The 71,263-nt window shown below is 43.3% G+C and overlaps 6 protein-coding genes across 9 annotated transcripts in view; 3 read left to right on the top strand and 3 right to left on the bottom strand.

The window, feature by feature from the left end:
* Window positions 1-2,527, bottom strand: part of LOC311019989 (uncharacterized protein) — a 16,915-nt gene extending 14,388 nt beyond the window's left edge. For all 4 annotated transcript variants that reach the window (XM_084019685.1, XM_084019687.1, XM_084019686.1 and 1 more), the window contains exons 1-5: window positions 2,415-2,527; window positions 2,174-2,336; window positions 1,755-1,943; window positions 1,504-1,678; window positions 577-716 (exon numbers count right to left, since the gene is read on the bottom strand). In XM_084019685.1, the coding sequence (XP_083875811.1) occupies window positions 577-716; window positions 1,504-1,678; window positions 1,755-1,943; window positions 2,174-2,336; window positions 2,415-2,512 (765 nt within the window). In that variant the 5' untranslated portion in view covers window positions 2,513-2,527. The remainder of the gene's footprint in view (window positions 1-576; window positions 717-1,503; window positions 1,679-1,754; window positions 1,944-2,173; window positions 2,337-2,414) is intronic.
* Window positions 2,528-8,280: 5,753 nt separating this feature from the next.
* Window positions 8,281-9,755, top strand: LOC311019761 (uncharacterized protein). Its single transcript, XM_084019332.1, has 2 exons — window positions 8,281-8,392; window positions 8,480-9,755. Exon 2 carries the CDS (start codon window positions 8,759-8,761, stop codon window positions 9,527-9,529), a length of 771 nt encoding a protein of 256 aa, XP_083875458.1. The 5' UTR covers window positions 8,281-8,392; window positions 8,480-8,758; the 3' UTR covers window positions 9,530-9,755.
* Window positions 9,756-10,144: 389 nt separating this feature from the next.
* On the bottom strand, window positions 10,145-12,975 carry LOC311019760 (zona pellucida-like domain-containing protein 1; the record flags this gene model as incomplete). The annotated part of the gene is made up of 9 exons (XM_084019331.1): window positions 10,145-10,316; window positions 10,416-10,542; window positions 11,019-11,190; window positions 11,283-11,366; window positions 11,486-11,583; window positions 11,662-11,734; window positions 12,072-12,262; window positions 12,400-12,626; window positions 12,882-12,975. The coding sequence occupies 9 exons, from the start codon at window positions 12,973-12,975 to the stop codon at window positions 10,165-10,167; spliced, it is 1,218 nt and encodes a 405-aa protein (XP_083875457.1). The 3' UTR covers window positions 10,145-10,164.
* Window positions 12,976-17,359: 4,384 nt separating this feature from the next.
* On the top strand, window positions 17,360-22,615 carry laynb (layilin b). Its single transcript, XM_084019679.1, has 7 exons — window positions 17,360-17,558; window positions 18,615-18,921; window positions 19,160-19,317; window positions 19,657-19,701; window positions 20,208-20,285; window positions 20,409-20,526; window positions 20,823-22,615. The coding sequence occupies exons 1-7, from the start codon at window positions 17,486-17,488 to the stop codon at window positions 21,136-21,138; spliced, it is 1,095 nt and encodes a 364-aa protein (XP_083875805.1). The 5' UTR covers window positions 17,360-17,485; the 3' UTR covers window positions 21,139-22,615.
* A 751-nt stretch (window positions 22,616-23,366) lies between these two features.
* Window positions 23,367-61,504, top strand: sik2b (salt-inducible kinase 2b). Its single transcript, XM_084019183.1, has 15 exons — window positions 23,367-23,925; window positions 26,949-27,065; window positions 30,473-30,536; window positions 40,522-40,683; window positions 49,063-49,187; window positions 49,477-49,600; window positions 52,216-52,442; window positions 53,230-53,382; window positions 53,802-53,960; window positions 55,460-55,691; window positions 55,785-56,078; window positions 58,317-58,474; window positions 59,261-59,374; window positions 59,488-59,573; window positions 60,170-61,504. Exons 1-15 carry the CDS (start codon window positions 23,788-23,790, stop codon window positions 60,804-60,806), a joined length of 2,790 nt encoding a protein of 929 aa, XP_083875309.1. The 5' UTR covers window positions 23,367-23,787; the 3' UTR covers window positions 60,807-61,504.
* An 8,218-nt stretch (window positions 61,505-69,722) lies between these two features.
* Window positions 69,723-71,263, bottom strand: part of ppp2r1bb (protein phosphatase 2, regulatory subunit A, beta b) — a 12,938-nt gene continuing 11,397 nt past the window's right edge. The window contains exon 15 of the mRNA XM_084019060.1: window positions 69,723-71,263. This exon is cut by the window's right edge and continues 29 nt beyond it. The gene's annotated coding sequence lies outside the window, so the exon portion shown is untranslated.

The following is a 71,263-nucleotide window of genomic DNA, read 5'->3' as shown; positions in this document are numbered from 1 at the left end:
CAAACAACATTCCAGTGGCACGCCCGATCTGTTTCAATACAGTTAGACTTCACGTCTGAAGTGAGTTATTGGAGGAACCAGTGCTTGTGCAAAATCTGCCTGCAGCACCTCTAGAACCTGTATTGTGTATAAAAGGTGCTCGACTTGGCCAAAGCAATGGTCCAGCACCTAACATCTCTTTAAACAAGCAGTTGTTCTTACCCTTAAATGTTTCTACAAATTAAACAGATGAGATATAACATGTTAGCACACAGACTCGAGAGTGGTCTCATCTTAATCACAGCAAGAAAGCAAATGAGTTTGTTTGTATATCAGCAGAGATTATCAATTATCTTACAATATTATTCATGAAAATGACATGAAAGAGTATGATGTATAGGAATTACTGCCTAAGGTCTCCTACTCTATCAACTATTCAAATCCTTTTCTCAAAACAATAATGTGTCATATAGGCTATTAAACAGTTCCAAAGGGAATACTTTCTGGTGGAAAAACCTCAGAGAAAAGAACCACATGTATCAAAATGTGAGTATAAGTCAATCCCTTCATTTTGGGTTTAAAATCTGAGCTACGAGCCTCGGTGGTGAGCTGTCCCAGCCGTGTGGTGACAGACAGACTCTGTTTGAGCAGGAGGCTGTAGAAGGTGTTGCTGCTGAATGCCTCCAGATCCACCTGGTGTTCGTAATCCCAGAACTCCTCCGAGGTGTCTGCACAGACTGTGGAGGGTGAGACACAGAGAGATCAGCAGAATATGAAAAAAAAAGCACCCGTCAAAGAGAACTAAGAGCGGGCATAATGTGCTGCCTGTCGCAGATGAATGAGCTTGAAACACGTCGCCCACCTGTCTGCACGTTGTCTAATGCTCATTTTGACGCTTTTATATGCACATCGGAAGCTTTAATAAATCATTTCACTCTTTACAAGCAAGCATCTTCCACTATTTTAGCCAATTCATTTCATAAAAAACTGGCATAAGAGAGGAAATAATACATGTTCTTTTGTTAAATAATAGCCTATGCCTTCTGTATACATTATTGAACAGTCAAATGATAAATCTTTTATAGTGGCAATTCCATGATATGCTATTATATTGTAACTTGAGGGGATTTCCCAAGTTCGGTTATATATGAACTGTTGATTTCTGCAGTTGGTCACTGATGATGAGGATTTCACAAATGTGACAAAAGCCTTTTCAACAGTAATTACTTGGGTGGGAGCAACGCCCAGGGGTCAGTGTTACATAACAAGCCACAAGGGTCTTCAAAGGTCAACACAGTGTGTGTGTGTGTGTGTGTGTGCGTGTGTGTGTGTGTGTGTGTGTGTGTGGGTGCACTGCATGCACTGCATTCATTGATGTCTTGCAGATCACGTTGGAATGCACATTATGTAACAGGATTTCAAATTAATGAGCTGAGAGGTTACGTGTGTGTGTGTGTGTGTGTGTGTGTGTGTGTGTGTGTGTGTGTGTGTGTGTGTGTGTGTGTCTGTGCAACACTATTGCACCTGGCTGAATGGAGTCTTGTGTCCTCCTTGCTTGGTGGTTTCGGTGAAGCTTCCTCAGCGAGATCACCCTTGAACCTTTCGACGAGTAGTCGTCCATGCAGTAGGCCAACTGTGACAATCGATACCGCGCTCTGATTGGCTGCTTCTCGGGCCATCCATATTCACGGAACAGGATCTAAATTTGGACGGATGGATGTGAATAAGTGACACTTTGATCGTGTGCCGGCGTGCGTTTATGTATGTGCACTAACCAGCAGTGTGACACACAAACAGAGGATGACCACAGCTCCAAACAGCAGGCCTCCGGTCACCAGCCAATCCGGCCTCAGCAGCAGGCTGCGCCTCCGACTGATTCCCAGCCGGGTCACGTGACGGGGGATGGTGGGGAAGAAGGGGCCGGGCTCATAACACTGGCCGCCTGGAGGCATCACCCGCACATACTGGGTGGAGAAGCAGAACGTGAGGGAGTATTCAACAGTATGTTCAGGTGTTGATTTCACAATTATGTAAGAATTTGCTTCACATTTAATAAAGCTAAAGGTTATGTTTGCGATTCTATTAGTGGATGGACTTAAGCAACAGTGCAGACCTCTTTTGTGTCTTTCACCTCATGGGTATAGTGGTGACTTGATACATACTTCTGCACTTATATCATTTTAAATGTAGTTACCAAGTGTCTGTACTGATGGTTGCTCGGTGTGAAAACATATACTCCAGGCTGGCTAAAGACCACCGCAAAGAAGCTGGGAGGGGTCCATGACAGAGTCAGCTCTTCCTTCAGCTGTCTGAATGCCCCCCAGTCAAAGTCACTGTTTGTGTTGTACAAGTTGTCACTGAAAGATATGAAGTAAAGATATCGGGGTAAAAGATAAAAAGTCACACTAACTGTGTATGCTTAGCATGTGACTTACAGATCATACTGAGGATAGAGGCGTGTGTCCACAGTGAACAATATGATGTCGCCCAGCTGGAGACACGTTGTGGGGTTCAGAACTCCAGTCACACTCATTTCTCTCACTTCCTCCTCGACATCACTGTTGTTTCCCTTCATGCTCCTCGGATTCATTTCTCTTCCTCCAAGACCGACATTTTCAACTTTGGTGACCTCTGATGAAACGTCAGAATCTCCTTCTAAAGCATTTTTTTTTTTAAATCACAACGTAGGAATTTCATCATTCATCATTGTGTTTTAATGATATGTTGCAACAAACCAGCTGAGCGGTGTGCGTCCCGCCATGTGGTGACAGGAAACAGTTGCTGAAGTTCCTTCGGGAGGCCGTCGACGAGGCCGAGGAAGCCTGCCTCTGCAGACAGACGACGAACGGAGAGACAGTGTGGCTGACATGTGGAGAGAGAGAGGCCAGACAAAAAGGCCACTTCATGTGTCTCTACCTGTTGTCTGAACAATGGAGACGGCACGTGAGGAGTTGGGATGGCTGTTGCACAGGTGAGGCCCCTGTTTGAAAAGCGTCTCCAGCACGCTGCCTGAGACTCCCGTCACCTGGACGCACACACAATGAGTGTTCGCCATTAATAGGTCCCTGCAATACAAGAGCTGCTTGTCCTACCCTTTCACAATAAAGACAACATTGTATGCTGTAACTCAAACCGTTCATTATGTTTATTCAATGGAAATACTGCATAGATATCATGAGTAGGAATAACACTTCTTGGATATAGTAGGTTTTCATTTAATATGTGTGTTCATATAAATCTGCAGCTGCCTTTATACACCTGATTGCCGTAGCTCCACACCAGCTCCATGTCTCCGTTGGACTGGCAGTGGAGCTTGAGCTCAGCAGCCGGCCTTCTCCCACACGGGCCCCCACACGCAGCTCTTCCAGGAGGCTCTCTGCAAACACACAGCCCCAGCTCTCCATCGTATCCCCGGTAATCCTCCGCAGATTGACACACCTGCAGGAAAGTAACCAACGCAAAGATAGGATCAGCTAAAGGTTTTTTACGTGAACTCTAATCCTTTTTTTCTTTTTTTTTTTTAAACAAAGCAGAGATTGTTTAGTTTTTTCTCTGCTTAAATCAGCTTTTTTCTGAGTGTTTTCATTTAAAATCATACAAAAAACTGGCAGCATTCTAAACGTAGGCTCGCTTCGTGTGTAACTAGGTGTAAGGTCATTTGTACTAAAGTCTGCCTTGGCGCGCGGTGACCAAAATAAACAGTGAATGGGGAGAAGAGTGGAGGCTTTGCTTAGCGACAGTCATCGAAAGCAGATGGTTAAATATTAAGTGGCGTGAATACAAGCCTCTAGATAAACTATTGTCAGGTTCATGGAAGAAAGGGCAAAGACATCCAGGTTGTACTCATTAGCCTTGTCTATGTGTTTTATCAGTGTGTTCTGTAAACAGATCACAGTCTACAGTCAAAATCCTCACGCATCACTCTGGATATCAAGATATTTGGGATTTCCTTGTGTCATTGTTTGACAGTGCCCTTGGCTCTACTTTAGCACATCCCTGTGTGATATAATTGCATGAGGTCTAACCTGCAGGCTGCAGTGAAGCGACCACTGATGCGTGTCCAGACAGTCTCCGTGCTGCGTACGAGTTCTTCCATCTCTGCAGACATCGTACAGTTTGTGCACACACGCATCTCCTTTGTTGGTCGGTTGATAGCCGATGGTGCAGCGACACTGCCCATCATTGCTCTGCAGAAAAGGCAGCAGGTTTCAAACATTGTGTTGTATGACGCCAGTTCAGTTTGGTCAGTTTGTTACCTAAATGCTGGTCATTCATTAAATGACAATCAAAGCAAATCTATTCGTCTCCCCCTCCTTCCTTCATTCATTCCACATCAGTTCTCACTAACACTCATGAATCGGTCAGAGAATATAAATCTCTCATGAAGAGCTGATGAGTGCTCAGCACCCATGCAAAGTGCGACAGACTGGGAAACAAGACTCCACTGCAGAGGAACTTGATCTCGAGCTCATTCAGCTTGAAGCTGCAGATTGTTCAGTCTAAAGTTTCCACTCTGTGAGGAAACTGTTCTCATATTAGTTTGCACAATGTATCCCAGAATGCAAGAGTGACACAATCGAGAAAAAACATAGCCTTAGGGTTCCTCTGCATGTTTAGAGAATAAAGGAGGAGTTCACAGGATACAGATGCACGTGGGTGGCTGGCACAGTGGGAGGCGCTGATGCTGGTATAGAAATGGGAACATAAACACATGAGGGGAACACACACACATTCTGGGTTGATCCTACTATCATTCATCACTTTTGGTCACCTGGAAACTCTGCCCCTCTCCCAGGCAGACACAGATTTCCTGACCAGAGAGAGGCTGCTGAGCCACAGGGCCACATGGCAGCGGGGCAGACAGGCCTGGTTGAGGACAGTAGTGGTGAGGGGGGCACTTTAGACAGCTGGCTATGGACGGAGCACCAGCAGTCGGCCCATAGGTTCCCTTGGGACAGGGCACTGGAGTGAAGTTCCCCAAAGGGCAGTAAAAACCTATCCAACCAATCATAAATACAAGGAAGTACACAGGTTATCAGCAAAATCCATGTTGTCACTTTCACCAAAACCACAGAGAGAAATCATCTGAAGAAGCTCGCCTCTTTTGTGAGGAGATGATTTATCTCTGAATATATTTGTTATTTTCTTATACAGACTGCTGTGAAACATTGATCCAAATTTTGTGTCAGAATATCGTATTTTTAGGGATGGTGGATGGTTTATGGATCCTGCCCTCCGTTAGGGTCTGGCAACACCACTTCATCCACATCACAATCAATGTCTGGTCCCCTTTGTACTCCTTTGTGTGTAAGGGTTTCATGTGCATGTATATTTAGCATTTTGAATAGAAGCATTTTCCCCGTGATTGCAAGAGACATTTCGATCCAGAAATTGGATAAACTGAATTCTAACACAATTTAAAATCAACAGATGTTTGTTTGTTTGGTTGTTTGTTGCCAGTTTCAGGTATATTTTTGCTTTTTGAAAACAAGTATTTTCCCAGTGATTGCAAGAGATTTTTTTTTTTTTGGCACGTTTTGATGCTATCCAAAAAAAATCAAAGTGCACTTTAAGTGTCTAAACATATGCAGATAAATCATATAAAACAATGTTTATCTGATAGTATGCATTTCATATCAGGCCATTTTTTGCCCTGTCATCAGAACATCATTGTGTGCCGTGAGGACTGCGTACCTGGTTGGCAAGGTGGCCTCTCCTGGAACTGTTGACTCCATTTGTTTCCATGAACCGTAGTAATCAGCACAGCACTCAGCCAACACGCCAACCTGAACCCTTTGCATCTGCATGTCCTTATCATGGTTAATATATCCACCTGCTGATGCAAATATCTGGTCAACAATTACCCCAGCTCTTCCACACTCAAGGAGACATCATTCATCATCCAGGATCTGTAAAAAGTCTCTTGGTTGCCTTCTTTGTTTTGGTCATAGCCAAGAAAGTAGTTCCCTCGATAAAAACTCTCCTGTCTGCTGTCGTTCTGCACACCTGACCCGATCTGTCTGCTGCGAGGTACGTAGTGGGCCAGTTAGTCTGCATAACTTTCAATGGCCTGCTGAATGATGTATGAGCCTGTGAGCTAAGGTGACAGTGACAGTGGAAAGTCGCGGTGGAGAACAGAGAGTACGGCTGCCTGGTGCTGCCGGGTCACATTACCATATTTGTTCTTCTCAATCCTACCATGAAACTGATTAAAGATTTGGCTTCCAAGGTACGTCGACTCAGCTTTGCTTTAGAGGAGGTTACAGAGCAGCATGTGCATCACAGCAGCTGCCGAATTCACACGGAAACTCACATATCGAGCTCAGATATCTGCTCGGATAGTACCTGACTTTATGTCAGGCGGCTGCAACTTTGAACTTCTGTTCACATGCTGAATATTATTACAGTTGTTTATTTGTATTTTCCTTGTTGATAATAAGAATGCGGTCAAAGACTGCGTGGCCCGCAACTGACGGGTCATTAATAGCAATATATGTTTTATCTGTAAGCTCACATAAAATGCATTTAATGGGGGCGGGACTAGATAAGCCTCGGCTTCTCCCGCTTTCCCTTTCGGCCATGTGTACATGCCCGAAATAAACAAATAAATAAATGTATTTATGTAAATTACCTGCATATGCTACGAACAAAGAGAAAGTTGTTTTTAGTTTGTAGATGGGCGCCTTTTATTTGTCACTTTTGAGTTTGAGTTTTTTTTAGGCGAGTTTATTCACATACATACATACATATACATGATTCGTGGACATTTGGGACAAGAAGTGTCCATGCATGTGAACTGGTCCCCAAAAGAAGCTACCTAAAGCCTATGCTAGGGGGCCTGCAAACAATTTGTCTGATGGTAATAATCTCAGCACACCTGTGTAATAACCAAAGTAAGACGCTTGGATCAAGCTGAAACCCAGCCCAAGCTATGAAATAACATGTATTGAACCTTCCAGAACATTTTTGCTAATGTTTGCAAGTGCATCCATGTATGTGTGTAACAAGGCCTTTTGTGGGCAAATACAGTATGTTAATGTTGCAAACTGTTGTTAACCAGTGCTGTTTTTATGTACAGTAACCAAAGTCTTACTCTACTCTGTTATTGTATTGAAATAAATGTTGGACTTTGGAAAAGTGGAATAATCTGCATATTTCATCATGGTAGCCATGGACTATGATCCTGCAGTGACGCCTCATAACTTACCTAACTGAGCAGGATTCAACTTTCACCCACATATTCATGTCACTGGAGCAAAAAGCATCCACATTGCAAACGCTCCACAAGTTAATAAGATCACAGATGCATTTTATATGTGTTAATAATGCAGAGAAATGCAGAAATGTCCAAATGTGCAGTGTAAATAAATAGAATCTGACTTGTAAATAAACTAAATTCAGTGTTTTTTGGTAAAAAAGAACACAGAAAAAAACATTTAGTATAATGATCAGTGTTTACTTGTGCTGTTTTGATCCACTCTGTTCTGACTTGTGGCCCAAATTTATTTGTAAACTGCCCAGAAATTGGATGAACTGAATTCTTACACAATTTAAAATCAACAAACAAATAAAAAGGACACAGATGTTGCCTAATACTTACAAAGTCACGGCAGATGGGTCAAACATGCGTGACCCAGTAAATATTCATAAAATTCCTGGCAAAGTGGGTCTTTGACGTAAAAAACCAGAACACCAGTCACATTTCTTATCTGTCTGTGGATACAAACTTGAACTCGTCGAACCTTTCAAGATTTCTCCAAGAAGTTTCTGCCTCATTTTTTTACTTTTACTTTTTTTTTTTTTACTCTTTAAGGCGCCATTGAGTTGGACACTTTCTTTCTTGATCGTTATAATGAAAGGGTTCTTATCTTATTGCAGTATTTTATGGAGTTATTCTGCCCTACTTCTTATCCTTCTCCTTTTGACACACAATCAAGTGACACATCCTTATTGACATGAAATAATCCCCTTAAATCAATACTGCAAGAATGCTGCTAAGTTTTATGAAAGTTGAGCCGTGGCCTCACTCTGTTTGTGTGTGTGTGTGTGTGTGTGTGTGTGTGTGTGTGTGTGTGTGTGTGTGTGTGTGTGTATGTTGTGTCCTGTCATCATTGTGACCCTCCACGTGTTGACTGTTGACACAGGCAGCTATTCTGATAACAGACCTTTATAAGTCAGATGAGAGGAGAAGTCACTCTGCAGACGCTTGATCCTCAGGTAAAGACTGCCACTTTTTTCACATATTTCTGTCTTAGACAAGGAAATGCATTCATTTGGATATGTTTCGTATTCATTAGTCTGTTTGTTGCACTGTGAAATTCATATATATTTATTTCCCTTTGTCCATCCACAGAAAGAAAAAAAATGCATCTAAAAGTTGTGATCTTCCTCCTGTCCTTCTTGACAACGACAGGTATACATTGCTCCTTAAATGCTGTTTAATATCCATCATATTGCATTTCTATTACTTTAATTTCATGCATGTTTTCTTTCTCGGTAGCATACCCACTCCACCGCAGCAGCAGGGAGGCAACCTGGACTGATTCAAACGCCAACCAGGCTCACGAGAAGACAGAACTCCCAAAGGATGAGTAAGTTGACAAAGTACTGTGAACTCGTTCAAGACCACAAACTAATGTGCATCCACACACTCAAGTCAAGGTGAAACACTTTGTAATGCTTTTGTCTCTCTTTGTTCAGTCAAATCTACAAAAGCCACATAGACAGCAGTGACCTTTACGACCCAGACGGCCGCAGCAAGAACCCCGTGGCAGAAGAGATGCAACGCAAGCTCAACATGGAGTCGGAGCGTCTGCGAACCCGTCTGCGCCAAGAGCTGGCCGAGCTGCGGGAGAGGTTGTCCCCGTCTCCGGCCCACCTCAGCTCCAGCCTGGCCAGCATGAGGGAGCGCCTGGCCCCCCTCACCCAGCAGCTCCAGAGCTCCCTCAGCAGCAACACCCAAGATCTGTGTGGCCAGCTGAGCCTTTATCTGCAGGGCCTGGAGACGCCGGAGGCTCAGGCGGAGGCCAGTCCGGCTCTGTACCAGGAAGCCTTCAACTTAATGAGCCAAACCTTAGAGCACAGCGGCTCCAAGATGGCCGACCTCATCAGTGACTTCCACACTAAAACCGTCGAGGTGATCGAACACCTGAAAGAGATCGGAGCGAGTAAGCAAGAGGCAGCCGGTTCAGAGCACTGGCAGGAACTTAGCTCCAGGCTGGGACAGGAAGTGAGTTCACTGAGGATGGAGGCGCAGAACAGGGCGGGGGCTCTCAAAGCAGAGCTCACTGCTCTGCTAGAAAGTGGGTGGCCTGGGAAGGCTGAAGTGACGGCCAGTATGGAGCGGTTCTGCCAGAATGCAGCCCTGCAGAGCCAAGTGTTTCAGACCCGGATGGAGAGGCTGTTTCAGGGGCTGGAAGAGGAGGTCCAGGGACCCTCCAGCCTGTCTCCTGATCCGTCCTCCTCATCCATACAGCCAGCTGGCTATTTGCAGGAGGATTTCTCTGTTAAATTCTCCGCTCTTATCCAAGACATTCTGCACTCAGTGTAGCGACGGAGACGACTGTATATTTCTACCAAAAACTACCAATTAACTGCTGACATGGTCCCATTGACTTGTATTCTTGTCCACAAAGTTAGTTTTGTGTTTGCTTTTGTACCAGCAAAGTAAGTAGCCTGTAAATATTTATGAGTGTACTGTATGTGTTTCATTCTGGTGGTGAATGGGTGTAAATGTCAGTTTTATGTTGCATGTAACATCAACCACAGAATGCAGCACCAACCTGATGTAAAACTTTATTTTAATATGTACAAAAGATCTGATTTATATAAAGCAGATTATAATGTGCTCAAAATATATATTGTATCTATGTATATAAATGTTTTAAGCAATGAGCTCCTGTACATGATGCCCCAAAAACAGTGGGCAGACTTTGCAAGCCGTTAAAGCAAATGTATAAAATATTAACACGGCTCTGTTCTTTAATGGCTTAAGTTGTTTTCAATGATAAATGATTGCTGAATAAAGATACAGCAAATATACACAGAAGGCTTTACAAGAAAGCATACCTGACATGAACATTTCATTAATATTGACAAATCACAACATTATCAGATGAGATGTTCTTATAATAAACATACAGTTACAGTTTGATATGAGGCGACGACTATTTGCCAGGTGATCCGTCAGTGAGGTAATCCTCCCACCCAATAAAACTTCTTCAAGGCGAACCAGCCGCCCAGAACCAGCATAACAGCAGCAGCCGAGCCGAACACCACCCCCACCGCCAGCCCCGTCATGTCCACGTCCTCCCTCTTTGATGGTGCAACGTCACTACCTGACGCACGCAGGGGAGATTCATTGAGATTGTTATTTTGGGTTGTCGTTACATCTTCCAAGGTATTAAAATGTATTTCTGTCATCCGAATATACTCACTGTAGGCAGCTGCAAATGGCCTGTCTTTAGCAGCAGCAGTATAAAGAGGTCCAACTGAAAGAGTGGCAGATTCACTGCTTTCTTCCCCAAAGGGAGTCACAGATCTTTTTCTTCTGTTATTACAGGCCTGAAACACAGCACACATCCCGCTTTAGTTTGATAGACATTAAAGGATGGAAAACTATGGCTTCTTTATTTACATTTTTTTAAATAATATAATTTGTTTTATTTCATGATAAAATTGACAATGGTGCCAAACATGAACCACAATGTTGCTGGTTCAAATCTGTCAACACCTTTAATCCAATCGTTTCCCATCCTTCTCCTGACATTTTCTAAAATAAAAGTGCCTCAAAATACTGTTATGTTATCAGGAGCAACTGTTAAATGTTTCGGGTTTATTACGTTTTTGAATGTCACTTAGTGTCTGCTCAACATGTGGATAGAAAATCTAATTCTAATCCTGTTTAAACAGATAAGTAATTCATCATTCAAACCTCTGCCCCTCGAATCACTCTCATGGGGTGAATTTGAAAGTTTCCGAGCATGACTTTGTCTAATGCCCTTAAAGCAGAGTGATTTGTTCTTGACTTCTCGACTTACAGACAGCAGCTCTTGACATTTGCTGGGCTCACAGAGTCTCAGTATGCAGTGCAGATAGATGCTGGACTTTGCCTGCTCGCGGTGCTGAACAAAGCGGAAGGCCTCAAAGTTAAACCCGGCAACATTGGAGAGGCCATTGCTTGTAACGGTTGCCCTTTGGTCCACTGAACAGCTAGAGAGCAGAATATAGATTTAGTTTATAGCTTATATTAAAAGAAAGTTTTGCTATTTTAGAAGCTATACTAATGAGGTGTGTGTCCATACCCAGCGAAGAAGTTGTGCTGCTCACTGTGTGACCCATTGTAAGCAGTAGGGGTACCAAAGCAGTGATCCAGCAGCACATGGAAACTGCAAAGAGGACAGTGGACTAATGAGTTGTTGCTACATGAAAACACTCTTCTCACATTTATTTCAGTATTTGCTTTTCAATAAGGTAATTCCACTCATCCAAATGTGCTTTGACTTACTTTCCCGTGAGGTTAACAGCCTTGACCTCCACGTAGATCCTGGTTCGGAGGGCAAGTCCTGTTGAAGGTACCACTAAGGGGAAGCCGGAGGTGGAGTCCTGGGGAAATAAGACATCTGAGTAAAATAAGCCAAGAAAAATGGCTCTATAGTATTGTATGTCTGAATGTCCACTCACATTAAAAACACTCATTTTCAGCGTATCAATGAAGGTTCCATTATTATCGCTGGTCGCCACGGAAACTGAGGAGCTAAAAATGAATGGAAAAGAACATTAGAGACATAATGCTGTCGGGTACAGTGACGTCAGGTAGTCAAGGCAGCCCCATTACAAGCTATGATGGGCCACGTGATCAAATACAGACATCAGCACACATATTACCCAACAATCAATGCACATTCAATTGAATATTTTTTTACAAAGTTTATAGTTTATATGGTAGAATATGGATATAATTTTGTTATTGCTGCTATATACGGCATATACATAGTAAATGGCACCATATCTATGTTGATTTTTTGAACGCAGGTGTAATTTCAAGGTGGCTTGTACAGTGAGATGGACAGCTACTGGTCAGTCATACTCACGCCATAATCTGTGTGTTGTTGACCAGGTACTCCAGCGGGTAGCGGCAGGAGAAGTGATAGTAGAGGTCCGTGGAGTAGCTGATCACCCCCTGTTCGGATCTGGGTGTGTCAATGTACCCGGTGATGATGACCGACTGGATGCTTGAGAAGCTGCTGAATGGACCCGTGGGGTCTGGGGTCTCGTCGACAATCTGAACAACACAACAACAAACACGGTTACACAACCTTCCTCTATACTGCCACACAACCCTAAATGTAGTGTTGTGTATCTGTTGCAGTAGAATCACTGGAAGCAATATTCAACATCCTCTACTCAACACCTTCTGACCTGCAGAGACTGGCGGCAGGAGTTATCCTGACTGTGGTTGACAGGAAGCTGGTAACGGATGATGGGAGGGTACACGCTGGTGTCGAGAGAGCCCTGGCACTCCGAGGTGTTGTGGTTCCCGTTCAGAGCCAGGTCTGTGGTGTTGAAGCCTGCCCACTGAGCCGTGCACAGGTTGATCTCCAGGGTGATTGTACTGGTGCCACAGACGACTGTCATGTCTGAATTGTCTAAGGGAGAAGAGGAACCAAGGAGGAGGTTTTAATATTATGGGATTTTTTTCCCTCCCATTGGAATCAGGGGGGAAATTAAAATGAGATGCCAGTTGCTGTGGCAGAGATGGAGATGAGAAATGGTCCATTGCGGTGTGAAAAAGTAATCTTCTCAATTTGTATCTGTCACCAAATACCATCTGCTCTGACTTTTAGCAGAATATTCATATAAAACAAAATTATCCGGCTCAGTGAAAGTAATAGTGGACCTACCAGGGATTCTCTCATACTCAGACGAGCAGTTGTAGAGACACTGAGCTGGCTGCAGGAGCACCACCAGCAGAGGGAGACAGAGATAGAGAGTCATGCTGTCCAGAGGAGGCTCAGTCAGTTTGATAAATCCTTTAGCTGAAGACTTAAAAAACACAACAACAATATAAACAACAATGATAAAAACACAAATTGGTGAAAGTACAGTTTTATATAATCTTGTGTATGCATTTATATTGCAAATGCTGTTTTTCCCAATTGAAACTATATATATTGTCCCTAAAATGTTGCAATTTACAAATCAATGAATTTCAAATATAGACCTGAGACAGCCTTACCTTGGCTGGTACCTGTGCAGGTGTCACAGGAGTAGTAATGTGGTGTGACTTTTATAGTATTCAACAGCCTCAAGACACCTAAAACCACAGAGGTGTGACTCTCAAGCCCTCCTTGCAACTAATTATAGACCCTTATGCACACACACACACACACACACCTTCTGCATGTTTCTACTGTGACTATACACGTGTAGGCGGCAGTAGCTCCTGGCAGGGTTCGCTGTCAGATCTAAACCCAGCAGATTAATCTGTCAGCGGGATGTGACACAAATCCCTCGGGTTAACGACTGCTGTTTCAGGTTTCCCTCCATCAAAAATGATCATTGAAGTTGAAAGTTATTGTTGTCTTTTGGGTGTGCTGAGGCAAACGAGGTTTAAACTGGGATGCTATGTACATATATATATTGCTAAACAGATTTGTTGTACTTGCAAATCATACTTATTGGCCATGATCATATTTTCACATACTAAAGAAACCTGCAGGTTCTTTAACACCACACTAGTTGAATGCTGATTACATAAATTGTATATGCAAATTCTGATTATACTCTATTGAAATCTTCTTTAATTAATGACTGTGATAGTGCATTACAAATAAGTTACAGGTCTTCTTATTCACAACTCTCAAAGGAATAAGTGAATTTTCCAAAATCCTAGAGGTTCTCTGCCTGGAATTAAGGATTCATTTGAGAATGCTTGAAAGGTGATCATGCTTGCCGTAAGCAGTGAAGTCCTCAGCCAACCAGGATTAACCTTTGATAATTTCCCTTGCATGTCATAACTCTCCTCCATTGTCTCCATAGACTTGCATCACACGTAGTTTCTATAGCTAAAGGCACAACTGCTGCTGCTCAACTGAGAAGCCCCATTGTTCCTCAGAAATATAGAATGAAAAGGCATCAGTGTTTTTGCTGAAGTGCCCATGGTAAGAAAAGACATTTGTTACACTATCCATGGACGTGTCACTCTGAGTCTGAGGAGTTTACCTCTGGACACCTGTTTGGAAACATCTCGCCGGCCATTCTTCTGCGCTCTAATCACATTCTCCATTTCATCTCCCTGTAATCCCTCTGGCTGCAGGGTCAGAGATCATGTCTGGATGGAGATGTCTGGAACACAATGTTCACCTGTCCATATGTTGACGGGTCTAGATTAACAATGTCTGTGTGACTTCTAATCGAATTTGAAAGTTAGACAGAAGGATTAAGTGGTCCTTTATGGGCTGAGAAAATGTCCCTACTTCAGAAAATACAAGCAAGATACATTTTTGGTTTTATTTTTTATTTTTTTAATTTATTATGGAAATTAACCACGAAGCGACCTTTATCTTTAGGGAGGCTAAAATTAGACACACCAGACTGCAGCGATTGTGATAAGCATCCATCTCTACTGGTTCCTTTCACCAAAAGCGAGAATGGTTGCTGACATATAATCGCATTACAATACAATGAACAGACGTCCCGGGGCAGGACACAGATTGAGTTGTGGGAGAAAGAGGATACGCTGGGAAGCTTGTCAGGACACAGTATGTACAGTAAATGAGATCATTAGACTCGCTAATGTGTGTGTGTGTCAACATTACACATTGGCAACTAACTCAGTAAATATGTTACATTTTATGTAACACATTTATGTTATATTTTTTGTCTAAGCGTACATCGTTCACTTGTGTTGCAATAATAAGCAAAACACATTTATACACTAATATATTATATTCATATTCTGAAAGCACATAAATATGAATCAGTTGGGATGGTGGAGGAAGCATCCAAACAGCACTCTAAAATACCTGAATTTAAAATAGTGTCAAATAGCTAAATGTAATCTTCTAAATAAAAGTATTATAAGTTAAATGTACTTAAAGTATTTTAAAAGGTATACTCATAATGCAGAGCAATATTCACTGCAACTAGGGAATATTAAATTAGGGAATATGATTATATTATACAGTATGACAATATGAGGTTGATAATACTGATGCATGAATGTATAACCAGCATTTTACAGTTGTTGTAGCTACTTTATAATGTTGCAGTCGAGTGATTTTCAAACTCGTCCGTCCAGAGATGAGATGATTTATATGAGTCATTTATACGCTAATAATACATTTTTGTGAAATACTGAACCAATGAACAGCTACATGAATGACACCACCTCAGAAGTTTAGAAGGGAAATATCTATTTGGTGGGAAAAGGTGAAACAAGACAAGGCTGATTATTTACAGTGAAGACGATTGTGAGCTTCTAGTTAAATCTCTAACATTGTCTGGTATTTTAAAAGCTTATCATTTGTGTTTTTAATATAAAATCGGAAAAGTAACGAGTAACTTCAGCTGTCAGATGAGTGTAGTGTGGTGAAAGGAACAATATTTCCATTACCCAAATGTGCACACGAGTAAAGTACTTGAGTACATGTACCTTAATTACTTGAAATCACTGGTCTCATGGGGAAAAAACAACAGATTTTCGTCAAAAGCGGAACATTTCATCAGTAGTTTGGTGTCATCTGCTGGCCGATATCAGACAGGACTCGGATGCCTTGTTGTTCTCTTGCCTCGTGACTCATCGGCGGTGAGGCGTGCAAGCACAGAGACACGACTTCCTCCAGAACGTCACAACAGTGACGGCCATTGTTTATTTAGTTCTCAGAAAAACCTCATCCATCCATTCATTCCAGTAAACAAAAGAAAAAAATGTCTTGGGAATTTACAAAAAAGAAAAAGTGCAGTGCAGCTAATAAGTGGATGCACATGGCATGTGGTGACTTCAAAGGCCATAACATATGAGTCATATAACATTCATACTCATGAAACCATTCAGCAACAGGAATATTGTTACATTATTTTTAGAGACTACAGCCTCGTCCCATGAAACATAGGATAAAGGGGATCGCTCTGAATAACTGCTTTAATTAGCTGTGACCTCTTACACAATAGTGGGCAGATAGCAGCATGTGGGCCGAATCTGTCCCTGTGACAAAACAGTTTGCCAATAAATATAGTCTAACATCTAATATGAGCCCCACAGCGCAGGGAAGCATGCATACACCTTTATTCTGCCTCATGTGCTGAAACAAAGTCCAATAAACTCACAACACGAATAACACAAGACATTAACTGGAACGAGTGAACCTCAAAATCAAGACAGACTTATTCCCAGACTCTCATCTGAACATCTGGATCTCACACATATGAAAACAAACAGCTGACGACAACAACAACTTTCATTAAACCATAAGGGAGGCAGGCCACTATTTAACCTTTTAGCCTCTCACGTCACTGTGATGATTTCGTTGGATTAAACCACGTGAGATGTTTTATTTTTATCGTGTAAATAATCTGCTCCAGACTTTCACAATCACTCACATTCTGGAAATGAAACTGCAATGCCTGGAAACCAAAGCAATGAACAGGAAGTATGTTTCTCCAAAAAAATAAAAAATCCTTTCCTCTTCCTCCTCTGTGTTTTCCTGTTCCAATCTCTCCCTTTTTTTTATCTCTTTACTCTGCCCCTATTTTTGTTATTGCTCACTTTCTGTCCTAGCTGTGTCTCGTGGTGTTTTCACAGTGAGTCAGTTTCCTTTAAAACACTTTGCCTACACTTGCTTTTTGGGGAGATGTTTTTCTTAATTAGCGGCCACATCAGACAGACTCTGAATCACATGACGTGAGCCCAGCGTGTTTACCAGCCATACTGAAGGAGTGGTTAGGTTAAGTGTCATTTAAGTTCTCACTTCTCTGTGTGTGTGTGTGTGTGTGTGTGTGTGTGTGTGTGTGTGTGTGTGTGTGTGTGTGTGTGTGTGTGTGTGTGTGTGTGAGAGAGAGAGATAGCTACTCTTTCTTTATTTGAACATAGGGAGCATGATGCATAGTGTCTGCACAAAGAACTCCATTCATCCCATGATAATGACATTACTATATGTGCAATGGGATTTTGCCAATTTGGCAAAAAGAAGCCACGGGCCGCACGAATGCACACATGCATATGTCAGTGGTTTGAGTTAACATCCAGAGTGAAAGAACCACTGGAAAGCAACAACTTTCTCTTTTGCAAAGCAAAAAAATCTTGGACTATCTCACTCTGGATGTTTTTTTCCTCTCCCCCTCAACCAGACGCCATATACACGCCTCCTCCAGTCGACCCACTTTCTGCCTGGACAGACTACTCCGCTGGCTCTAGTTTATCACAGGAGTCGGACAAACTCCCTTATACTTTCATTTATTATTATTATTTACTCATCGCGCGACACACTCGAGTGAACATGTAGAAATGGATTTCATGAAGCTGTTTGGCACCGTTATCGCCGTGTTGTTCCACCCCGGATCCGCGTCTAAAATCAATGGTAAGAGTTTACTTCGGAGGAACAACTCCCTTTTTAAATTCAGTGGCGTCGCATCGACTTGTTTGTTTGACATAAATATAAAAAGTGTGCATGCGATGCTGAACGAGGCTGCGCAGTTAAGTGTGATGCACGTTTTGTTTTCCTGTTAGTGGATTGAACGGCCGTAAAGAAACCTGAAGCGCGGTGTAATAAATAGGCTGCGGGCGCACCGCTGCACGTGACGGCGGAGAAAACCAACGTCCACGGGGTGTTTGCGATTTAGACGCAGTCCGCATAGTTTCTAACCCTTTAGCGCTATAGTGATATTATATGTATTTATTTAGGGGGCCACAGTTGCTTCAAAAGTGCCTTTACTAGCGATGGGACGATATAAGATTGTATCGTTTATCGGGATAATTAAAAAAAAGCAATAAAAATCTCCATTATCGGGATAATCGTGAATCAGGATTCACGAGTGAATTAAGAAAAGCTTTCTCACTTGCTATCATAGAGGGAAAATGGCACCTGTTAGGCCTTCAGTAATTTACACTCACACAATGTTGCTATTTTAATTTATATTTTCATTATTTTTTACTAGTCCTTAACGATCAATATAAATATCTGTGATGCAATAAAAATATGTAAGATAAAGTAATATCAGTATTAAGTATATTTTAATGATTAGCCAGGATCATCTTGACATGAAATGTTGAATTGTCCCATATGTTTGACAATCAAGATGCGCTGTTTAAAGCCAGAATTGTGCTACCTCAGCAAACCACTGCATTTGAGACATGCTCAGACGTTCACGGTGCACCACAGCATCAAAACACTTTGGAATGTCTAGAAATAAACAAACATCTTTTTTTGAAGACCTTAAAAATATAGGTTTTACACTGTAATTTCTCGACCATATGGTTTACCCTACGCAGGAAAGTGTGGGTAGATGTTGGCAAAAAAATAATAATCTGGTTCCTAATTTGTCCGGTACACTGTAGGTTGTTTATAATCTTCCTTCCACGTGGGCGCCACAGAAACACATCTTGTTATCTCCCTCATGCTCCCTGTAATGTCCAGGCCAAAGGATCTGTCGGCGTGGGACGGAGCGCCCATGCTACAAGGTGTCCTACATCCAGGACAGCAGGCGGAGGCTGACCTTTGAGGATGCCAGGCAGGCCTGCAGGTTGGATGGGGGCGACTTGCTGAGCATCGAAACAGAAAGCGAGCAGCGACTGATGGAGAGGTTCATACAGCAGATGCAAGCTGGAGATGGAGACTTCTGGATCGGGCTCCGCCGCAGCCCACAGCGCTACAGGGCAGGGACCACAAACCCAGGTTGCCCTTCGCAGTACTACTGGCTGGATGGAAGCAAGGCCAAGTTCAGGTCTTTCTCATTTTTGCTCCTTTCCCTCCATATGTGTGACTGTTTCGGCTGCGTCTGTGAGGGATCTCAAGAGACACACCGCACACAAAAAAAAGGCTGTAGTCAGTTGTGCCTTATTGGATTAGGTTGTACGTGTGTGGGAGTGATGGAATGTCTGCAGTCATTGTGCTTGTAATAATGTAATTCGTCCCATCTCAATGCAGTATGAGTCTAAACGCGTGCATCTTATTTGCTTTAGGAACTGGCACTGGGACGAGCCATCATGTGGTGTTGAAATGTGTGCGGTTCTGTACCACCAGCCCTCTGCACCACCCGACGAAGAAGGTCATTTCCTGTTCCAGTGGAACGACGATAACTGCAACTCCAAGAACAACTTTCTCTGCAAATACCCAGAAGGTGAGCCAGCAGATCACAGACGCTCTGCTGTTACACCGTAGACATTTGGGACTCTTCTGAATTTTATCTTCCAAAAACTAAAATGGGTCTACCGCTGACAACCGCTGGCACTAAACAAGTAATATGAAGTTTTAATGTTGGTTGCCGGATTACTGTAATGCTCTGCTCTCCGCTTCCCTTTTTCTACTGATTCTTCCTGTTTATCTTTACTTTTCTTTCTATTTCGAATATGAAACCCTTCTTGACTGCAAGACTTAATGTACTTTGTTTTTTATGATTTAATTACATTTTGTCAAGGATTCAATGACTGAATAAACTCACTTTTTTCTGTCTTTGCAGAAAAAAGACCAGTATTTACTGAGCAAGGGAACCCAGCACATGCAGGTATGTTTCTCTGGGTTTAGATAACAAGTGACCGCAAATGTGTTGGATCAAGAAAGTCACTGTCTCTTTTGTGTAAATGAAGACGTCTAGTGGGACCAAGTGAAATAAAGGGGACATATTCTGCTAATTTTCAGGTTTATACTTGCGTTTTGGGTTTCTACTAGAACGTGTGTAGATACTGTCCGTCTGAATATATCTATATTCTCTCTCCGACTCAAACGCTCCATTTTAGCTCCTGCCTCTTATAACGTGGAGCTGAAACAGCACTTTGATTAATCTTTGATTTGATCGTTGAAAAGATTAGCCCACGTCCTGCAGCTCTGTGCTGAAGGGCCACAGATTGAATGATGGATGAATGTCATGATCATTTTGGTTGAAATTGGTTAGTAGCTGATTTTTCCCCCAGGAAGAATGAACATTGGATTGTGGTATAATGGACATTTTGGAGAAGTTGTCATTTATTTCCTGCTCAACAGATGATGTTAATTTGTTTTCTGATGCTCCAGTTCCATCTCTGAGGCCAAACCTGTTCTCAACTACAGAAAGTGATGAGAGGGTAAAAATAGGACTGCCTGAGCCATCAGGTAGGAAAACTTCTATATTACTCTTATAGTTAAAGCTCTTGCTTAACTAATGTTCTAAATAGTAACCAAATCAGTCAATCATCTTAAAATAATTTACGCCAAGTAATATTCTTTCCTTTGCAGTATCTCTCTCAGACAGCACCCTGTATGTCTCCTACATCCTTTATGCAACTATTCCTGCGTTGCTGCTGCTGCTGTTTGCAGCTGCTGGCTTCTTCTGCTACAAACATCAAGCTAAGAGGTAAAACATTCTGCATGAAAGAAACAAAATTAGATGTTGATTGATATTGATTTTTTGCCAAACTGTATTTATTAGATGTTAATACTGTATATCTGTGTGCATTTATTGAATATTTATTGATTTATATGGCACATAAATGCAGCTCTTCTTTTGGCCCCTGTGAGCACACAATTCCTATACAACCCTTTTTGTGTCTTTGTGCAAACCGTGTAGGGAAATGTGTTTTCTTACTTTGATAGAGCAGCATGCTGTGATGATCACATTGTGCCGTTCAATGTCTTCTCCATCATATCCAGGAGGAAGACAAAAGCAGAAAGCTACCCCAGCAGATCCAAACCGTGGACGTCAACAGCGGTTTCACCTGCTGCCGTACAAGGACCATATGCCTTTAGTGACATTACCAAACTGCCTCACACGGCTCTGGACAGCAGCGTGCCGGCAGACATCATGACAAAGTACTCCTGCGTTCCTTCCCAGGACTCCCAGGGTAACGATTATGAGAACGTGTCATGCGCAGAAAGGGAGATTGGCTTTGTGACCAACGACATCTACGAGACCTGCAGAGCTCAGAGCCGCCAGACTGGTTGGGTGGAGAATGAGATTTATGGATAACAGTGTTGATGCTTCTCTGAGTGTCCTTCACCCTCTGATGCAGCAAGACAGAGGAACAAGATGTTCTCCATCTGCAGGGTTACTAAACGTGTGTGTGTGTGTGTGTGTGTATCTCCAGTGTTGCATCCAGTATCCAAAGCTGTAAGTCGGATAAAAGCTTAAAGCAGGGTTTGTCCTGTGAGTCCAAATTTAGGGCCCAAACTTCCCCCAAATAGAGAGTTTTTAATATTGTTGGTGAATTTCTGAATCACAGGATACTCTTCAAGAGGAATAGATCGGGTTGTATAAAAACTATAATATATTTAAAATCCCTTTAATAAATGTTATTATATAAGATATTATTATATAGACTAAGAGACTGCAGCCCTGCTAGCAGCGTTGAGGCTCTACCTGCTCACCAAGGCCAATGATAACGTGTTGATCTTAAGCAGGTTTAATATTCACCATGTGTTACCATGCAAACATTTGCTAATTATCATACAACACCACAGCACAGGCTGAAGGGAATGTCATTAGTGTTGCAGATATTTGGTTATAAGTACTAGATATGGGGAAGACAGAAGTTATGGGGTGCAAATGATGCGACTTCATAGCAGCACAAAGGCTTTGGTTTCAAAGAGGCATTCATTAATTAAAATCAGCTTCACTGAGTCAGGTCAGGTTAGCGGTATTTGGGTTAGTGGATTTCCCATTTAACCCTGGGAATAACACAAGGTTATTCATCTTGTAAACAGGCCAACATGACACTGCTTAGCCATTTTCCAATCGCGTCACCAGATGTTAAGAGACAAGGACAAAACGATAATTTTGTCTCTACAGCGAATGAGTTGTCCTACTCGAGGACTATCCGACCTTTCACTAGACCTGAGGAGTGCTGTCAGCCCAGTGTAAGGCTTCCTGTTTGGACTCTGATGTCAGGGAACAGGACAGTACATGCGGAAACACTGATGACAGAACTCTGCTGACCCCAGTAAACCTCAAAGCTGTGGCCTTTCCCCGACTCCACCTGATTGTGTGGGAAACTCAACCTTCCCACTCATCTGACTTTTTTTTTAGGAGTGACCCATTTGAGCGTGTCATGGAATCATTCATCAGTGTTTGCTTGTAAAAGCATACGCCTGCCTTGTAAATTTGTAAAATAATCATAGATATACATTACTGAATGGAAATGCCTGTGTTATTTCTGAGCTGGGTCTGTGTCTTGGAAAGATGTAGCAAGCCCAGTAAGGAGAGGCTGAGTGTGTTCTTGGAGAATGTGAGACAGGAAATGCCAAAAGCACATCTGGAACTCTTACATTCAGGAAGTCTAAGCGTGACAGCCGAGGCCTTCGGCGCGCTGCTCTGCCTGCCCGCTTAATCCACCGCTCCGTGTTCGACTGTCACTGCATGAGCTGAAGGGAACAACCGCTGGGTGTGAATGTGTGCTGATTTGCAAACATGACGTGATCTCTGACTGTCAAATAAAGTTTGGTTACAAGATGTTATTATTATTTGATCGTGATCTGAATGCATCCAAATGTGTTTGTATTGTTATGTGTGGGACTTTAGCTGTGTGTGTGTGTGTGTGTATGTGTGTGTGTGTGTGTGTGAATGAAAAATGCATGTTACACAATTACAAATACTTTTGTGCTGAGAACGATGTGTAGTCTGGCTTCAGTTTCGAGGTTTTCCAACAGATGGCGCTGTTATGTAGCTGACCAAAGCGTCTTTGTGGCTGATAAAATGTCTGGTTTCACATGAGTACATTATATAATTGTGCATATATGATATAGGGGATTCGCAATCGCAATTGGATTTATTTTTTGGGGGGGGGGGGGGGGTATTATATAACTAAAAGTAGACATGCTGTGTAATTTTCTTTTTTAATTTTAAATCCTTTCATATTGTGCTTAAATCATTTCCCCATTCATTCTCGCAGAGCATATTACTGTGAGGTGCAGTTTCAGCCTGATTTAGAATGAGTTTAACCCTTTTCCCCCTCCGTTTTCCTCCCAGCCGACCAAAAGCTTATTAAACACCTGCGGTGCAAAACTTCAAAGTTACCTATGCGTGCAATCAAGCAGGGCATGGCGAGCAAACAGATTTCAGAATAACAATTTTACCGGTTGACGTAAGAGGTGGGTCTGGTTGTCTTGGCAACCAATTGGCACTGAAGTGTGGAGCGGCCTCGTGGCCCCGCCCCCTGTACAAATACCCCTATGGCTTTGACGTCAATACACGTCAACCGGAGAACATGATGCCTCTCTGCGAGTCAACTCGTGTGGCTCCGTAGCTGATAGAGGCACCGCGGGCTGAAATATTATCGCTCCATTGTACCGGAGGACGTGGAGTGACAGCTCCCGGGTTCAGCGAATGGCCTGCTTCGTATCGCCGCGCTGACGGGGGGGAAAGTGTCGCCACATTTGGCGTTCACGCTGGCAGGGCGACACAGAAATCAACTTTGTCTCCTTTTAATGGACACGCTTCGAGCGGCGGCGTCGGCGGCAGCAGCAGTGGCGGCGGCGGCGGGCGGTTTGTTTTCCTTTCGTCTTTATCTGTAGCAGCTCGAGCCCGCGTGAGCCCCCCTCCCCCCCACTCCACCCCCTCCCTGTGTCCCCTGCTCGTCTGGCTACCTCCGACTCCTCCACAAACAGTCCCATTTAGAACAGCATGGTCATGGCTGACAGTGTCCAAAAACCGCTGATCCGGGGTCCGGTCCGAGTGGGCTTCTACGACATCGAGCGCACTTTAGGAAAGGGCAATTTCGCTGTCGTGAAGCTGGCTCGACACCGCATAACCAAGACCGAGGTGAGTGTGTCGGTGAACTAGTTAGCCCCAGAGCTAACTTGGGCTACTGTTCGGCTGAGTTACATAACTTTATTGCACTAGTTGACACCGGCGGATGCCGAAATGCTGTCCACATCGTGCACTAATAGAAACTTGGATCGGGTAACTGCTAACTGCCCCGGCCACTTGGCCGCTCCAGTGCACGCAACAGCTGGTGTGTGTGTGTGTGTTTGAATACCTGCAGGTACAGGAGCGACGTCTCGCTGCACGTTCACCCCCCTCGGCCAACATCACTGCCAGTAAGAGGTCTGACCACCAGTGCTGCTGGGAAACACGAACTGTAAACATGCATGCTTTTCTTTCCTGCGCCAGACCGGCATCATACACCTGCACTGCTTTTTGGTAATGACCCAGACAGTGTACCAACTCCAAGAGTCTGGCTGCTGTAAACATCGCTGTATCTGGGGCGTGCATGCAGCGTGGGGTCGGTGGTGCCATTATGTAATCCAAATAATGATTTGATTTAGTGGTTTCTTGTGCCAGCAGTGCCAGGAGCTTTGTAAGGGGCAAATATGCCGGCCAGGGCTCTGTAATTGGACAGCAAAGTATTCTGCAGGCATGCATGCAGAAATCAATCCACTGACACTGCTCTGGGGTATTCACTTAGTTTGGAGAAGGGTTTGAACAGTGCACACTCTCAGGCGACGCAGCGTGAGCACAGAAGGAACAGGGCTCTGATTTGTCTGACTGATGGTTATGTCAGCTTTCTACAGAGAGGCCTTTCTTGACCGGTACCACCGAGTGTCCCTACTCTCTGTTGTAATGACAGAGACACAGGAGATGTGCAATGTTATTTAAATAGTGGTGTTTAGAGGAGACCAGTGGAGCGATAGAGAAATTGGCTGAGAGACTTGCGAAAACACAGTTGCACACTTTGATCTTTGACCTCACAGAGCCTGCGACTGTTTGCCGTTGAACGTGAGCGATAGTGCCTTGCAGAAAAACAAAGATTATCCAGACGAGGTGCCCAGTTTAATGAATGTTTAATGAATGACGAGGCAAGAAAAGAGGCCTCTCAAGACTGCTTTCGTGTTAACATGGTTATTAAGGCCTGTGAAGTGGCGCGGCGTTCGTCTAGCCAGGTAATCTGCAACCGTCTGACTCTGACACAGCTGCGTGAATGCAGGTTTTAAATTCAGCCAGGTGATTTTGCTGTGTGGCTGCACACTCTCCCCTCAGCTGGTGTGGTGTTTAGGTTGGCTGAGAACATGCATGTAACTGCTGGTTTTCGGGGCCACTGGTTTGGGAGAGGCTATTCTGCTATTAGAGGTCACTCGGCGCTGGTCGCTGCAGAGAGCCACCGCAGCTGCTTGGCTCGGGCAGAGCCAGGTCGTTTGTTGGACCGGCCAAGGTCAGCTGGAGAGGCCGGCTATCAACTTTATGTGACGCCATCTGCCTGGTTAATTTGCCGGAGCAGAAGAGATGTTAGCCTGGATGTGCAAAGAAAAGCAGAGTTTAATGACACATGAAACAGCTGATCTGGTGGGTTTTTCTGCATGTTCCTAGATAGGTGTACCTGTGTGCATGACCTACTTTTTCTACTGATGGCTCCTGTGTGTTATACTGACCCATTCATCCCATTATGTACATACTGCAGCTTGTGGGGCTGGTTTGTTCCCACGTAGTCCTGCCTGTCAGCTCAGTACATTTATCCATCTCTGATTGCAGCATTGTTCTGCCTTTCTGCTGTTATTAATTAATTTATGAGCCAAATTCCCCTGCAGGTCATTGACCCAAATGACCTTGTGCCAGCAGTGTGTGTGCTAGTATTGTTGACAATGTAATCAGGTGGTGGCTGGGATCTTTTCATGCCAAGTACCCTGTAATCCAGTAGGCCAGCACATTTAAATGTTATGCCCCAGAGCTGTCGACCTGTAGCTGGAGCGTCATTAAAAGATTTACATTTCTTAGGATTTCACAGCAAATTGCATACCTGTCTGTGCGTAGGGAGCTGGTAATGGAGTGTTAAATGTATTGAAACACCCATTACTGCACATCTGTAATGTAATGGTAATCTTAAAGGATTTAACTGGGTGTCAGTGGGATGGAGGTGTTGGACTTCACTTCGAGATGAAAAGCCGTCTTCACACTATTTCAATGACACCACTGCGTTGACACAGCAGGAATACCAGAGTCATGGAGCAGAAAACAATGGTTCCGCTGTGAGATAAGAAAACACTTTTTTTAGGTTTGGTGCTGCCAAACAGTCCAAATGCAAAATAGATTCAATTTAACCTAGAAGACAAAGCATATGTTTACATTTAAAAAGCCAGAACCAAACCAGATATTTTGGGGCATTTTTGCTTTTAAAAAATCGATCAAAATTGTTTGAATTAATAAAAAATTCTGTTGATCAACAAATCGATTAAATAACAGATTATTTCAGCTCAAGCCTTACTGGTACCTGAAACAACACAGCGGTGCGATTGCTGAAAGGAGAACTGGGGTCCCCTCTTGTTTACTCCTCCAGCTTGGCTCACAGACACTTGGAAACACTTCAGATCACACTGAGGAAATGCTGTTTATGAGACCGTCTGAAGGGGAGATGCTAATATTGTCTTGTTTCCACCGGACATCGTTAATCAAAGCCAAGAGCGTTGAAGATTTGAGAGTGCGATTTACGTGTGTGTGTGTGTGTGTGTGTGTGTGTGTGTGTGTGTGTGTGTGTGTGTGTGTCTGTGTGTGTGACGAGGCCTGTGTTTGCCTCCGCTGTACCGTCATGTGATATTTGATCTCAAATTTGGAGGGTGTTTATGAAGGTTTTCAGCACAAGCTGTATTTAAGTATCTTGTGTCTCAGAAGCAGTTCTCAGAAAACAACACACTGTCCCCATTTGCTTCTTGGGAGAATATTAAATTCCTAGTCGCTACTGGTGTGTATGCAAGTGTGGGGAGTGTGCTTCTTATTGCCCGTCAAGTCTGATGAGCCCTACTGTGATTCTATTGTATGAGAAACTGACTGATCACACTTGCTTTGTTCTGCAGGTGGCCATTAAGATCATCGACAAGACCCAACTGGATGCTGTCAATCTGGAGAAGATCTACAGAGAAGTCCAGATCATGAAGATGCTGGACCACCCCCACATCATCAAGCTGTACCAGGTGAGGCTCTAGCTTACCTCTCTCTGCTTTCTCTGATTTAGACTATAATGCATCAGGATTTTTCACCTGTCAGTGGTTTTTAAACTGTCCTATGGGTAGCAGAAAGATGCTCTGAATATATTTAAGATCGCTCTGAAAATCGTTCTCGGATTAGTCTAATTGCAGGTGAGGCAGTTTCACAAAAATAAAACTTATTTTAAAGATGAAAAAAATTAGAAACTTTTCCCCGAAGCGAACTTATACTCACGTTTCCATAGTAACGATCAGTATCGGTACCTGATGACCAGTGGCAAGAAATTACTTTAAAAATATTAGAAAACCTGGTTGTAATTTGTTGTTTCTAACACTGCTATTAACAGCACTTGCCCGTTACAATATACTACAATATCATTTTTTCATTTGCACAAAGAAACTATCCTGAGCCTTATAATTAAAAAAAAATATATTAATTTACCCAGAATTAACTGAAACGTAGTCCAACCTGAGGCAATTTTAAATAGACAGTATTGTGCAAATGTGAATTCAGATCTGAAGTGTGAGTCAAATGTAAGCCAGTCTATCTTTGTGAAACCAGCCGCTGGTCAAAGATGTCCCCTCAGAGAGCAGAGGCAATCGTGGAATATGTAACAGACGTTGCAGTGGGGGCCCCAATGTGACATCATTTGAGGGGCCCTAGAATAAGCCGTGCCTCTGTGGCTAAGCTGTGAACCAATCAGTTCCCTGGAGGAGAATTCATTGCATCATCCGTCCTTCTTTAGCAGTCAGGGTGTTGAGGCGCAGGACCAATCCAGGTCATTTTCTAATGCATTAGCAAACAGCCGCTGCCTAGCAGAACCTGCCACCCATGGATAGTTTAAGATATGAGAGCGTAGTTAATGACTGACTGACATTTGGCTGTGTGTGTGTGTGTGTGTGTGTGTGTGTGTGTGTGTGTGTGTGTGTGTGTGTGTGTGTGTGCGAGTGCGAGTGCGAGTGCGAGTGCGAGCCTACTGGACATTCCCCACGGCCCCAAAATGCATTGCAACTCTTGAGACCTGAGTCCAATGGAGTGAATGCGAGACAGTAGTATTTTAATTTGCCTTAAAACAATAACGGAAAATGTTAAATTGTGACTTTTATATAAAGGTAGCTTGGACTGGTTGCGTCATCGATACAGTGTGGGACTGAGAAGATGTATTGCTTCAGTGTGAACAGTCTGCTGGTTATGGAAATGAATCATCAATAAAGTCATTTCAAACGGACACATAGTCTCCTTCTCTTATCCAAAAACGATTTTACACCAAATTTGTCTATCATGGTTAATTCTTATAATGCATTTTTACATTGTGATATGATTTCATGCATCAGAAATGTGCTTTATATTCTGAAAGCCAGGAAGTAAATAATCTGGCTGTGGTGGTCTTTACACTTGTGCTATTGATATGAAGCCCATTGTCAAATACAAACATAAAGCCAAGCAGTTTTTTATAGAAATAAGTCCCATAAATGTGACTTCCCTCAAGCGACTGTGACCTTTTACAGTAGCTGTATGCATGTCCAGGTGTGCAGTCTGAGAAGCTCACATACATTTTTACGAGACTGGAAAGGAAACTTGCTTCACTTGGTTACCGTGATGTCGGCTGCCTGGCCCCCAAAAAAAGCTTTACCACCAATAACTCAACAATTTTGGTGATTCAGTTGTATTACATAAGCCTGAGGGGTCCTGTTTGTTTGTTTAGGGAAAGTAAATGAGTGTTCATTATCATTACACAACCACGTGGCACCGTTCCAACTTTCTGCTGTGTTATTTTGGTGCGTATCATTATTTCCAACAGCCGTTCCATTCAATCAGCTCAAGTCAATTAGTGATTTCCTTTCTGGTTTCATAAAGTATGGTTTGCCCAAAGGGAAGCCTAAAGTAATGAAGACACACAAACAGCCTAACTGTGGACCCCAGTGTGGTTGTCATGTGTTGTGTGGCATTCGCTCCCAGTCTGCCGTAACTTTCTTCATATATTTTCTGCTTTTGCATCCCACTGCCTCGGAATCTCTTGGCTGTTCAGCTTTCCACGTTCCCTCTTCTTATTTTAGTCTCTCTGCAGTCATTATGAACAGTCAACATTCTCACTGGTTATTGTTTTAAAAATGGCAAAACCACTGTCTATCGTAAATACTAAATTAGTCCTGCATTTGAAATTAGTTCAATAATTTCACAGCAAATGCATGACTTCTTGGTATCCGGATTCAGCCTGTCAATTCATTTATATTACGATCTATAACATAACAGAGATGTCTTTATTAATTATTTTCCCCATAGCATTTATTCACAACTGGAGACAGAACATACATTGACATAGTGAAATTCTCTATGTTGTGTATGATATATCTGCTGTAATGAAGTGATTACTGATAGTGCTGTTAAGCAGCTGCAGGCCTGCAGTATAAATGGAAGTGTTAAAGTGTGACTGCAGGGCCTGGTGTATCGAGGTCTGAAACACACAATTAAGAGCCTGTTGAACTTGACTTCGTATGAAGGCACGAGGCATCATATCGGCTTGTTATCAGGCTTTGCAAGTAAGCTGGGTATCAAACTGTACTAGGTGTTTTGGTACCAACTGTATTCAGCCCGTAGAGTATTGACATCTTTAATGTTCTGGAAAAAAAATCATTTTTCATTAGGGCAGTTCCAAACAGTTTAATTTCCCAGATTAGATGCTGTATCAGTTTTGTTACTGGTTTTGATTGATGAATTGAACCGGTGTAGGTGCTCTGCATCATTCAGTCAGTTGTATTGCAGCTCAAATATCCAGAGAGGACAAACATGTGTTTATTACACAACCAGGGCCAACCCAAAAAAACAACTGGCTTTCATTTCCTAAATCCATGAATCGGTCAATGTAACAGATGGAAAATTGATCTTGAACAATGAGCGTGGGATTCCTAGTGTGAACGTCTGGCTTGCTGTGCCTGATTCATCGTCCAATCTCCATCTGATTCTCCCCTCTGCATTTAAGTCTATTCATCTCTGGAGTGTTTCTGCTTCTAAATCGGTTCTCCTCCTACACAACACAGCACCGTGTGAGGGCTGAAAGGTTTTAAGTACCATTCAGATATTCTCTGCAACCGTCCACCTCCATTCTCTTACATGGATGCCATACTTAGTCCCTGGACCATTCATGCATTTTTGTTTTTGCCCGATGCCAGACACTGCGGTTGAACCTCAGAGAAAACCATGTGTACAATTGTGTAATATTTGGGTCATTTGTGTCTCATGCGTTTGTTCTGATACTCTCTTTTTGCAGGATATTGTTAATTTAAATGTATTTGCTGACACTACAATTGAAAAGTGGTCTTCTGTGTGTTCACTCTCCCACTCTTTTTTTCTTCCCTCCCTCTGCCCCTGTTGCTTCATCCCCTCCCTCTCTCAGGTGATGGAGACGAAGAATATGCTTTACTTAGTCACAGAGTATGCCAAGAACGGGGAGATCTTCGGTGAGTGAGCTTTTCAAGTACAAGATCAATCTGACCTCAGTATCTGAAACATTGTCCCGCCCAGTTCATACCGTACATGCCCTCTCCATATCAGTTGCACACACAAAAAAATCTCCACTCTTTTGCGTCAATGATGCTTTTGACAAACAAGGAAGTATCAAAGTCTTATTGAGTTTGGATTGCTCTCACACTTATCCCAGTCTCGATCTCAAAGGTCACATGATTGGAGGAATGATCCTGATGTGGCCCTTGTCATGTGCTGCTAGTGATTGCTGTGCTAAATGTGCTGATACCACTTACTTGTCATATAAAATGACATCACTGAGGGTCTTTGAAGGCCGCAGAGAGGCAGCCTCAAGGAGAAAAAAAGATGGATTTACTACTGTGATGCAGAATCACTTGCTGCTCACGGCTTTATTACTCAGATTATGCAAGATTACTTTCTAAATGCTGGCCAATAACGTCATTCCTCCCTCTCACTGACCGTGACTCCGTACTTGGACTAAATTCCGGATACTGTCAAACTCTTGCTCTGCTTTCAATTTGAGCTGTTTAGGAGAAGATCTTCACAAAGTAGTAATAAAAAGCCATCATTTTCACAAACACATTTGACAATGACTTGGATAGATTCAGCTCGTAGTTTAGCTTTATTAACTTCTCTTTGCACTATGCAAACAGTATTATAACACATAACAGAACATGTGACAGGAGGAGTCATTAAACTGGAGGCCTATAAAGTGGACCTTTTCTCCAACTCAAACATTTAAAAATATGAAAAGGAAATGGTTAGAAACTCCATGAACTCTGTAATGTTGCACCAGCCAACTGATTATAATAATGTAAAAAATATGATAAAAAAGGATTATTTGGACATCATCAAGATAAATGAAACGCCTTTATTTAAATGTATTGACAATTCAAGGGTGCATCTGTTCATTTTCATCAATGATTAATCTGCATATTTTCTTGATTGATCAACTAATATTTAGGTCTTAACATTTTTTTTTTAATTGTTTCCTGTTGAACAACTATTTATCATCAAAAGGGATTGGGTCAAAGGGAGAACACCATGAAATGAGTGAAAAGCATATATAAATATTTATATACTATTCCTTCCAAAATGCGATTATCACATCAGCAGTATTCTGAAAAGATTCTGGGAGTTGGCAGGCTCAGGGAGGACCAGTTTATAGGTGTAGAGACCAGAGAGAACCAGTTTTTCATAATATGGGACCTTTTAACCTAACGAAACCTAACCTATAAGGAAGTAGGCTTGCCATATTAAAATAAGAAAAGTTTCCTAGTGGACCATTTAATCTTAGAAGGTACAATATAGTTTACACACTGCTTCTGGGTAATGCACAAATAAAGACACTTGTGCAAAGGACAGAGAAGTCAGAACATGGCAAGAATAGTACATGAAGATAAGAAATTATCTTCGTCTGCCATAGCACCACACACGCTCTATCACTTCTGCACACACTCAATTTGTACAATGTGTAGCTACTGCGTTCTCAATCCAATACATTTAACATGAGCCAAAAGAAGGAGCGTGTTTATTACAAAAAAAAATATTGTTATTTATTAAATATCCCAGGAAAACCTTTTCTTCCCACAAGTCAAGACATGCCTCGAGGAAATCCAGTTCTGAACATGCAGCCATGAACTAAAACATTCATTCAAGTATTTCAAGAATGTGTTTCACAAGCTTAGAGCTCTGATATGGACACCCTGCAAGCGGATCATGATCCACATAGATTATTGGCCTCACCTATTAAGAGAGTCTGAGAATGTTTGCACTTAGCCTGCTCCCTGACACAGTGGCAGAGCAGATTACCGCGGCAATAGTCTACATTAAACTTTAACTCGTGTGTGTCTGTGTGTGTGTGTTTGTGTGTGTGTTTGTGTCTATGCGTCTGTCTTTGTAATACTGAGGCTAGTGTTCCACTTGTGATGTTGACTCAGCAGCAGCTCCTGCTCCTGTGACCTAGAGAGAGCTGGGAAGCAGACACAAGGAACAAAAAAAACAAATGAGAACAGAATGCGGTTACAAAGGAAGTACATAAGTGAGCAGAGATAAAGACTCATATGTACCAGCACATGTTTCAGCCACGAAAGCTAATTGTGGTTAGACCGAGCAGCAGCTTCTGTTAGCCTCTCACTGTACAGTGTGCACTTAAAGGAATAGTTCAACATTGTGGGGGAAAGCATATTTGCTAAAAGCTAGTTTATCTTAGCAAAAAGGCCTGGAAACAGGGGGGAAACAACTAACCTGGCAGAAAACTAAATTCTGTTGTTTCTATACTCTTGATTTGATAGATGAGCTATGCTGTAGTGAGCTTTATATAATGGAAGGTTTGTTTTTTCCCTTTGAACAGATCTTTGCTAGCTTTTTACCCCTGTTTTTCCACTTTTTTTTGCTAAGCTAAGCTAACTGTCCCATGGCTGTGGCTTCATAGTTAACAAGGGATCTTTATTGAACTTCTCATTTAACCTTTGGCAAAAAAAAAGTGACTGGGCTTTTTTCCTGAAATGTTAAACTATTCCTTTAAAGTACCAGTCATGATTGGTCAACTGCATTTTCCATAGTCCATAGATTTTCTCATGGAACATCCCACAGTATTATAAAACCATTGTGTCCTGATTCCTCAGACCCCGCTGCCCCTATTGCACAATGTAATGTCGTTATGTAAGACATTTATATGTCATCATCAGCTGCTGCAGTAGCAGCTTTCACTAACACAGCCAGACAGCGACTGGTTGCTGCAGACTTAGACTAGTATTACAGTATTCATTCTCACAGAAATTGAACCATCATTTCTAAATTCCAAATATGCTTTCTGGGGGTGGAGTAAGTCTTTCAGTCACGAATGCACTCAGACAAATGGATAAGCTGCCAAGACAGATCTGCAGCCTCTTCCCCCTCTATGACCCTCCAGAGAGTTGCCTCTGCTTTTCTGACATGATGGATTTTTCAGGTCTGCTCCTGGCCACAGGTTACAGAGAGCGGAAGATGGGATGTAGCTGTGGATGCTCAGCAGCCCACCCTGTTACAGTGAATCAGTGAGACAATGGATGAGCCTCCCATTCTCTCTTTAGATCAAACCGTAAACAGTGTTGAGGAGCGTGTGCGTGCTTGTGTGTGTGCGTGTGTGCGTCCGTGCGTGCGTCCGTGCGTGCGTGCGTGCGTGTGTGTGAGTGTGTGTGTGTGTGTGTGGACAAAGGAGCGGAGCCGGGTTTGGCACAAGCAGGCGGAGAGTGACGGGTTCATTTTAACAAAGGGATGGGTGGGCACAGTAATGGGCACAGCAGAGGCATCCATGCCAGCTTGTTGATGTGCCTTTGTGTCTGTCTGTCTGTCTGACGGTCTGCAGCTCCACAGTCTGCCTCAACACCGCGGTATGGATCAAACCTGGAAATTGGGTCAACTGCAAATAAATCTGAGTTGCGGAGAGGAGAGCGGAGGCAAGAGGGGAGACGAGGCAGAAGAGAATAGAGGCGAGAGCAGGGGACATCCATTCGAATTTGGAAGGTGGTGGGGAAATGTAGGGCATGCATATTTAAGAAAGCACTGCTGGAGAGAGGGGAGTATTATAGCTGGTAGTGAGTAGAATCACTCATGCAGATGTCTCGTCTGACTGATGGAAAGGGAATGAGACGGGGAGACTGTTGACTTCAAAGAAATACACATTCTTATTTACTCAGGCTGTCAATTTTCACTTCACCATAAACCATCCTTCATACTTCCTGGGCGAGTGGTCTGCAGATCTGTGGCTGCTTTGACTTTGATGACCAGTACAAATGCATTCATGACTAACAAATCTCAAAAGATGCTTCACACTTATTTCTTTTGGTAATGCTTGAAGGGACACCCCCCCCCCCCCCTGTTTTTTTTGTATATATATATATATATATATATATATATATATATATATATTTACATAATGTGTTTGCAGTTGATTGACATGCAGCATCTTACATGGCGGCTTTCAATGATTCACCTGCTGAAGGCAAAATTGCAAGAAGATTATGTGCCAAAATAAACCTGAGAATAAATGTTTTTTCTGTTTGAGCTGAGGTAATTTGTGCTCATCTTCTTCAGTGATTACAAGACATTTGGAAACAGTTTGGTGTTTAAGTAATAAAAAATCTGATGAGCATCAGTCCTACATATAATAAAAACCAAACTTGGTACGTAAACAGAGCTATCATCAAATTTCTATGTAACATTTCATTTAATTCTTTATTAATATTTCTTAACCACCTTCCTGGTTACTTTAGTGGCTCCTGGTTGTCTTCTGTATTTACCACCGAAAACCAATGGTAATTATTCAGCGGTGTTAGCCCTTAATCATCCATTGCAGGGAGGCTAACAATGGATATTTAATCTACATTAGTGGATCTCAACCTTTTTCATGGCGAAGACCCCTGAATTGATACACATTGAGTCACGGACCTCATTCATTTTGCTTCAGGGACTTCCATCTGAAAAGATTTTGGTTGTTGGCCTGGGTATGATTAATAACGGAGTTCTTTATTAACTACCTTTTGAGGATATAACCGTGGAGGATGTGAAAGCTATGATCACAATCGTCAGTCTTAAGACTCTTAATCACACTGGGCTCACTGTGCTATCACACCCAGAATAAACACAAGGAGATTATAACATCACTTGATTTGTCTTATTTTCAACAAGGAAAAAAATACTGTAAAATTTGTTTTGATGAAAACTCATGCTCCAGGTTATGTGTCCCTCCCTCCAACAGAATTGCAAGATTATTGATTAATGCTGTCATTTAAATGTATTTCATGACTTATTGAAAGACCATAAACATCAAGAGAAATTCACAATTTTAGTCCGGAGTGAATTATAGTCTCTTGCTAATGTGAGAGATGCTGGTGAGATAGAGGGTTTCCTATATGTGAAGAGGCCCAACATACAAAGAGAATAGATACAGATGACACCAAGTGAATTAAGTCTCCAGGGGCTCAAAAGACAATTTTAGAGTGCCTTCAAAACAATGAGCCCGAAAAGGAACTTAAGATTTACATGCAGCCTGTAGCTAGCGCTAGCTAGTGTCCTTCATAGACCTCATCATGAGGGAGCCTTGATCAACTGGTGCATTACCAAAGCCCACATGACAGGCTGAAATCGCAGCCAAACAAACCGTATTATTGGAAATCCTCACTCTTTTCCAGGAAATCCTGTTGGAATCATCATAATCAATAAAGACCAATGACAGAACTCCAGAACCAGATCATTTTTTTCCTAGACCTTTTGTTGATACTCTGCCTCCACAGATTGCACACGAGTTACGGGCATGCACAAAGGCCGTTTATGCTCAATACGCGGCACATCGCGTTATTCTCCAAAATGCCAGAGGGTGGTCAAAGTTAATTTACTGTGAAGAAGCAAGGAGTCAACAAGCATTACCCACAAAACACCGTACACTAACCTCCTCAATCCTGAGGAGGAATTGCAGTTAACTGCAAACTCATATCTCATATTCATGAACATACTTTTATCACCTTTCATAGAAGCCCTGTAAGGAAAGAAGAATGTATTCCAATTAAATGAAAGTTCAAGGTTGAATGTCCTGTAAACAGTTTGATTTGTCAAAGATTTTACTCAAAGATAGATCTTTAAGACCTTCCGTTTCTAAGCATTTTAAAAAATGAGTTGGCCGCCTTTGTGAAATCCTCCAACATGTTAATAGAGCTTTTATCAGTCAGCTATTGTGACTCATGTCTGAAAAGCCCTGAGCATGCACGCACCCAGCAGGTGCAGAGCCTTCGTACCGGTTCTGACCTCGTGCTAGCTTCACTGCGGCAAGCATTAACCACCCTTAAGCCTCAACGCTGATGGAGCTGTTGGGCTTATTTCGAGACCGTTAAGGCTGCGACAGGACTGGCATCTACAAGTGATGGCTGGGCTTTGCAGCTAGGCAAGGGCACGACACAACATCCTTAACATTACCATCTGCATTCCCCTGAAAGGATACATTGGTAGCCATGGTGTCTTATGCAGAACACTGATAGCGAGCAGCACTAGCTACAAACACACAAGCTCACCGTGACTTGACGAGTAATAACCAGGTACACGTCGACAACTAGGGAAAAAATCAAACAGGATTTGTTTTATTTGAATATCACTTCAGTGGATACTTCTCTTCCAATGGAAGATTAGTTGACTGTCACAAGCCGTAGTTGATCTTTAGCGGGATATAACTGGGATGAAATGCCAGTGTCCGGCTCCAGCTGGCTCCAGCTCAATTTAACCCCAGAGGGTGTTGGTATTAAATCAGCACCAACATCTATCAGCGCGCACATAGACTTGACTTTAATGTGGCTGCTGTATTTAAGTGGTTTGGGTATCTGTTACTGATGTGGAAACAGAGTGTGTGTTTGCCCCTTGTCCTCCACACACACACACACTCTCCCCTTGCTTGCCCCGTGGTTTTATCTGAAGTCCGGCCAGAGGTCTCGCCAACAAGCCGGTTCGTAGCCGTGGCGTTTGTCCCCTCCGAACCTGTGCAGCTGTTAAGAGATTTCGGTCATCACCCGACTCTCAGAAGTGGAACATAGTGGTTGTTGAGCTGTTTTCTAATACCCCTATGATTCATACTTGTTCTGCTCGCTTTCCCAGAATGCCGCGCTGCATGCCTCTCTGTGCTGAGGTCCTTGCCCTTGCCAACATTGTGTCAGTGGATTACTCATCCCTCCACTGGGGCAACGTACCACATTGTGTGCATTTGCATTCGTGTGTGCTTACATGTGTGAGTGGCTGTGCCGTGTTGATTGCTCAGACAGTAATGGCTTGTTTTTCAAGTGCTACTGTAGAATGAGCTGCAGCAACACATTGCTGCTGTTCATACAGAATTAAGATTAGTTGTCTTTACGCATGGTTTGCTAAGAATTGAATTGTTTAAGGTGTTAAGTCTTACAAGCAGGATTCTTTTTAGAGCTGAAACCATTGAGCAATCGAGTTGGTCAACGATTTCGACATTTGAATTAAACCCCTTAAGTTTTTAAGTAAAAATTAATTAAATGTCGTAGTTGTTGCTCCTCAAAAGTCAATAGCGGTTGTAGTAGTAAATTGAGTATCTCTTGGTTATGGACTGTTGGTTAGGCATACTGCCTGTTTGTTATAATGAATATCAAATTGAATGCTCGGGAATTGTGAAGGCATTTCCTGAGGCTTTGTAGTGTAATGAAGAAAATTATGCAGTTAAATTGGTTAAAGAAAATAATAATGGGTTGCAGCCCAATATTTCCTATTTTATACTCAAGACTCCAAGATGTTCCCCTAGGTATAGATATTGCAGGGCATAAGAGAATCGGTGTTTCCCATAAATTCCATAGACTGCAGCGGTCAACCAACACTCTTCATGCCCCCTGATGCTGGTTGCACAAAATGTAACCTAACCAGTTCTACCAGGGCTAATTGTATTTTGACAGCACGCAGTATCACTCCAGTCAGAGACTGCAGCAGTGTCTCTGTATATATATACACGTAGCTCATGCACACAGATTAACCAAAACGTGGGAACGTTTTAATTAAATTGAGGCCACAAATTATAGCTTCAGTTTATTTTTATATAATCTTTTTTTTCTCTTAATGGCTACTCGCAGGCTCTAAAAACATGCTCTGCTACAAGTAAGATCCTACATTCTCCATCTTACTAAAGTAAGTATTAGAATCAAAGTATATTTAAAGAGTAACTACTCAAACATGCTTTTCAGCTGTTAACAGAACTTCATTCCACCACTTCCAGAACAAAAGCACAACACAGTTTACAAGAACACATGGTTCTTCATAGATCTCGCTTGTTAATTTTGCTCTCAATGTGCACCAGATTGATGCATTTAACTGTTTAAATGTCCACATTGTTTCTTCAAGGGGAGCATACGCACACACAAAAAACCTACGGGGTCCATCCAGGACAGTCTCACCAAATCCTGTTGGAAACACGGAGAGAATAATTGCATGTTAGTGTGTTAATGTTTTGGTCAAATGTGGTCGGCTGAAGCATATTGACGCCATAAGAGACGTAGGTAGACCACGAGAGGGAGAGGTTTGATGCCAGAATGGTGATAACTTCAGAGTCCTGTTCGCCCCACTGGTACATATTTGGAGCTCCTTGACACATTCCCCTCCCCAGTGTGTTTTTTGATTAGCAGCGTTGCATGAAAGCTGCCCTGGTCACTGAATGGCCTCCTCCGTGGAATTTGCCAGCCACTATCTAATCAGGTTCTCTCACTCTGTCAGAGGTTACCTATTTATCAACCACGCTGTTGACGACAGAACAGCGTCATCCACCTGAAGCTTAATAGTGCCGCTCGTGGCCTTTAGTCATTTTTATTGTGCAGTCTTTGTCCCAACACACGGATCGACCCCGGTCAACCCTGAGACAATCCAGGGTTGTTAAGATGAGGTGTTAACAATGTGATGCATGTCGCTGGCCTCAGGACATGCGTTGCTCTACTTCAAATGTTTAGTGTTTAGTTGAAGGCGCAATGCTTTTGACATTAATGGGCTGTGAAATTAGCTTGGTGTGCCTTCTCTGTGCATCTTGACAGAATCCTAGTTTAAAAATCCTGTCAGTGATCTAATCTCTGCATAAATGTGTTTGCAATACTACTAGTGTAAGAAAAGGATATATAAAAGAAGATTGGTGCAAACAGTTGTCTTTTACATCTTGAGCAAGCTAAGCTGCAAGTTCCTTTCCGTTTTGTGATTTACAAAAATGCTCTTTGATGAGATTGACATTGTGGGTCTTCCGATAATTGCATCTTATACTTTGCACAGTCCTTTTGCTCATGTGAAGTTTTGTTGGCTGGGTTTGTTGTGGTTGTTGTGCATTGTCGTCAGGTTTGGTCGGTGGTCTGTATCCATGCCAGCTGAAAGCAAAGCCAACACACAGTGTCCTATCTTGTTTGCCACACAGTGTGAATGGAAGAGTTAGCGAGCTATCTGGACAGAGAGGTGTGAAGAGGATCCCCGCCGACAGCAGCAAACGCCACGTTTAACAAAGTTCACAGAGCTGCAAAAAAAAAAAATCTTGCATCCTGTGGAATAGTCTGTCAGCCGACATTGCGAAAAAAAATTAGTGAACGCAGAGTGTGAAAGGTTAGAAAAACAGAGTGAGAGTAGACAATGTGAGAAAGGTCAGTGATCTGGATGCTTGGAGAAAGAAGAGTAAAATGAATGACTTTAGCACCCCGGACGCTGCATAGACTCGGGTCTCAAACATCTTTGTAAACAACCACAAGCTCTTCTGTCTTTGTGCTTTGTGCACAGCTTGTGCTAAGCAGACGAATCAGATGTTTTTGTTTCTGATTGGGAAAGAACCCAAGTTCATATTTAGAAAGGTATCTTGTTTTCCTCGACAAGTGTCAAGTGTTTGTATGTCTCTGGGTGCACTGCAATCATACACTGACTACCTCCCACTAAACCCCCAACTCACACGCTGTTCGAACTTCTACTAGTGTGTACATAATGTAGCAGATGACCAGTTCTCAGAAATCTCGTCCTCCCCTCTCCTCCTCCAGCTATGACAACACAGTTCATCCACTGTCAACCATTGCCTTCACACACACACACACACACACACACACACACACACACACACACACACACACACACGTAGGGTTAGAACAGGGTTAGAACAGGGTTTCTGAAGAAAGATTACACTGTACTTGCACTGAATCACTTAACAAAGCAGGCTGTAATGTAGAGCAGCTGTGAACTCCTGTTGGCACCAGGCCTGCACCTCATCAAAAGTAAATTACCCTTTCAACACAACCACCAACCAACGCTTTGTACACCTGAAAAGAATGCAATTCCACTAAAATGACACCTCATAGCCCCCAGAGAGTCATGTTATGTAAGTCGATGTAAAATATTACCCGCATGTACTTTTTACGCGACACATCAACTCTCTCCACTGTCTTTGTTTCTCTCTCTCTCCCTCTCTGGCTGTAGACTATCTGGCAAAGCATGGCCGTCTCAGTGAGCTCGAGGCCAGGAAGAAGTTCTGGCAGATCCTGTCGGCGGTGGAGTATTGTCACAACCGCAACATCGTCCACAGGGACCTGAAGGCTGAGAATCTGCTTCTGGATGGCCACATGAACATCAAGATTGCAGGTACCATAATACCGTAGTGCAGGAGAATCCAGAAACTCTCTGATGCATGATGACGAGTACAGGATGTAGGCATGGAATCATTTTAGTTTTGATCCATTGCCCATCATGAGCTCAGTGCCGATGTAGTTCAGAAATATCTTAACTACCCGCCCAGGCCATTTGCACAGTGTTGAGAAGCAGTCGGAGGTTGCTTGTGAGATATCTGTTGGCTGAAAGATGCCAGGACAGACATCTTAAAATCTCAGCAAGACTCCAAAAGCTTATGACCAGAGGAGATCAAACACCCCTCTCCACTTACCCCGAGCATTAATTGTGAGGCAGAACCATTTAGGATAGTGGATAAAAGGGAATAGACCTAGAGGTGAAGATTTGAGACTACGTGGAGGTCTGTAGTACAAGCTTCAAAGTGTGATTATTAAGCTACTGGCATTTAAAGCTAGCTCGCGAGAATGTCACCCTACCGCTGTTTCCCTGAGTGGAGGAGGGGGAGACTGGGGAGAGGTGGGATGAGTCTGGGCTTAATTGAAGGTGGACATGAGGTGATGAATTGGATGGCTACTTTGGAAAGACTTTGATGAGGAGTGGTGCACAGCAGGGCGGCAAGGCTGTGACAATGCTCTGAAGGTTTATCTCAGGCTTAAGTCCGAGCTGATACTAAAATCCATCTAAGGTGAGCTGATCACACGAGGATGGCTAAAAATACAGGTGTGAAAAGATACCAGACACTCTGAGGATGAATGTGTGCTACAGGGGTAAATGGCCTCTTGTCGTCAAAGCACTGCATGTTATGGACTCCAAATAGTAGAATGAAATCACTTTTTATCGGTCTGGTTAATGTTACTTAATGGGGGGATGACAGCTGAGCATTTCAGTTAACCTTCACATAAGCCATGGCCAGTGTCTTTTCTTTGTTCTCAAAGTCAAACAAGGACAAAATAGACTAGGACTATGGACAACCAAGTGTTTCCCCTGCATCATCACTCCCATCACCCTGTCCACTGTTTCCCAGAAGGGTCCTCGCTTATAACCAGGAGATGCTATTACCCCAGCAGTAATTTTCATAAACATGTCTGACTCACAGCCAATTGTCCGCACAGCAGACTAGATTTGACGCAGGAAAACAATGAACCGAACATTACCTGGCTTGTGATTAGAGGAAATGTCTCCTGGGAGGACATCAGCAGCAAGGTACAATCTGTACTTATCTTACCCACAACAAGCTTTGACAAGTTTGGTAAATAGGACATGGAGTTTAGATGTAGACAGTACATGAGAAAGACCTCACTTCAAATGTCTTTACTACATCAGTAACGTTGGTGTCAGTTAGATCAGCCACCCATCAAACCTTTGTGAAACACAATTATTTCACCAGTGGGCTAATCTGCATCTAGAGCTGAATCTAATGGCGATTATTTCAGACCTTAAAGGGATAGTTCAGAATTTTGGACATAAGACCTATTTTCAAAGTGAGCCGGTGTGTTCGAGACGTCTGGAGACGTTTTTCAAGAAATTTCATTCAGTTCTTCTAGTTGCCGAGTTCGCTTATGCTATGGCTAGCGCAAGTCAATGGTTCTAGTTAGACAGGCATTAAAAACAGTCTTGCCCACTCCACAGTGCACCCGAGGCAAATCCATTGTAACGGCAGACTATCGATGTACATATCTGTGTTGATAGAATGTTTGAAATAAAACCAACCTTGCATTTTTAAGGATTTATGTCTCAGCAGCAGTAGCAGCGTGTCATACTTCCTAGTAGGCTATGGCAGCGGCAGAGTGATATCACCTAGCACTTATAAGTTACCGGTTCTATAATAGTTTGTTTACCTGTTTCATTGCTACAGACGCAGAGTAGCCTGCAGTGCTAGTTTCTTCAATCTCACAGAAATGGACACTTTTGGAGAATATACTGAAACTTTTGAAGACTCTGATGAGTTTTTTTCCACCCAAACCCAACCGTACCTGTACGAGCCTGAATATACAGAGGAAGAATTGCGCGAGAGGGATGCTCAAAGGGCAGAACGTGAACGAGCGTCTGTGGAGAACCGGGACCGAACAAACGGAGACTGGTGGTGCCAGGAGGGAATCCCCCGCAACGCGTCCGGGTTCGTGGTGCGTAATTGTGGGTTCGCGTGGCCGTGGGCTGCCCGGTGTTTGCGTGAGGTCCAAGCGCTTTTCACCCAGGTCTGAGGGCATGAGTCCCGACAATTCGTCGCAATTTGATTGCCTATTTACGGGCAGTATTTCGGGCGGCGCGTCTTAAGGCCCCCACACACTGCCCAGACGTCCAACTGCCTTATCCGACCACTCTCCGCCCACTCTGTTGCCTCTCGTCTGACCCGTTCGGCAGAAAAGTTGCGTTGTACACACCGCTTCGACGTGCTTCCGACAACACAGCAGCGTGTACGTTCTGCGCTTGCGCAAGATGCAATAAGCCTCCTTAACAGCGGGTGGCGCTAGTCTCGTGCCAGTACTCCAAAACAGGAAAACAGGAAATGACGGAATGGAGTGCAGATAAAAACAATGCACACACAGTCTTGGTACCATCGTCACTTCCGCCCCGCCCACACACCGCCATTGGATACTCTGATTCGCTAGCACACCGCCAATCAGAGTATCCAATGGCTCAGACGTCCAACAGCCCATCTCCTCAGACTTCGTATGCTCAGTCTGATCAGACAACGTCCGCGCGGCTCCGAAAGCTTCCGACGCAGCTGTACACACCAAACATATGTGTTCCCGACCTCGTCCGAGCCTCTCCAAACGCTTCAGACGTCCAACGGTTGGGCCGGTGTGTTCCTGCCTTTAGAGTTTTGAGTCAGACGGAGAGTCCGCATGTGTGGATTCGCGGAGCCGCCCGCTGACCGGTGTTGGTCTGCGGTCCAAGGGCTTTTCACCCAGCTCTGAGGGCACGAGGCCCGACTATTCGTCGGTGTTCATGTGTCTATTTACCAGAGGGAATCCCCAAAACGCGTCCGAGGGTTTACGGTTCTCCGGACGGAGCAGTGGTCTGGGTTCGCGGTGCGTAATTGTGGCTTCGTAGGCGGTGTTTGAGTGAGCTCCGAGGGCTTTTCAGACAGCCTTGGGGGTATAAGTGCTGACAGTTTGGCCCAGTTCGATTGCCTATTTACGGGGAGTATTTCGGGCGGCGCGTCTTAAGGCCCCTACACACCGCCCAGACGTCCAACTGCCTTATCCGACCATTCTCCGCCCACTCTGTTGCCTCTCGTCTGACCCGTTCGGCAGAAAAGTTGCGTTGTACACACCGCTTCAACGTGCTTCCGACACCACAGCAGTGTGTACGTTCTGCGCTTGCGCGAGATGCAATAAGCCTCCTTAACAGCGGGTGGCGCTAGTCTCGTGCCAGTACTCCAAAACAGGAAAACAGGAAATGACGGAACGGAGTGCAGATAAAAACAATGCACACACAGTCTTGGTTCAGTATTCGTTCGACTCGAGAAGACCTTTGTGGACTAAATACTTGGCATTTCTGGAAAGATGACTCTGGCTAGGGTGACACTCGCGTTGTGTGCTCTCGGGCTCATTATTTTACGAATTATTTTATTCGTCTCAGTAGGGAACGAGTAATACGGAGTTTACTATCGTCACTTCCGCCCCGCCCACACACCGCCATTGGATACTCTGATTCGCTAGCACACCGCCAATCAGAGTATCCAATGGCTCAGACGTCCAACAGCCCACCTCCTCAGACTTCGCATGCTCAGTCTGATCAGACAACGTCCGCGCGGCTCCGAAAGCTTCCGACGCAGCTGTACACACCAAACATACGTGTTCCCGACCTCGTCCGAGCCTCTCCAAACGCTTCAGACGTCCAACGGTTGGGCCGGTGTGTTCCTGCCTTTAGAGTTTTGAGTCCGACGGAGCAAAGTAAAGTTCCGCTGCTGCTGAGAAACTAGTTCCTCAAAAAATGGATGATTGATGCGATGCGAGGTTAGTTTTGTTTCAAATATTATTCTATCAACACAGATATGTACATCGACAGTCTAGTGTTTTAATTGATTTGCCTCGGGTGCACTGTGGAGTGGGAAAGACTGTTTTTAATGCCTGTCTAGCTAAGAACCATTGACTTGCGCTAGCCATAGCATAAGCGAACTCGGCAACTAGAAGAACTGAAATAAATGTCTTGAAAACGTCTCCAGACGTCTCGAACACACCGGCTCACTTGGAAAATAGGTCTTATGTCCAAAATTCCGAACTATCCCTTTAATGGTGCCCTGCAAAGTTTTCTTGGAACCAAAAAGGTGTTTACAGTCTATAGCCCCTTTTAGACAGACGAATCCGCCTTAACTGCGGAAAAAAGAATCAAAATATGCCGCAAACCGGCTTGTTTAGATAGAGCTTTTTGGATCGAATTCTGTTACGCCTTTCTGCCTCGGTGAGCGGTTCGACTGACGACGGGGCTGAATAACGGCGGATTTCTCCCGCAACAAAAAGGCAGTCTAATGTTACTCACCAAAACACATTGCATGCATCCTTAAGATCTAATAAATGTGATTTTGCAGATCTGGGCACAATAGCACCATCTGTAGATCAGAGAGCAGTGTGAGGCAGCTGGCAGGACTGTTTATCGCGTCGATCACATGCACGTGTGCATGACTGACAAAAGGGTTTAGTCCATTAATCCATCTTTGGCGACCACCATCATCAATGTATTATTCTAAAACCAGCAACTCCTTTGTGAACCCAGCAGCAGCGAACGTTTGGGGTGTTTGCATGGTGAATGACTGGAACATTTAATTGATTATATAAATGTTTCTATTAGTTTTCAGTTTTTCAACTAATCGCCAAATCATTCCCAAACCAGTCTGCGTATCCGTGTCCAGCTGGAGTACCTGTGCATCTGTTTTTTTCCTGCCGTCCTGTGATGTCTCCCTGCTTTCTAAATGCCACCCCTGGTCAGCCTATATGAACGGTAACCAGCCAGCCAGTCAAACAAAGGTCATGCTCATGGTGGCTGCAGAGGAGAGGCAAAGTGGCAGCGGGGTGTGCCCTTCATGTTTTCACTTCAAACAGCCCCATTACATTGAAGTTGATGCATTGAATGGAAAGAGGAAAAGAAACAAAAAGCAAAAGTGAGCTGCTGTATAGAAAGAGGATGCAGGTAAATAGTTCAGGTTTTGGGTTGTGTTGAGTTGCTATGGTAAATAAGCAAAAAGGGTTCCCTTTCAAACAAACAAAACTCCATTATGTCATACTCTCTCAAATCACCAAATTGGTAACAGGCATTTATAGGTCCATTTATTATTGTTTTTCAAGGTTGAATCCATCCACAGTGTCATATCATTGGAAGTGCACCAAACCATAACAGTGCTTCATGCTCAATTAAATGATCTAGAAAGTACAAACAATCACCAGATCAAGGACACCTGTGGGACTTACAGTTTCTAATAGTTTTGTGTGTATGCATTGGATGCTATGGTAATAAAAAACACAAATGGAACCCATGTGGGAGAAAATAGGTTTTCCTTTATATCCCTAAACATCCGTATATCTATAAATTCTGTCTAATCCATGTATCACAAAGTTATACAATCATAGATGCTATATTTGATATCACCCACCTCTAGCAAGCATTATAAACAAATATCTGCAATGAAGAAGAAAAGCAGCCACTGTGGGCCCATGTGACAATTCAGGGATCATTTATTGTCATTGTGCAACACAGTTCAACAAAAACAGACACACTAGTGTTTATTATTCCTCCTTGGGCCTTTTTTTTAAAGTTTGCATCATGTGTGCTTGGTCCAGAATGCCACGATGCAGCTAGGCCTCGTTAAAGATGTGGGCACAACACCAACGACCTCCCGTTGCTGGGTTGGCCTGGAGTCTTATTTCATTCATCTAATTTTCCTGTGACCGGACATGAGACAGCCAGGAGCTAACTGGATAGCGGAGTAGCCTTAGGTAATAGCGTGGTTAGCTTAGCTTAGTGATCTCAAGGTCCGCTGTGCTTAAATCCAACCCCCAAGCTTCCCTTTCCGACGTCAATGAGTGTAGTCTGTTATATTCCATGTAGTGCTCCAGTAATAAAGACAAATGAAATTCATGGGAGCCTCCTGCTGCAGCATATACATGCGTAACTGCTGCCAAAATAGGTGATAATGGTAAATTAAGGGGAAAAGAAGCAAATAGAGAAAATCGAAATAACTTATATATAAAAGGAATACAAACATGCATACAGGAATATGTATCTGAAGTTATCTGAACAATACTCACCACCTTTTTTCAGCTAACAGTGACAGAGGCTGAAGTTTTGGGAACCTGAACGATGAGAGAGAGAGAGAAAAAGGTTTTAGTTGATAAGAAAAGTGTCAAAGAGTGCATCAAGGGCATCCTGAGCTGCAGCCATAACTATATCAGTGCTGATATTATATCTTATTAGAAATGACACGGTAACACACATACTGCTGGATACTGTCCTCTTACTGCGGCATGATGATATATCTAATACACGTGTCATATCCACACAGTTTTATAAGCTGTTAGCTGCAGTGTGACATGTTTAGGCTAATATTATGCTAATACTTTTGTCTGCGACACACACACACACGCACGCACACTCCCCCACCCTTCCTGTTGAGCTATGAGTGCTGTTAGTCGCCTGCAGCGCGCCGGAGCGCTTGACGTCAACCAGTCTGCTCAGTATTCAGCTCCATGAAATGGGTCACAGCTTCTGACGATAAACCAACTGCACCGCTCTGCTCTGCATCTCACATCTCACCTTCACAGCAGCCTCAGACGGTAAACATACTTGTAATAAACCCCACTGTGGCACAGCGCTTCACCCTCCACTTTATGTCAACCACACCTGCTGCCAACTGCACTGCGGTAATCAAACGCATCGAATACATGCACTCAACGCACACAGTGTCAAAGCTGCCATTTCCTTATCGGGTGAAGTTTGCAGCGGCCTCTCAAACCCGGTTCTTGCTCATATTTTCCAGTGAACTAGATTACATTATCATTTAGCATTAGAGAGGTTCACCTAACAAAGTGGCCACAGACTAAACGAGCTGAATATCTTCGGCTTTTGGTCTGGATTTGCTTCGTCTAGAAATTTGAAGTGGACACCTTATGCTTCAAGAAATTGAGTTTTCACTCTTTTCTGGCATTTTTGTAAAAGTACACAATCCATTACAAAAGTTTTCTGCAGATTAATAATAAAAAGCTGATCAATGCAGCAATGTGAGCTGCTGCTAGCTCTGTGTTTGTGTGGATGGCGCCTTAATTGTGAAACATCATGATGCAGAACAGAGGAAAGGAATTGGTTACACTGTCTGTCTCTTCCTCTCACACACTGCTTACTGTGTGTGTGTGTGTGTGTGTGTGTATCCCCTCCAGCCCCATTATGTAAGCCAGATCATTTTTTTTTTTGTATCACTGTTATTTGTTTTGCAATACATTTTTTCTGTTTATGTAACTGTTTGGAATTATGAAAAAGGGTGGGGGTGGAGGGTAAAGTGAGCCCGATTGTCTGCTCCTGTAGCTGTCAGGTCCCATGACAACATGACAGTGCCCCACTGATAATGAACAAACTAAGCATGGTATTATTTCCTTATCTTCTATCAGTTGTTTCGCCATTTTTGTATTCATCTGTTCAACAGTCAGTTTAGTGTAAATCCCCATATCCGAGAAGCTACCAGCAAATGTTGAGGATTTTGTTTTTTTGATAAGTTTCTAAGAATTGCAAACCAATTCATGCACTAATGAATTAGTCATCCCAACACCAGAAGTAAGCACCAGTAGCGAGCCGAGCGAAAGCAAATCAGCAGCAGAGATGAAGGCTCGTTTACTGGAGAGGGTTTTTAGAAAGAGGGAGATAAGAACTAATACAAAAAAGGGAGGGTTGGCTGAGTAATCGCAGGTACACAAGTTACCTCGGGGTGATTTGGCACATATTGCTGCAGCTCTTAGTCAGATTTTAATGAAAGGCATCAGTGAACTTATCAGAATTAAGTGGAAGTTGGACTTCTCCATCTTGTTCTTTCGGAAATCTGAGTTTTAGTCGCTCTAACAGAAAACCAATCGGAGCACAGCATCGATGACCTCATGCCAGTCTCCTGGGGAGATTACCTCATGCAAAGACCTGTTTCCTCAACATACAAATATGTGGATCACATATTACATTATGCAAAACCTGCAGACCCCATGGAGACACCTATGAACTCTGTCGCTCACAAGGCATAACTCACCTTTGTTCCACACGTTTTCTTTGTTTGACCACATGAGTCACTGAACGCATTCACCAGGTACCTAACCTGTAACTATAAGCGATACTTGCATGTTGCCTTCATATAGGGGCCACAGGGCCTGTACAAGGACTTACTCACTTTAATGGAATTCTCTTTCCTTTTCTGTGTAGATTTTGGATTCGGGAACTTCTTCCAGCCAGGGGAGCCTCTGGCCACATGGTGTGGCAGCCCGCCTTACGCTGCGCCAGAGGTCTTTGAGGGCCAACAGTATGAGGGTCCACAGCTAGACATCTGGGTAAGATGAGTGATTGAAACATAGACAGGAATGAACGGTAACTGCAGCTGATGCAGTTCATTCAATACAATAAAGTATTAAATATGCTGTATATCTAGTACTAGTGACTTCACAACCACAGTGTGTAGCCTGCTGTATATCTCAGTCATTTATAATTTTGTGTGCTCTCTGGGCGTGTGAAGGACTATGTGCGTATGTATGTTTGCTTATTTAGATCCAGAAACCTCTGATTGGAGTTATCTACTGCCCTGACCTCGTTCTCTGTGTGTGCATTGTTACATGTTCCCAGAGTATGGGGGTGGTGCTGTATGTGCTGGTTTGTGGTGCGTTGCCCTTCGACGGGCCCACTCTGCCTGTACTTCGACAGAGAGTCCTAGAAGGAAGGTTTCGCATCCCCTACTTCATGACTGAAGGTAAGAACAGACTTTCTCGGATACTAAACAAAATTAGGATGGGAGACTACGCCCACCAACTCATACCCCTCAGTACCTCACACTCCTGTAGATGTACGTGCTTGCCTCAGCACCGCCAACGGCCGTGGCCAGAGGCATTGTGTTTTTGGGTTGTCCATTCATATAACTATCTGCATACAAACATACTTCTGTCTGTCCCACTTACAATCTCATAGAAATACAAACTTACAATCTCATAGAAATACAGCAAAACAACAAAGCTTAATAAACTCAAGTTAAATACATTTGACTTATATATCTCTATATCACAAATCAATATTTTGGGGAAAAAAAACCTCTGAGTTTTTGATCTTGTGCTCCTTCATTCTTCTTTCTGCAACGAGCTGCAGCTGAAGACATGTTTTTCACTGGAAATGATTCACTGGAGTCATATGTCAATATAGTGATAACACCTTGGCTGATTGGCAAAGTTTATCAGGGTATGCAATCTAACCGAGGCGTGTCTTGGATACAGCTGCTCAGATGAATAGGTCGCAGAGAGAGAATCCCGCTCATTTGAAGGGTATACGGTAGGAGACAATTGCCGTATACGTACGTCAATGTGTATGTGCGTGCTTGCAGGCTGCAGAGTGAGTCAGGTTGGCCGGCTGTCCCAAAGCAGCCCTGCTGTTAGCGGCTGTGCTAGCTAGCTGGCAGCAGATTAATTCCAGAGCTGGAGCTGTTTATGTAACCTGGGGAAGAGCCAGTGAAGCTTTCCAGCAGCTCGCCCGTTTGTCTCTTTGAGGAGACTCTGCCTGTCTGCCTGCCTGTCTGTCTGATTGTGTGTCTGTCTGACTCTCTATCTGTGAGACATCTTCCTGTCCGTCTGTTTCTCTTGTCTTGTTTTTTTGTGTCCCATCTGCACGTCTGTAGCACTTTCTCCACAGGAGGTGTGGCGCGAGAGTCGACCAGATTTTGTTGGAGACCTTGAAACAATTAAGACGTAAGGGGAATGTAGGAGTGTAGCGTCAGCTCCGCGGCCAGACTGACACTCAAACCCGCCTCCACACCCCCAGTCCAGCCCCTGTTCCCCGAACAAGGGGAACAGAGTGTGCTGAGTTCTTTATCCAGAAACGGTCTATCTCATCCTCTCACCGGCCAACGCTGCGGTACTCAGCACAGCCTAGCACTGCACAGTAAACTCAGCACTGTGAACACTGTGGTCTTCTTCCAACCTACCGACTACATAACAACAGGAGATGTTGTCTTGAATCCCTGCTGTTGCAGATTACGCAGACCTGGTAGAAAGTCGTACAGAATTGCATTGAGTCGTATCAAACGGTGATGTCGTCGTCCCAAAGATATTCAATTAACAAAATAGCTTTTTGTTATTAGCAACTTGATTTATCTGCTAATTTATTCGGCTCTAATTGACTGCCATTTGAAAATAACATCACACACTTTGCCTTGTGAAGCGAAGCTGCTTGTGGCATTTTGTTTCTTCTGTCCTTCGTTGCAGAAGTATAGTGAGCCAATCACAGCCCACGTGGACAAAGTAGGGTTTTGGTTTTGAAATTCAAGTAACATCTGGGGATGTTTGAAAGCTTTGAATTGCAATTGTTTGTGTTGCATTTCATTTATAAATGTAGGTCCATGCTCATGTTTGCAGTCATGCATGAAGGTTACATTTTATTATTTATATGTGTCTGATAAAGTCAATTAAATAGATGTAGTCAGCCACAGCTTACTCTCTGCCCTCTGACTTCTTGCAACAGACCGATGTTCTCATTCATTGGGGGACTTGGTGCAACTCTACACCACTGGCTGCACCACTGGGACATTACAAGTGTTAACTGGGATGGTTCTGTGGTTAAGTCATGGTGGTGTAATGTACTGGCTAAGAACATTGTGTCAGTCAATCGGCCGGCCAGCCGGCTAGACGGTTATGCAGTGCGGACCCTTTTACATAGTCCAACATTCCCTGGTGCGTCGCTTTGAAAAAATGTGCTCAGCATGTGTTGCTATAAACACGGCCGTCGCAATGAGCAGAGCCTAACTCTCTGTAGAGTCATTATTTTAGTATCAGTTTATACATTGTTGCATATTGTACCCTTTTTTTCCAGTTTCAAAATCATATTCCAATAAAGAAAGTATTAAAGATCAAGGAAAGAATGACCAACTGCAGGGCCTGTTTGTTGAGAACACAACTGTTTTGCTTTAAGAGCATAGCAGCAGGGTATGTGGGTAAAGATGATGTGTGGGGGGCAGGAATGCAGTGCAGGCAGTAGGGGTGCAGGCAAGCCAAAGCGGCACAGCCAGGGGAACTGTAATCCTGTTAAGAACCCAGCTGTGTCTGACGTCAAACTCATCTAGCCACTAACTAGAGGTGAAGAGCTCTCATTAGGAGGGAAGGGAAGTAGATAAGAGTGTCGATGCGCTGCTCAGAAATGACCAAAAGGCATTGAAAGCCATGAAAAGGAACTCGGCAGATTTGAAGTGTTATTTCTGCCCCACTTCATCTTGGCTACTTTGACAAGGACACTTTGCTTCATCATATGTCATACGTGAATTACTCAGCAAAACATAAGAGCCTATATAAACGTTGACACATCCTCTATGATTGTTCTCCCTCACAGACTGTGAGCACCTGATCCGCAGGATGTTGGTCCTGGACCCATCCAAGCGTCTGTCTGTGGCCCAGATCAAGGAGCACAAGTGGATGGCTCTGTACGCTCCCGTGCCGAGGCCTGTTCTGTACCAACAGCCTCTGTCTGCTGAGGGGGAGGTGGGTGTGGGAGAGTACAGTGAGCAGGTCCTTCGGCTGATGCACAGCCTTGGCATCGACCAGCACAAGACTATAGAGGTGAGGACTTAGCTGGCTTTATTTCTTTATCCAGCCTATTTATTTCCCTCATTCACTAGACCAGCCAGTGGGGAAAGAAACAATGTCAAGGTTCCAGAGTTTCTGTGGCAAATATTGTACTTCCTTCACTACATGTTTTGGACAGCTATAGATACTTTTTAGATTAAGATTTTACACACAAAACACCCGATTAGATAGCTCCTTCATTGAAATGCTTTTTATATCTTGTCCCAATGGGGCGTTGCAGCTTTGCAGCAGCTAAATGCATGTGAATCTTTAAAAAAAAAAAAACATAAGAATAATGAAAATAATGATATAGTATACTCAAATCATATAGTATCTAATAATAGATTAAAACAAATCATTATTTAAAATGTCAATGGGACACACTGGTAGTCTTGGTAAATGTATTACTAAAATTATTTTTGCAATATTTAGCAAGAATTTCGCAGTATTCATAATCATTATGTGAATATTTTCTGGACCCAATTGTAAAATAAATGGGAAATAAATCCACCCCTTCATTAAGTGTTTCTGTATCGGTGGAATGTAGGGGCTGTAATTTATATGTAGAATATTTTATGTGCTGTCTTTTCTTTTAATACATTATGTATTATATTTCTTATCTATACTCTCAGCTCTTTAGCTGAAGCATTAACTCAATTTCACACAATTATCTCAGCGTATCATAAGAGCTGTCAAAGTTAAGTAATCCAAAATGGTAGGTGTGCTTCAGTAATAACTTAAATTACAGACACTGCCATTTATGTTGTCCGTCATCCTCCAGTCTCTGCAGAACAAAAGCTACAACCACTTTGCTGCTATCTACTACCTGCTGGTGGAGCGGCTCAAGGCCCATCGCTGCAGCTTCCCTGTTGAACAGCGGCTCGACGCTCGCCAGCGGCGGCCTAGCACCATCGCCGAACAGACTGTTGTCAAGGTAGCGTCTCGCCGTCAAGGGGGCTCTGAATCACCCGTACAGAGATTACCATGCATGTCTTACTGATCAAAGCTTCATTATACACACCTGCACCCAACTCACAGACATGACCCATTCATGTATTTATCCTGCCAGGTTTTGTCTTCACCTGCTTCCTCCCAGTCTTCTCCATGCAGCCTTGATCTTAATGTGTGTCCTCGGGTTGCATTATTTATTATTTTCATTTCCTAGCCCCCGGTCTTTTCTTAGCAACACTTTACAATCTCGATTCATTTCCCTCAGCATCGAGGACCTGACTTTATTTTTTGTCTCCTTTTGGATTACAAAGTAAAATTCACAGCTGCTAGATTTAGTTGTAATTGCCCTATTATCATATGTTTTAATAATTATTATTATGACCGTTTACTCCTTCTTTGCAGTCGACCAGTGGTTCAGCGCAGGTGGGTTTGCTCCCGCAGGGCGTTCGTCTGTTGCGCTCCCCTGCTGTGCCCCAAGCCTCCTCCGATGCTTTCACCTTCCCACCGAGTGCATGTCCACTGGAGCAGAGTTTCATGGTGGAGGACGTCAACACGCCCAAAGTAGGTCCAATACCAGTGAAAACTGCACAAGGCTTTCGGGTGTTATTTTCTTGTTTTTGCGTCCTCTGTTCCGCATGAGACGGCTCGCTCACATCCGGCTTTTCAGTTATGGTAGTTATTACTGTCATTATCAACTTGCAAGTATGTCCAGAAACATTACACCGATAAGCTTGACAGTGACACGCTTTGATAACCATACCTACTGTGTGTGTGTGTGTGTGTGTGTGTGTGTGTGTGTATTAGCATGCTCCTTCAGCCTGCCAGGGTGCAGCTGACTTGTTCTCTTATGTAAGCACTCATCAGACAGGACAGCTGCCTGTCCTGCATGGCTGGTGCACACCCGCGCACGCACACACACACACACACAGTGTGCTCTCAGTCTTTTATTTGTGCCAACCAGCGACCTTTTCCTCCCAGCCTGTTGTGCTGAGCAACTATCACAGAACACAGACACCAGTAGACTGAGCTGATGGCATCACACACCTGCAGGGCTACACACACACACACACACACACACACACACACACACACACACAGATGCAGGACCATTCTTCAGTATTTCTTTTCCATCCCACCCCCTGGCTCTAATAAAGAATGGTGTGTGTGTGTGTGTTATCTGTGTGAATGGAGCCTGGTTATGTAAGCGGTCCTGTGATGATGATATGACCTAATGTGAAGCTGAGTGAACACACATGGACAGGAAGCTGCTGCATTGCTCCAGTGTTCTCGCCACCGTGACCTCCTCCCCATCAGCCCAACAGCTCTTCACTGAATCTCTTTCTTCTCCATTCAGCTCTCTCTCTCTCTCGCTCTCCCCCCTCTTCTTTCTCCTTTAACTTCACTTTCCTCTTATGACCCCTACCTTGTCCTTGTGTTCGTGTGTGTGTGTCGGTTGAGTAACAGCATTCCTACCTCGGCTCACTATACAAAACAGATGTGGAAATTGGGCAAAGTTGCTCTTTCTAGACCAGGCTTTCCGGTTACTGCGGCCCATCATGCAGATGATCCTTGTCTGTGTGTTTGCTTGTGTGCGTGTGCCTGTGTGTGTGTGTGTGTGTGTGTGTGTGTGTGTGTGTGTGTGTGTCTCTGTGTGTGTGTGTGTGTCTGTGTCTGTGTGTGTCAGTCACACAGCACTTTCAGTCAAAGCTCACTTCCTGGCCCAAACATTCCTTTATCCCCACCCTCCACCTCTATGTCAACACACAGACCTGCATGCTGTATCAAATGCACACACACACACACACACACACACACACACACACACACACACACACACACACACACACACACACACACACACACACACACAGTATGAGACCAACTGTGGTGAGTAGAGGGAAAAGGGAAGAGAGTAACTAATTGAGGCTTGTTCTCAGTAAGGCTGTGTGTTTGATGCCTGATTAGGTTGATTCCTTCAATGTGCTGCTGTTTTCTTTCAGCCAATTTATGTTAAGTTAACGTTCTCTCTTTTCTGTCCCTTCCACTCCTCCCCCATCTAGGTGAACGGCTGCCTGCTGGACCCCCTACCTCCCCCCACTGTCCACCGCAAGTCCTCCACCTCGTCGCCTAGCAACATGATGGAAACGTCAATTGATGAGGGCATTGAGACCGAGGAGCCCGACACAGAGGATGATCCACCCCACCTGCTCTCGGCCTATCAAACGGCTAGGTTCGGCCAGCGGCGGCACACCCTCTCGGAGGTGACCAACCAGCCAGGTCCTTCGAACCAAAGTATGATGTCATCTGATCACAATTAGTGTGCATGAGTCTGTCACATGCAATTGTTAAACAAAGCTATCTGATCTAAATGGTTTTGTCCCCAAGGTAAATTATTTGCTCTAGGCCACAACCCTTCTATGGGCAGCATGGACTCGGACATGGGCTACGACATGGGCTCCATTCACAGCGACCTCGGCCTGCTGGAGGATTCCCCCTCTCTCACTGAAGTGGTACCGGCCAATAGCTCATCCCATGGCATCACCCCTACGCCTTTCTTGAGTGCTCTGCCCCCCAACCCAGCAATGGCCGCCCTGACTTCTCAGCACAGGGAGACGCACAACCGCTCCCCCATCAGCTTCAGAGAAGGACGCCGCGCCTCCGACACCTCCCTCACCCAAGGTCAGAACCACCGGTGTCAATGTGTCAATTATTTCCTCCGTATTCATTCAGAAGAACTAAATACGTGAGCTAATACATGTATAAAAAATACTAAAATAGTAGCTCATAAAATAATTATAACTGTCTTTGTATCGCATATCCCAATACAATCATGTCACACAAATTATAAAATATCAGACAATATCATAAAAAAGAAATCATAACGCCATAGTATAATGTCATAAAAAGTCATAGTATAGTATATCATAAAAATAAGGGGTGACACAATATACAGGTATTGACTATAACAATGTTTAATTTTTAAAATATCATGGATTATTTTAATCATACACATATGATAATATTGTTGCTTAAAAAAAACTAAATACACAACAAACAAAGTTAAAGATTCATTTTACGGATGGCATGATGGTATCTAGTTAGTTAGTCTAAGGATAGTTATTTATGAAAATCCTTTGGCAACGATATTTGCGTAATGAAAATGTGATATCATGTCAGCCCACATTGTAGGTTATATAGGTGGCAGGTTTTGACAGGGAAGAATAATACGTGGAATAAAAGATTTTGATACATCTCTTATCACTACTCCACTTTCCCTTTTGCTGAAAGATATTCTGTGGCACACACAGAGAATCACTTACTCAAGTGGAAGGGAACGAGACGGGTTGAGTGAAATGCTTTGAAATCACCGTATGTACAGTAAGTGTCAATTAGATGCCAGATCCTACACGTCTCTTTAAAGGCCAGTCGCTACGAGCTGCAGAGGGTTTAAATTATATAGTGTCAACGTGCGAATGTCTGAGGCTCCGGGATCCGAGGAGCACCAGTCAAGAGGAAGAGCAGTGATTCTGATGACACAGACGCAACACCCCTGCTGCCTCCCTCACACCCTTCTCTTCACACGTGTGTGTGTGTCTGTGTGTCTGTGTGTGTGTGTGTTGGAAACATTCCTCAGAGATTTTGCTCCATATTGTCGGTTGCACGGCCACGATGTGGATCTCCCGTTCCACCACATCCCAAAGGGGCTCTGTTGGATTTGAGTGCAGTGACCTCATTGTCATGTTCAAGAAACCAGTTTGATAGGATTTGAGCTTTGTGACATGGCGAGTTATCCTGACGGAGGCTTCCTTCCCCATTCTGATGCTCGGTTTGAATTTCAGCAACTCGTCTTGACTGTGTCTACATGCCTGATTGGCTGATTAGATATTTGTCGTAACGAGCAGTTGAACAGGTGCACTGGCCGGTGTGTGTGTGTGTGTGTGTGTTATATATACATATATATATATATATATATATATATAGATGACGTCATTCCCTCTCCGTCATTTGCTCCCCCTCCTCTCACACACATTTTTCTCTTCCTCCTCTCTTCCCTTCTCTCATCCTCTCCAGTCTCTGACGACTGCGATGGTGATGATTCACGTTATGAATCACAGACAGATATTTTTGAAGGTTTCAGCCCACATATCTCACTCTTCCCCCTTCTGTCTCTCTCTTTTTCACTCCCTCTCCCTCTCTACAGGCTCATTATCTCCCTTTCTTTTCTTACTCTGTTCAAAGTTAATTCTTGGGTAAAATCAATAAAAAAGATTTGAGAAAGAAAGTTTCAATCTGGCTGGCTGGATTCGTCTCCGCTCCACTTCAGAAAGAAAGAGGCAATGTTAAACATCCCTTTACAGATACATTCTTCTGTGCCTGTTGGTTGGAAGTCACCTGTGCTTTGGCCAAGTAGAAACTGTAATTATAGCTTTGCTAGGACTACACTGACAGCCTGCACAGTTGTATTTGCAGTTATTTATTTATTTTCAGTAATCCTCTTTGGAGAGTGTTGATGCAGTGGATTCTTTTTGCGTCAGACTGCTGACTCCGGTTTTAAATAACTCCCACCATCACGTTGAGTCAGGTCCTATCGTTCGCAGCCACAGCTCGTCACCACTGGATGGGTCTTTCAGAGCTGCTTGCTATTGCACAGGCACATAGACCTGTCGCATGTGAGCACACACGCACACACGCAAACACACACCCACAGCAGCTCATGACGTACGTACAGCCACACCGTCAGTAGGGCAATGAAAAGTGTGAACCTGCCTGCCAGTTTGCTAACGTCAGAGAGCCTCGCTGACTCCCTGAGAGGATAGAGCCTGTGACATCCCGTTATGAAGAGACGAGTGATTTCTATTGATCAGCTGCAAGAATCAAAACTGACTTGGTGTTGTGGGGATTTGTTTATTCTTTTAGGTCTGGTTGCGTTTCGGCAGCACCTCCAGAACTTGGCCAGGACCAAAGGCATCCTGGAGCTGAACAAAGTCCAGATGCTGGTAGAGCAGATGGGCTCCGGGGAAGGGGACCCCATGGCTCCCCTGGGACCACAGCATCACTTGCACAACCTCCTGGAGGTCAGTCCGGCCGCATAATCAGAAAAACACCCACACACGTCACTCACTCACACCCGTTCACAATGTTTCTCTTCCCAAACCCGTTCTCAGCCTCAGCCCCTCTACTATCATCACCCCATGTTTCCCAGAAATTAAAAAAAAGAAAAGAAAAAGGTGCCCAGGCTGTTGTGTAACCCCAGGAGAGGCAGCCAACTGTGGCTTGTTTACTGTCTCCCGTCCCCCTGGGGCCTGGAGCCTAGGCCAAAGTGAATGCAGCCATTGTTGAAGTCGGTCAGACTTACCCATACTAGTGACTGGCACTCAATAGGGCCAAGCTGCAATCACACACAAAGACTGGCACACATATACACAAAATGATACACACACGGACACACTGCAATGGGAACCATTTGAGGACAAATCCATGGCATTCCTGTAAAAAAACCCCACATAAAATCAATCGCAGACTAGATCTAGTTGTTTTCCATTTGTCCATCTCTCATAATTCAATAACGCAGCTCTTTGTTGGTTATGATGATCTGGTCCCATCATCCTTTTAATTTGCTTTGATTTCATTTAACTACTGTGTAATCCCTGTGGTACATGCCATTTAGAGAAAGGCATCTGGCTGATCAGTCACACACAGGCATTTGGGCAGGAGACAGCATGGATAATCCAGTTAGACCACACGATGAAGTGCCCCAGACCCTGACACAGCTTTATTAGCCAACAGGAGGGGGATCTGGGATGCATTTGTCCATGTTTGTACATGTATGTGATATGTGATGCTTTATGTTTGGGTTTAAGGGTGAGGCTTCCAAGCAGCAGGAGGGCCTGGCTCTATACCAAGGTAGGCCGCAGCCGCCTCTCCTGTCCCGCAGACAGAGTTTAGAAACACAGTACCTCACCCATAGACTACAGGTACAGTCTAACACCAACGACACTGTGTGTGTGTGTGTGTGTCTACATATATTGTACTATCTTGTAGCTGTTGTTACCATGGTAATTATCCCAGTCTTTCTTGTGCTCCAAAGGCCAACGTCTTGGCTAACAGTCCTGCTAGCTGCCAACTTTTCTGTAATGACACTCGGACTTTAGAGCAACAGCTGCAGGAACACAGGTAAATCACACTGTAAATGTCTGCGCCACACATTTTAATTTTTGGAGTATTTTTTTATTTTATAAAAAATGTCATTTCTTCTATTTTGCTCATTTTGCTATCGTGACATTTCCCCGTTGTAACATTATATTTAGAGCAAAAAATAATTTGTGTAAAGGCAACTACGAAGCGTTAGTTTTAAATTCTCTCTCCAATTTTTTTATTTAAACACCTGGGAATGAAACTCGGTGTCAGAGCTACAATTACCTTGCCTGATAGCAGACTGAAATGCCACTTTGGTTCATATCAGTCATTCAGTCTGACATTCGTTCATGTTTGGTGATTTCTTGCTAGAAAGGAGAATTATTTTTGTAGAGCTACAATCTTATCCTCATATTTCACTATTTTTCTTTGCCATTTTCATGGATGTAGATTTATAACTTAATTTCATCTTCTAAGCTCTGATTGGTCCACTATTTTTCCAGCACAACAGACAACAGACTGGAGAAATTGCCAGCAGTTTACCAACAGAAAGTACCATGTTTGAATTCAGCGTTTCTTTCCTTGTGTTGATTGTGTTGTCTTGCTCTAAGTGAGATCTACTGCACTCCCCACAGACTGAACCAGAAGAGGATGTACATGCAGCAGTCACAGGGCATGGGTCTGCCGGTATACTTCAACCAGATGCAGATAGATGAAGGATCCTACCCGACAGGCAGCCATTCTCTGGACCCGACGGCGTCTCAAAGTTCCCCTCAGGGCCCCCCCATATCAGCCGCCCACCAGCCTCAGCCCCAGCAGCAAGGCAGTCCTCAGGCCTCGCCTCCCTTCAGCCATCCCCAATGCCTGAGCCCCTTGATGGAACCAGGGGAGGGCTTGGTTTATGATCCCTACATGAGCCACCACCACTACAACCAACACTTGCCCCCTGGATCTCACCTCCACCTCCATCAACCTCTGCTGCATGAAGCCTCTGCTGGAGGCCTGGGCTTCAGCTACCCTGCAGGCTGTGAGCAGCAGGTCCTGGGCCCTTCCACAGAGCATCTTCTCCCAGAGCAGTATGAGTTTCCACTGGACCCCGCCTTGTTGCCCCCGCCTGCCCCAGGAGAAGCTGAGGCCAGAGCTGTGGCCGGGGTTTTGGCTGGTCCGGGCCAGTCGGACTGCCTGGGCCTGCCTGAGCTGCAGGGCTCCCTCCTGGACAGTGAGATGATGGAGACGGTGGACTCCCAGCATGGCTTCGTATTGGTCAACTAAAGTCAGCTGAGGGAGTTAATAGAAAGCAGTATTAAGCAATGAGAACCTACACAGCACTAAGAGCAGAGACGGTGGAGATATAAGTGGAGGCCACAAGCGTAGCAACAGGGAAGGAAAAGTGTTAATTTTTGTACGACTAATACGAAGTTTTGCTTAGTTGTGATGAACCTCAGAAACCTTTCTGCCACGATCCTTCCTTAGCCCACTTCCGCTCCTCCCTCTCCTCCTCTGTTCTCATGAGCTCTGTAAAGCAGGAGCAGGTCCGATGTGTGGCACAATATGAGCTCCGCCACACTGACTTGGCGAGGCAGCTGTTGTCACAGACATTGTGAACCTCTGAGGACGGCGTCGTGCAGCCCGTTGGGGTGCTGCCAGAGTGCAAAATGGTTTGGAAGCCAACTAATTTAAGACTGGCTGTCAGCGAACCAACAACAATAGACTGGTTCTCAAAACACTTCTGTGGATTGTTTTTTTTAATTATTATTATTTCAGTAGATTAAAAAAACAACAACTGAACAAGAGAAAATGGCCCTCATTTATCACGTCACCATGGATATCACCACAAATTCAAATGTTATAGAAATGATTTTAAACACAAGATGAGTGCAAAGATGGTGGTCGTATTCATGAGTGCACAACACTAACATATACAGTAACATGTCATTTTAAAATTAGCCTCAATAAATGTGCGAAACATACAGATCGATGCATCAGATTGGGGATTTGCACCATTTGTTGAGCCTGTGCTTTTAACAGCGCCTAACAATCTCTAAGCTATTTCTTAAATTCATGAATGAGAATATTACATAAAACACTTTTCTCTAGCTGCATGCTTTTGGCAAGGCCACATGCGTAAATAATATGTTGGGGCTTTTCTTTGCATTTTTTATCAATTGTAACTACTGATTCTGATTTATTTCTTACACTACTGAACTGCTCAACACCAGATACGTTATACTCAACAGGGTGAAGATCATTACTAGTTCTTTGCAGGCGAAATGGCCACATGTCTATTTAACAGTTGAATTGTGGGTCATGCGTTTGCCTGATAAATGAGGGCTGATGTAATTAACACGTGTTTGGTTGAGAAGTAGTGTTGTTTTAGACAGTCAATATTATTCTATTTTTGTGACAATACTGAAGCAATATTAATCCTTAATGTGGAGGGGTTATGAATGAGAGCCTCACCTGTACAGCCAACTGATTGGTTCCCGGGGACCTCTGTGTCGTCAGCAGTGACATCACTTGAACTGATGATGTAACCAGAACATAATCTCCCCCTCACTTGCTGTGGAAGTGCAGGGACGAGCCTGGAGGGAGGGAGAGAGAGAGAGATCATGTCTGTTTGCACAATTCATACTTCAACATATTCTGAATCCATCACGTCATTTGTCAGAAAAGAAGACAAACACTGTATTGACGTCTCCACTCAAGATAACACAAACTGTGCTTTCCCCCCTCCGTGCACACAGTTGTAGCTTTTAGTTTGATTCTGGTTTACATCCTCAAGGCTCCAGTTATGCCTCTGTGTCGTTTTTAATGATGAACCGTCTTTCTAATCATGCCGACCCCTTAAATATCCCCTCACTTTAGATTTCATGAAAGAATGTTGTCCTCTCTGACACTGGGGCTGCTGTCAGACAAAGACCAACAGTACATCGGTCACCTGACACTGGATTTTGACTACAGGTTCACAGCCGCTCTTTGACTGACAGCGAACCAGATGAGAGATCTTTTTTTTCTTTTTTACAGCACTTAGACTGTGTTCAATCTACTTGAAGCACAGAGATGTATCTTCTCTGATGATTATGATTTAAAACAAAACGACAAAATAGCAAACGTCAGAATGTTGAGATGAGATTATTGGACTGTGACCATCTGCCCAACAGCGTGACCTTCAGTGGTCTTGTTTCAAGTGTTTGTTTGTCAGATTCACCTTCAAAACAAGACAGTCCCTCTCAGTCTGTAGACTGGACTAAGCAGACAGGCCAGGGTTCACTAGGAGTCTTTATAGTTGCAGTTAACCGTGAAATAGTTGCTAGAAAATGTGGACCAACTGGGGTTGCAGTCCTGTGCAAGACTTAAAGGAAAAATCCACCCTGAAATGTTTTTTAGCAACAGATTTAAGCCTGCAGCGAACAATAAAACTATCTGTTGAATTTTTCTTTTTTCATTAAACAATTAGTTTAATAGTGAAAAACACCCATCACAATCTCTCAGGGCCCAGGTTGGCATATTCAGTTTGTTTTAAGTTTAATTTAGTTTTCTAAGTCTAAGAAAACAAATATTTGAACTATCAAAATGGCCGCTGAATAATTTGATCTCCACCCGTGTCAGTTTTTTAATCCTGAGTATGATTGAGCAATATGACATCACATTGAGATGTTTCTTGCATTAAACACCAAGTTTTGCTCTCAGGATCTTGTAGCAAATGCTTAATAATAAGACAGCATTTAGCTCTGACATTTTACAGTCAAAAAACAGGCAGAGACACTAATATCTCAGCAGAGCGCAGCCGAAAGACATGTTGCAAAACAGGTCCTGTGGTTGTGTTAATAGTTCCACCCTAAAATGTACAAATGCTGGATATGTTTACGGTCGTACACTCACACTTTATTGGCGGGAACAGGCTCACACCCAGTGTCTGGGTCGCAGTGAAAATGCTTTTTAGGAAGAAAAGAAAGTGGAGTTCAACACAAAGTAATAATTCTGTAGCTGAACATTAAGATGTTAAGATGTGTCGGAGGGTGGATTTCGCCTTTAAGTGAATATTTCACGATTGTTTGCTTACATTTTGTCATTGGCCGGGCGAGAGCAGCTACAGGATGATCTGTGGAAGTTGATTACTGGAGCACTTTGACAACTAGGGGAAGAAGAGATGTAGCGAGAGAGGAGGAGGTGGGAAAAGGTTTGTATCGCTCTGCTGTTTCCTGGCAGATGAAACAAACGGTAATCTGTAGGAAACACCTTTCTCCTCTCTCTTCCCCACCAATAATGGACACAAAACAAATGGCTTTCAAAGAAAGACCAGACGCGGTAACACTTTATCTGATTGTTGATTTTAATCCAAGTAAGAGAAACGCTCGTTGGTTCATGACGGGTCTTCTTTGTACAAATTAGTGGTGTGGTGAATCTTCGGTGCACCGAAGGTGAATTTTGTGTTGAACGTGAAAAAAAAAGTGTTCAGTGTGCCTTTTTACTTTTACGTATTTTCATTCTAAATTAAGATTTTGAATAGCAGCATTATATCTGGTTGGACCCTTTTATCATTTATTTTCTGATGATGATGACTTCTTCTTTCTTTCTTTCTTTCTTTTTTCAGAAAATAAGTAGAGCCAGGTTTTACAAAGGTACAAAACCAAAGTCCCTCAGAAGTTTCCCTGTACGACCCACCATGTGGAGTTTTGGAGCTTCTCTGTCCGCTTCTCTACCGTGCTTTTTCTTGTTGGTAAATCAGTGTATGCCATTTAAAAGTATTATAGCAATATTTCTGTAGTTGAAGACTAAAATCATGAAGATTCTAGTGGACGTGTTTCCAAGTATCATAATTTCACCTCCTGCTGATAAAACAAAAACATCAATCTATCAATAGAAATCCAGTTTTATATTTACCTTCATTGATGTTGACCACACATAAGCTAACTTGCTGTTGAGATTTAAAAAAAAAATGTTTATTGAACATAAAAATAGTGTGGGCGTTTTCTTTTTTGAGTCGCATCATTTGTCGGTGTGTTGTGACAACACTAGAAAAATGACGCTGTTTGTGTTGATCCTGGTTATTGAAGCTGAGACTTGCGTACCACGCACCCACACTGCTCCCACCGCCACATCATCCAATTGTCCTGTAACTACAAACCATGTGATGGAGCCCAGGGTTGCATGTAGGCGTGTGTTAATGACCTGGAAAAATGAAGTGCTTCATATAAACTGTTGAGTCAGAGCTGAACCCTAAATCTTTTCAACCACAGCTTCCCGAGGCGGTCGGTCCACCAGCAGCTCCTGGATTGGTTCTGTTGTGTCATTTAAACATGTATATTCTCTAAAGCAGATTTAACCACCATCTCAAACTGTTCAGTCCTACACACACATTTCCAGTCACAACTATAGAAAAAATGACAAATGTGTAGTCCTCCGCTCATGACAAAGCAATAAGCTGTCAAGAGGCAGCGTTTAAAGACGGTGGGTCTCATTCATGAAACGTGAGCAGAACAAATTTGTGTGTAAACTCTTCACAGAGGGAAATTTCGGTGTTTTGGCATTCATCAAAATCTGCTCCTGCCTCTGTGTAAATAAGGAAGGCACATAAATATGCTCGTCGTTATCACAAATTACGCCATTAATGCGTTCTGTGCTCTGTTGTGTTCAAAATATGCAGATGCCTTTAAAACACCTATTTTAAAACATGACAAAATATTAGAAATAAATAACATGTTTAGCATAATTGGTGGGCAATTTGCATATTAAAGCTTTGGATTAGGTTTCTTAAAAAATGTGACTGGGTTAATTAAATCAGGTTTACATCTTGCGTGTTGTCTAGGCTACATGTTGAATAATAATAAATGATAAATCAAGATTTTAAACCATCGTCTTTTGACTTCTTGGATGGATCTTTGGACAGAGGGCATCCGTCAGCTCCTTCCAGGCCTTTCAAGAATGAGACCAACTAAAATGTTTTACCCATCAGCAGATGACGCCGTGCCTGGAAAGAATGACCTCACAGCAGTGAACTCTACCTGCCTGGTCTGGATACCAGTTGAGACGACAAAAGAAGAAAATGTGCCATACTACTGTATTTTTAAAATGTTGTTAGGCACAGGTTTGGGATTTTACAGAAAGTGCCAGAAAAACTGATGATTTAGACAGAAGAGTTGTTGTTTGCACGAGGTGACTCGACAAAATATACTTACAAAGAATATCTTATCTCATGCCATATTAATGTCACAAAAAATGCCATAAAAACCCACATAGTATTATATTCTCATTGAACAAAACAAATTGTATACGATGCAAAAGAAAAAGATTTTTAAAAGTCATAGTGTATCCTATAATGATGTCATACTGTAGTATGACATACAAAGTGTTAAATTGCAGTGTAATATGCCATCAATATTGACAACAAAATGTATCTAATGTCATAAAAAAGTCTTAGTATGTCATGAAAAAGACGTGTACGTGTCAACACTTTGTTCTGATAGTACTAAAGGGGGGGGGGGGGGGGGGGTCACATCTGAGAAGAAGACTGTAGGCTGTAAGTAAATCCAGGGAAATAAGCTACTAGAAAATAAAAGCACGTCTCTGCTTGAGGGTTGTTCCTGTTGTATGGGAAGGGTCACGTAGAGAGAACACGTCAATCCAATCAGCCCACTCAGAGAACAGCTAATCCCTCTAATACACCACCAGAGGTGGGCCAGAGGGATGGAGGGGGGTCAGTCTGTTCATGGAAACCTCATGGATCATAACATGTGCACAACATACTGTTTAGTGCTGCTGATCCAAACTGATAAGCCTGAAACATGTTGGTTCACACACGTACTCAGATTTCTTGACGTAGTCTCACATTTTGCGACGACTTTAAATGGGATCCACCTCTGAAAGTCTCCCTCTCCTTCCAGCTCAACACCTGGGAGAAAAAAACTACATTAAGGAATGTCAGAACGCATTCATTCTCCATTTGAAACAGTGTGACCTCGCAGCAAACGTCCATAAAATACAGTTAAATGTAGTTATTTCTAGTATGCATTCAGTGCCATTGTCTGCCGATGTCAGAGAGAGACGGAGGAAAGGAAGCTGATACGAGGACGGACAGCAGTAATCTTCTCTTTCTTTCAATAAAGTATCACAATATCAGAGGCCTATTCACTCATCAGGCCAAAGTATACTGTAATGACATCAATGGTTGCCGTGACAACAGGAGGAGGGTGGATGACAACATCCTACTGCGTCTTTTTTAGAGCAGGAAAATCACAGCAGTGTTCAGGTTTAGAGCTGCACACACAAAATAAAGAAATAACATTTAAAAAAAAAAAAAAGAAGCTTGGAGACAAAGCTGTAGCTCTGAATGCAGAGGGGGAATTAACGTGTATAACGAGCCGCACCATCTCTGTGATAGTCACACTTAAACACACCATTTAAACTGCAACACCTACTGCAGCATGCAGGCTGATGGAAATGCTGCTGCATGGCTTGTGTTTTCTTATATCAATGAGCTCTTCTTTGAAGGTCAAAATGCACACGTAGGCATGCCCCCCCCCCCCCCCCCCCTCCATTATTCAGATTCTGTCCCGTGTCTCTGAATACACGCCCAGCACATGCTGGCCAGCAGATGGACAGAGTCTGAAATCCCAGTACATATGACCCAGTAGCGGCTGGAAAAATCAGCTCCTGCAGGCAGTCGAGCCAAGAGTCACACACACACACACACACACTTGCTCTGATATTATCTGGAGTATTAAGTTTGTACAGTTTATAAACCTGTGCTGCATCAGACGACAGAATAAAGAAAGGAGGGGGAGCTGAAGGTGACTTGAGGAAAATGAGTGGGCCTTCTTCTCCCCGACTGATGTTTATCATTCGTCAGCCTGAGACATCTGACCTCACTGAGTGTGTGTGTGTGTGTGTGTGTGTGTGTGTGTGTGTGGGTGTGTGTGTGGGTGTGTGTGTGTGTGTGTGTGTGTGTGTGTGTGTGTGTGTGTGTGTGTGTGTGTGTGTGTGTGTGTGTGTGTGTGTGTCGTGCTGTGAGGGGGCTTTGCGTGACTCCTTTCATTATAAATGACACAGTCCTGGGAGGCAGCTGCATTGACGTCAGGGCTCTCAGCGCCGTCAAGGGCTCTGGCTGCTGAAAATCCCCCCAAATAACAGGATCTAAATAGAAAGAAATAGGTTACTGCTGTTTCATTACTGCCTCATGAACTCAAATGGATTTAGGGGGGGGGGGATTAGCTCTCGCCCTTAAGTAATCACGTTTTAATGGTGAATTTCGTTTGGAGAAAAAAAATTGGAGTTCAAAGCTTTGGCATGTTCCTCCTGCGTGTAGATCAGCAGCTTAAAGAAAACAGCTCTCAGTAGAATGGTGTATGTGAGGAAACGGTAAACGTATGACTTGGTTATCAGTCCCAAAGGTTTCTTCTACTTCTTGGATCTTTTCCTACTTCACAAACAGCAATAGCTCTCAAGGTGGTCTCGCTGTAGCAAAATGTGCTGACACAAAGCAGCTGCACCGACCTCTGCATTACAGCATATGTGCATAATGTGCTCTGGTGATGAGGTATATACAGTCAAAGGCCTGGGTGGAGGATTGGGAGGGCGAATGACTCCGAGGGGGGCTGATGGGAGATTTGAGGAGATTAAAAAGGGAAGGTTGAGATTCTCATAAAGATCTCCGCCATGTGATTTATTACCCTAATCCTATCTGTTGATTGCTCATTTGGAATAAACAGAACGGCGTCTGCTGCATGTAGCAAAAAAACACAAGTACGGCTCAATTTGCCATCTTAATATTGTTTAAAGACCATGAAAACTGGTTAAAAAACAGATTGGACATGTTTTTCAAACATTCAAAGTAAACATGGTTGAGAAAGAGAAATATTCTTTCCCAGCCTGTATTTTGCAGCGTTCCTCTCCCCAGCAGTAGTCAGGGTGAGGCCAGGCGTCAGCTGCAGACCTGCCCTGCTCTGCATGCCTCCCTGTGGCCCGGCGACCCCATGCTTTCATCTCCACAGCAGCCAGGTTGGACCAATATGAGACCAGGAACATGTGAAAATGAGTCCCACATTTTCTTGAGCTGTTTACAGGCTGAAAAAAGACAAAGACTAGATCCACAGTATAGTGTGTCATATAAAACTATCAAAGGCAGTATGAAATACTATACTATGACTTTTTTCTACATACTATGACATCTCTTTTTTGATTACTTTTTGCGACATGAATATTATAGTATGTTGTAAAATTTCATAAAAAAGTCAGTATAGTATGTTGAAAAAGTCATAGCACAGAGCCGGCTGAAGCCCTCCACATCTCCTCAGCAGATTATACTATTGACCATTGTCAATGTTTCATCACAGCATAAATATTGTAAATCTAACACTTTATCAATTATATTAGTTGTAACCAGTATATTTTTCCACTGCTTTGGTTTCTTAAAAAAGCAAACTGGAGATAGTGGTCTGGCATTTGTTTGCACTTTAATATTCAAATATATGACAGGACTAAGCGGCATGAGTTACATTTACTTAAAAGTAACACAATAAACCAGGAGAAAATGTATGCATTGACACTCGGGATGAGCATGATGAACGTAAACTCAGCTCCAAAAGGAGCAACAGGAATTTTATGATTAGCAATAGCATTTAACAAATAGTGGCCGCAGGAGCCTAAGCAACCGTGTAGTTTGCTTATGCTTCAGGCAAGATCTGGTATAGCATATCGAAAAGACAACTTTTAAAAAAGTTGTAAAAAGTCAGTACAGTATGTCGAAAGAAGTCTTGAAATGTCACAGAATGTCATAAAAAGTAATGAAAAATGTCATAGTATAGCATCTGGAGTCATAAAATGTCATGATGGTATGTTATACCATGTCAAAAAAGTAATTATAGTCAAAAGTAGTCATGGAATGTTGAAAAAAGGCAAAGCAAGTCAAAAAGTTAGAAAAAGTCACAGTATAGTATGTTGAAACAGATGTAGTATGTTGATTTGACAGGACAGTCTTTGTCCTGTCAAATCATACAATTACAGTATAGCAATTATTTTAACTTCTGCATCTGTTGGTGATACTTTACAGAACCTGTATATTTCACTGGAAATTCAGAAGTGACTAATGGTTTTGATATTTTCTGTCAATCATGTAGCAAATGACTAATTACATGACAAGAAGCCTTATATGCTTGAGCAGTAAGTCGTTATAAAAGCAAGCTACACCGGTTCCTTTGTGTTACTTTATTCAGATCAAGATACAGTAGTACAGCATCCCAATTGTAGAGAGAATTCAAAATAAAAATAAAAGCACAGTCTTCGTGATACAGGACAATCAACAATCAAGGTTTATTCAAGACCAAAATAAGAGGGGAGGGGGGGATGAGGAGGGAACAGCGGGAGTAGTTCAGAGAAAGACAGAAGTTTCTTTTATCAACACAGACGATACATTTATTCAACCCGCCCATATCCAGCCCAGCTCCCACCCTGTAATAAAACATTATGCAGCCTTACGTACACATGCCCATGTCCTCCATCCCACGTTCTTTGAAAGCATGCACTTGTTCTCCATTGTGTCGATTCTTAACCAAGAATCCTTGCATGGCCCTTTGTTTGCTGATCTGATGCTTTTAAATCTGGTGTACAGTGGAGGACTTGGCATGACTTGATGGCTCTTGGTCACAAGGAGTGCCATGGGCTCTCATAGCTGAAGTCAAACTTTTCTTTTATCATCCCATTCATGTCCAAGGAATAAAGTGTCCCTTACAGAACTGGTGAAAACTGTTTACACAGGCATACTAAAAGGAAAACACCACTGCTTATTAAAGTCATTGGCACAAAGATTAAGAGCGATGCTGAGAACATATTGCAGAAAATCACAACTGACAGCTACTTCCCACTCTAGTACTTCAACAGAATCCCAGAGGATATGGAAGAGGGATAACGATGAGCAACACATTATGACTGAGCTGGTAATTCATTTGTTTGACCAATTCAATTCGTGTTGCTGCAGAGAACAAACAGTGCACAGGAGCATGGTAGCCTGGTTGATAGAGTTGGGAAAGGACACTACTTGAGATCGATTCATGCAATCAAGAGATTACATGCGGTACTGGACACCTCATTATTTCTTTGTCAGAAGTTTGTACAGAATTAACATGAACCATTTAGGAGACAACAGGTTTGGTCTGGTGGGCAAAATAAACAGCCTAGTATACCTGCAGACCTTTTTATCACTTCCCTGGTGAGCTACAGCGGCGTCTCAGGGAAACGAGAGCTATCAAAGGGCCGATTTGGGGGAAAAAACCCAGCTTGCTGCACCATCTGCTGCTCAAATTTTGCGTCTAGCATTTGGAGAAAAGCGCAGCAGTACAGACAGCTAGCACAGCCGTAGGTGCTAGGTAGCGAACATAGACATGTGATAAGCTGCAACGACTGGCAGAGGATGTCAAAGGGAGGAATGTGAAGAGAGGCTGGTTAGCAATGCCTAGCTAGTACAGTAGCACACAAAGTCAGCATGCACCACTCATACAATTTCATTACTTTGCCTTTGTTAAAGCACCCATTTACAGCAGAGAGGCAGGATAGTGAAGAAGCCTGTGCTATGCCTGGACACGGTCTACTTTAGGACAGTTAACAAAAGGAACAGAAGAATAGGATAAAACAATTGTTAACAGTTTTCTCTATACATTTACCAGTTGTTCCTGAACATCAATAAATATCTTGTAAAAGTGTTTGCGTTGTTGTCTTGGGTGGTTGTCTGTTATTCC

This window comes from Eutrigla gurnardus (genome assembly GCF_963514095.1).
Source record: "Eutrigla gurnardus genome assembly, chromosome: 10".
Lineage (NCBI taxonomy): Eukaryota > Metazoa > Chordata > Actinopteri > Perciformes > Triglidae > Eutrigla > Eutrigla gurnardus.
This window is presented reverse-complemented; position numbering and strand designations above follow the sequence as displayed.

Coding starts and splice junctions, on each gene's coding strand:
- sik2b (XM_084019183.1), top strand. CDS start 23,788: ATGGTCATGGCTGACAGTGTCCAAAAACCGCTGATCCGGGGTCCGGTC. Junction 30,537..40,521: donor CAAGAACGGGGAGATCTTCG/GTGAGTGAGCTT, acceptor CTCTGGCTGTAG/ACTATCTGGCAAAGCATGGC. Junction 59,574..60,169: donor CAACAGCTGCAGGAACACAG/GTAAATCACACT, acceptor CACTCCCCACAG/ACTGAACCAGAAGAGGATGT.
- laynb (XM_084019679.1), top strand. CDS start 17,486: ATGGATTTCATGAAGCTGTTTGGCACCGTTATCGCCGTGTTGTTCCAC. Junction 18,922..19,159: donor GGAAGCAAGGCCAAGTTCAG/GTCTTTCTCATT, acceptor TATTTGCTTTAG/GAACTGGCACTGGGACGAGC. Junction 20,286..20,408: donor AGGACTGCCTGAGCCATCAG/GTAGGAAAACTT, acceptor TTTCCTTTGCAG/TATCTCTCTCAGACAGCACC.
- LOC311019761 (XM_084019332.1), top strand. CDS start 8,759: ATGCAACGCAAGCTCAACATGGAGTCGGAGCGTCTGCGAACCCGTCTG.